This window comes from Camellia sinensis, chromosome 4 (genome assembly GCF_055761805.1).
Source record: "Camellia sinensis isolate YWXY chromosome 4, ASM5576180v1, whole genome shotgun sequence".
NCBI lineage: Eukaryota > Viridiplantae > Streptophyta > Magnoliopsida > Ericales > Theaceae > Camellia > Camellia sinensis.
Window position 1 is genome coordinate 26,628,317 of NC_138964.1, and position 72,089 is coordinate 26,700,405.

General features: G+C 39.1%; 1 protein-coding gene and 1 long non-coding RNA gene across 2 annotated transcripts; one reads left to right on the forward strand and one right to left on the reverse strand.

Annotated features, from left to right (window-relative positions):
• Positions 1 to 18,359: 18,359 nt before the first annotated feature.
• LOC145824531 (uncharacterized) lies at positions 18,360 to 21,143 on the forward strand. Its single transcript, XR_014366251.1, has 3 exons — positions 18,360 to 18,662; positions 20,732 to 20,777; positions 20,869 to 21,143. It is a non-coding gene; the product is annotated as an uncharacterized LOC145824531 (long non-coding RNA).
• A 7,491-nt stretch (positions 21,144 to 28,634) lies between these two features.
• Positions 28,635 to 47,071, reverse strand: LOC145823651 (uncharacterized). The gene is made up of 4 exons (XM_082923143.1): positions 46,936 to 47,071; positions 46,755 to 46,853; positions 46,270 to 46,546; positions 28,635 to 28,951 (listed from the first exon to the last, which is right to left on the reverse strand). Exons 1-4 carry the CDS (start codon positions 47,044 to 47,046, stop codon positions 28,635 to 28,637), a joined length of 804 nt encoding a protein of 267 aa, XP_082779269.1. The 5' UTR covers positions 47,047 to 47,071.
• Positions 47,072 to 72,089: the final 25,018 nt, after the last annotated feature.

Here is a 72,089-nt window from a genome sequence, read left to right on the forward strand (position 1 = left end):
GTAACTTTATATATGTATAGGTATTTATATTAATTAATTGATATATAACACGTCATTTTTTGTTTTCTTGATTTTTTTTTTCTTCTATATAAGATTTTTTTTTTCCTTTTCTTTTCCTCTAAATAAGATTTTTCATGTTAGCTCTCTCTCTCTCTCTCTCAAACAAGTTTTTTGTTAGGTCAATCGTGTCGTGTCGTGGTAAATAAATAGGTTTAGAAATTAATCGTGTCAATCGTGTCATCTACAGATTGACATGATTATTAACAGATTGTGTTAGTGTTTGCATATATGACATCTTTACTATATATATAACCAAATGTAGTTGTTAGGTCAAAAGACTCAAAAATTTAAATCCTAAATTCTCATAATTTTGAAAAAATAAAATAAATACATGGCACATCTCTTTACCCCTCTTCTCACTATTCAAGTATTCTCACTTCCTCTCCCAATTGTGTTATCTAAAAAAATATTTTAAAAAATCAAATAATATCTTTCATTGGAGTTGTGGATATACATATGTATATAGAACCCCACATGTTTATCACCGTATCACATAAATTTAAATAATAATAATAAAAAAGAACTCACAACTCTCACAACTCTTATTCCCACTTATTATATATATATATATATATATATATATAAAATAAAATGTTAGCATTTATCTGATTCACGTTTTCTTTTAAAAAATAAAATAATTTCATAGCTTATAGATAAGATTAAGATTTCAAAGTTGAAATTTTATTTAATTTATTCTATTTTCTCATGTTTATATTATTTTATCTTTAAATTTGAACTTAAATTTTTACTTTCTTCAGAACTTCCTATCTCTTGGAGTTTATCTTCTATTTGAACTTGATTGTTGTAGATTTTCATATATTCCAACTTAATCTTTTCAAAATTTATCTTCAAGTTGAACTTTATTTATCTTTAAAAATCGTCAATTAATTATCCATATAAATTTTAAATATGATATAATTTCAAGTATATCTTTTGTCTAAGCTTAATCTTTTCAATATAAAAACAAGTGCTTAAAAAAGGAACCATGAACATGACATTGAAAAGAAAAAAAAAAAGTATAATCAATATTGTGCTCTTTTCGACTCTCCTTCACAGTGTCTAAAAAATTTTGCTTTAAATTTCAAGTCACAAGTGATTTTTTTTTTTTTTTCAATTGTATCAACTTTATATTTGAAATGTGTACTTGCATGAGTTTTTGCCTTTGTGGGAAAGGGAGTTTATGTAAATGAATATTATTATTTTATTTTTGCTGTAAATTCTATTTATGTTTTTGTTTCTTTTTCTTTTTTCTACAATGTGTATTTTTTTCTTTCTTTCTTTTTTGGCTAATAATGTGTCTTTTAATTGAGATTTCATTCTATCTTTGAAGTGCTACTATTAATTTGTGACTCTTTCACTTATTGACTATTTGTGTTTAATTATTTTGGGTGCAGATGTTATATTGGAAGCGAAGAGATCATCAAAATTTATTTGGATATGGATTTATGTTTTAAATTTAATCATCAATTATATTTGGTTCTTGATTGCCATGTTGAAATAACTTATGATTAAATTAATTTTCAAGGTCTCATTTCTTTTGAGACCTAAACCACAAATTTCTTCTTTTTTTTAAATATCTTTTTATGCAGATTCAAAGCCTGAGCAAATGCAAGCGATCTCATATTTAAAATGTTAGGTTTTTTTTGAATAATTTAAATATTTCTATTCTTTATGTTTGTCTGTTCAATTTTAATGCATTTTCAAACCTATTTATGTTTAGTGAATCAACATAAAATTAAAGAAAAAAAATTATTTTATTTTAATTCATTATATTGTGTGGGATAATTAACATAATATCTCTTATTGATTGAAAAAAAATGAAAAAATAGCATTCTTTTATTTAATGTTAGTCATTTTGATTAATTATAATTTTAGTATGCTTTTGTTACTCCACTTTTGGTTGTCTTAACTAACTCTTATTATCTATTTGTTATGTGATGATTTAAGATGAAAAAGGTCAAAAATAATAAATAAACAACAAGATAAGTGTTCGCATTTATTAGATAAATGTTTGCTAATAAAATAATTGATTTGTATTTTTTTTTTTAAATGTGATGTTAAAATTTTAAAATTAAATTTTCTATGATATCTTTAGCTCCCTATCTTTATCAAAAAAATTAAATTTGAATTTAAACACTAAAGCTCGAAAACACATTATCTTTAAATTAAGTTTCCATATAAATTTGAACAACCACCAACAAAATCCAACATTGGAAACAAACCCTCAACAACATTTTTTTTTTTTTTAACGCAGTGGTGGTCATAAAAATTTCTTTAAGGTATTAATATTTATATCTCCTAACTCCAATAATTTATTTATTTTTCCTCTCTAGGGAAGATTATAATATACATAGAGCTTTACAAGCAATATCTCGAGGTTAATCATTTTTTTAATTGAAATCTATTTGAAGTCATAAAATTTCATGTAATTTTTTTTTCATCTTTATTCTATTGTATTATTTAATGATAGATCTTTCCAAGCAACATGTTCAAATTCATATAAATTTACATAGGGTCTATATATGGTTTTACAAAAAATCTACTTAGGTCTATCAACATTTTCATGCAATTGCTCTAGATTTATAGATCTTCGAATGCATTTTGTGATAGTACTTGAAATGATTTTTTATTGAATAATTCGTGCATATTACAATTATCAATCACTTCATTTTAACTCACCATAATAAATATATATGTATATATTATGCATGTTTCTTAAATATATCATTTGTCCTATAATATTTGGTATAACTACTACTATACATTTTTAGTCTCTATTGATCTAATTATTGGTTATATATGATATCTTAAAAATTCATTTCAATTATTGATTGCAATTATTAAATTGATATATGTTTTATATGATATGTTTTTTAATTTTTCATGTTGTGAAGTATTAAAAATTTTGAATGATGTATAATAAGATTTATATACACAAATTAAATAAAAATATTTTATTTATATTAGAAAATACAACTAAATAGCATAATTTTTTTTTTTTAAATTTATTGTGTTCACTTTGTAAAATCCCGTGCATCGCACGGGTGACTACTAGTGTTTATTAAACAGATTGTGTTTGTGTTCATACTTTCAACATGCGAATCTAACATGATACGACTTGAATATGACACGACATGACACAACACGATACCCATCCCTACAAAAAAGATAAGAAAATAGTGTGACTGAGAACTTTTTTTAGCAAATGGATTTAGGCTAACGGTTACTCACATCAAAATCTCTCAATTATTTAGTAAATATTACTCTAGATTTTTATTTATGAGCTCGTGCATATTAACTCCCGCAATAATAAAAATTGTACGAATACATACTTTTGAAAGTGAGCTTGAGGGGATAAAAGTGATATAATTTTAGAGTTGAGCATGTCAAAATATACAGATTTATAAATTAGAAGAATAAAGTGATATTCGCAAATAAGTGAGATGATCTTTTAATTAACTCAGAAAAATGTTACAACAGTTATACAACATATTTAAACAAAAAATTCACTCTAAGAGTTAAAAGAATAATGTGTGTATATAAATATATATACATATATATAAAGATTTTTTTTGAGTGGTTGCTGTCCTGTTTTTGTTTTATTTTGTTTATTTGTTTGTTTTAAAGTTAACAATTTAGTTTTAAGCTAACTCTACTGAGTAATGTCATAGAAATGTAGATTGACTCATTCTAGAGTTTTGGACTCTTATTTGAGAGAGGGGGAGAGAGTGAGGAAACGTGGACTGTGGATATACATACAATACAGATGTAGATTGGCATATACTTGGTTGTTTTTATGAGAGAGAGAGAGAGAGAGAGAGAGAGAGTCTGGCTGTATATGGTCATTTTGCTCTTTTCTATGTGTCCTGTTTCTTTCTAATTGGGAGGGAGTGAATACTGGATCAGATAAGATGGAATTAATTAAACATATTAGTATTGAATTTGTATAATACGAATTTAATATAAATAACTCGTGTAATAACATATTCTAATATTATTTTAACTAAAAGGTAATATGAAATTTTTTAATTTTTTATGTAAATTTATCAAACATATTAAAACGTATGTAAAATATACTACTAAAAACTAGATTTTTTGCGATGGAATCGAATCGTCGCAAAAGGTATCTTAGTCGTTGCAAAAAGCTTTTGCGGCGGAGTGGCGATGAGAAAAGGAAGGAGGCGAAAGGGGGCGTGACAAAAAGTGACATGCCACCGCAAATGCTCTTTTGCCATCACAAAATGCTTGTTTATTTGCAACAACAATTTACCGTCGCAAAAGGTAAAAAAACTCCCCCTTTTAAGTTTTGTTTTTGTTTTTAATTGAAACTAATGTATATTTTGTTTACTATTTAAGTTAATCTAGTAAAAAAATTAAAAAATTCATTCACCCAAAAAAAATCTAGTAAAATAATAATAATAATAATAGAATATAATTCTTATAAATTAGAAACATAAATTAAGTTAAAATCAAATATTCCTATGAATAATTTTATTTAATAGATATTAGTTTTAGTAAATTTAATTTGTGGAGAAGTTTTTTGATTCTTTTTATCAATAACGCTACAAACCTACAAAATTTATTCAGAAAATTACCCAGAACAAGAATCAATGGTCTACTTCCATTCTGAGTGTGATCAACATCTCACTAATTTTAAATTTACATCACACTCACTTTTTAAGTAAATTTTTTCACGGTCCCTAACATTTTTACTTTTTATACAATTGATATTTTAAATAATGATAAAATTCGTTGATGTGACACGTTAATATAACACAAATACGAATTGAAAATTATATGACACAAAAATATGAAATAATAAATGGGTTAAATAAGTGCAATGGTATGTATGGCATAAATTTGAAATGATAAGACATGAATATGACTCAACACAACATGATGTCCACTCTTAGTTTACTTTAATGATCTATTTTGTTTATTTTTTTAGATAAATTATAGTAAATTCTCTTAAATTATGACCCATTTACATTTTGTCTCCCCTAAAAATTCAACAGCTAACCATCTAAAAATGTTATCTTGTTATAGTTAATCCTTTTTGTTAGGATTTTGTTAGTGATTTACACAAAATCATATCACCTATAAAGTACATAACACATTTACTGAATTTTTAAAGTAATAATGTTCTTATCTGGTGATCTCGTTTGTACTTTACCATTAACGCTCCATTTGTTTGGGTAGAAAATATTTTTTAAAAAATGTTTTCTATATTTTCTGGTACTTGGTATGATGGAAAACGAAAGTCAACGGAAATATTTTTCATGGTCAATAGAAAATAAGCTTATATATGTACAAAATATTTTTCACTTGAAAAACATTTTCCAAACTAAACCACTCTCGCCTTCATCACCAAACCACCATCACCACGGCCACTGCCGCCATCACCGTCGCTATCATCTCCCCCCTCCCCATCATGCCGCCACCTCTACCTCCACCTCCACCTCCACCTTCGTTTCACCACTGCCAAACATAGAAAAATGTTTTCCATGTGAAAATATTTTCTGCCCAAACAAACGAAATGTAATATAAACGAGATAAAGTAAAAATGAGATCACTAGATAAAAGTATTATTGGTCTAAAAAAATTAATAATGGGCATTATTGTTCTAAAAAATCAATGTGTCATGTGTTTCATATATAACCTGATTTTGTTTAAATTTCGGGACAAAATCCTAACAAAAGATGTTAATTGTAACAAAATAAAGTTCAAGGGTTGCATTTTGAAGTTTGAGAGAGTAAAATGTAAATGAATTATAATTTAAGGAGATTTACTACAATTTATCCTATTTTTTTAAATAGTCATTCATAAAAAAAATTAAAGCGATATGATAATCATAGCTAGGGCTGCAAACGAGCCGAGCCGAACTTTGGTGTGTTTGGGCTTGTTTATTAAGATTTTAACGAGCTCGAGCTCGAGCTCGATAAAAATTTAACGAACCGAGCTCAAACCGAGTTGGTTTAGGCTCGACTCGAGCTCGAGCCTGTTCACGAACCTTAACGAGACAAAAAATTTATAAATTCATACTTGCATGTGAGACTAAAGTTACAATTAAATCTTTGATTATACAATTATATATACAATATATATAAACATACTAAAAAAAAGTCCATATTTTACTAAAATAATAATCTCTACTACCACTATTATATAAATATACTATCTATAATTAAGTATTATTTATATTTATATTTTTTAAATATATAAATAGCATATTTCTCTTATTTTTTATACATAATTTTATATTATTTAATATATAAATAATAAATATTGAACGAGCCGAGCTTACGAGCCGAGTTTTAGAATGTTTGGGCTTGTTTATTAAAAATTTAACGAGCTCGAGCTCGAACTCGAACGGCCAAAAAAATTAACGAATCAAGTTCAAACGAGCTCTTACTGAGCCGAGTTCGAGTTTGTTCATGAACGGCTCTGTTCATTTGCAGCCTTAATCATAGCCATACAATTTCATCTCATCTATATTTAAAAAATAGACAATATGTATGATTTTGAAAACAAATCACTGATTTTCTTAAAAATAAATATGATTGAATTATATAAGTGTAATTTTTGAATCAATTTAATTTTTTTTTATATATAAAAAGCTTAAAAATTAAACAAAACCGATTATCAAAAATAAGCCCCAAGTGGCCCCCATAGACAGTATGAAGTACGGAGGACATTATCCTTTTGCTTATTTTGAATATTCAAGGATGCTTGACAGCCTTTATCCTTTAGAAATGTTTGTGAAGTAGATTGGATATCCTTTATACTTTAGAATAATGTGCAGTAATAATGTGTGGGACAACTTAGTGTACGCGGTTTGGTGTATATGTAAAGCCTGCTCTGTCACTTGAAAGACTAAAAAACAGCTGTACAAATAAATTTGAAAAATAAGATCACAATTATAAAAGTGGATCAAAAAATCTGTAATTTTTTCAATTGGGTTCATGAAAAATTATAAATTACTCACAACACTAAAATCTAATAATCATTTATTCAACAATTCTGGAAATGCATATTTTGAAGTTACGGATTGCAAGGCGTAAGTCTTGTTTCGAAAGGCTCGTTCGGGCTATAAGGACTTAGTCTGGTGCGTATAAACTGACACTCGATACCCTACCTAACCCAAAAAAAAAATAAATAAATAAAAAAAAATGGAAAATGTGCAAATTATTTAAGCATATTGTAATAGGATATATAGTTTACAAGAAATTTATACTTTCTTTTAAAATGTCTATTAGTCTAATACGTGGTTAATGTATAAGTTGAAATCCGATTTGGGATATCATAAAAAAACATCTTTTTTAATTTTTTTTTTTGGTTTTTTTTTCTTTTCAAATTATGTCAAAATTGTTTATTTTTTAAGTACCGTCTTGTGTGGATTAATCGAAAAAGTAAATTTAAAACAAAAATCAGAAAAATCCAAAACAAGCACAAAAAAAAAAAAAATACTATTATTTTTTTTATACTTATTTTTGTTTGTTTTGGACTTTGTTAGAATTTTTTTATAATTTTTTTTGATTCGTTTCATTGAGCTGCATTTAGAAATTTAACTTTTTTTAAGAAATTTTTTAAAAAAAGTTTACTAAAAGAGAAAATAAGTCCAAAGAAAAAAAAAAGATGATAAAAAAAATGGTCTAAAGAAAAAAAAATACTATTTTTCTCATGCTTCGCAAGAACACCACGTAATTTCATATATTCAATCCTAATAAACTAAAATCACCACGATAATGCATAAACAAATGCAAATTATCATTACCATTATCTGACAATCAAATATGACTTAAGAAAAGAATGAATGATTAACGTGTTGTATAAATTTAAATCTTAAATGTATGCACTGTAATTATCATAAATTTGGGCTATGCTCCTTCATTGACTGCCCAATATTATCCTCTCTCTCACATGCCTCTTTTGGCAATTAGGTTGAAAGTCAGTTTATTGGTTTTTTAAACTTTTTTTAAGTTACATTATTTCTTTACTTTTTTACGTATTTTTTTTTTAAAAAAAAAAGAGTCAAAAAGTAAAATTTTAATCTACTTTTCAAAGTCTAATGACCTTTATTTATTTTATTTATTTATTTATTTTTTAAACGTGCAAAAGAATAGAGATGTGATATGAATTAAATAAGCAAATAAGTCAACAAGCTGCCTTTTTTTTTCCATATTTCCAAAAGAGGTGTCTTTGCCAGCTTGGGTTTGCATATGGGCAATAGGTGGGAACTTCCATTTGGATATCATAGAATTTTCCGGGCTCTTTCAATAGGAATCCGGATCCTCGGCCGCCCTACCCGGCAGCCCCCCAAAACGACGTCGTTTTGGGGGGTTTTTTTTTTTTTTTTTTTTTTTTTTTTTCTTTCTTTTCTTCTTCTTCGTTCTTTCCTTCTTCTCCATTTTTTCCGACGAGCTGCCATAACCAGAGGGGAGGGGAGGGAGGAGGCTGCGCGTCGCAGCCCGTCGCCTCGCCGCCAGCCGTCGCAGCCGTCTCCGCCTCCGCCTCGTCGCCTCGCCGCCGGCGCGTCGCAGCCCGTCACCTCGTCGCAGCAGCTACACCGCCGTCGCCTCCGCCTCCTCCTCCTCCCCCACTGGTTATGGCCCCCTCCAGTCCGACCCTTCCCTTCCTCCTCCTCCTCCTCCTCCCTCCTCCTTCCTCCCTCCCTCCCTCTTCCTCTCCTTCCTCCCTCTCTTCCTCTGCGTTTTTTTTTTTTTTTGAAAATTTACCCCCAAAACGACGTCGTTTTGGGGGCTGCCGGAAACGGCCGCCGGGTAGGGCGGCCGAGAATCCGGACTCTTTCAATAGTGCCCTTCTTGTATTGTTTTGATTAAAATATATGAGTATGATTTATGTTGATTAATTTTGAGGTGGGTGATCAGATATGAAAGGGACAGGCTTAGTTAACAAGATACAATTTTAATTTATTAAGGTGTTTTTTTTATGAAGTGAACTTTTTTTTAGGTGTTGCTTACAAGTAAAGTGATTTAGACTCTAATAAGCACGTGTTGAACCAATTAGAACTTGGGTATGATTTAAATAGTTTTATGGTTGGTTTAGTCAAATTCATATTTTCCAAGTTTTAATAAAATTGAAGCTAAAATTTGACTATTTTTGATCTTGATGGATTTGATTATGTGCTTACAAACTGGTACAAAAAGTACTTATCAAGCTAAAAATAAAGTTGATAATCACTAAAAACAAACAAAGATATAACACATGCACAATTTTATTCAAAAAATTGTTTTTTGACATACTAACTTGGATTCATAATGTTAAAGTTGTTAACATTATTCTCTCCTAAATTCGTTACTTTCTTTTAATATCTCTCAGTTTTTATTTATTTATTTATTTATTTATTTATTTGTCAACTAGTAAGAGAGAGTCATCAAGGTTTGAATATGGACTTCTTGAGAGGGATGCTAGTGCCTCGATCACTAAGGCTCACCCATTTCTCTTTAAATTCTCAATTCAAACGTAGTGTAATTTCATAATATTAGTTGGTAACACATAATTTCTTTTTTTAATGGTGAAGTTTGTTATTGGGTTTGGTTTTTTTTGAACATGTTATTGGGTTAGTTTTGTTAGAACAATCTTCCGTATAAAAAATTAAAACAGAAACAAAGTAAATAAATTACTTCTATGAAATAACAACAAAATATGGTTAAGTCGAATGTGTGACACTCTATCCTTAAGACAGATTTGCCGCCGCACAAGTGCTCACAGATTATCGGCGTCTATCTCCTAGAATACAATGATCACTTACATAGATTGTAACAGCACTACACACAATCTGTTCTGGCAATCCAAAACCTGAGTTCTGAAACTCTCTTAAAACTCTAAGAACTCATATGAAGGAAAAATGTAGCACATAACGAAAACGGGAAAGGAAAATGGAATGAATCAATATGTTGGATGATCTTGAATTTATAGGCCAAGAGGTGTCTGTTCAGAAGGGTAGAAAACACTTCGGACAAGTGTGAAACTTGGAATCGCTGGAAATTGAAAAGAGGCGACCGGAGAGACATTGTTCCGGGAAGCTAAAATTCGAATTTGAATTTTGGCGCAAACGTTTGAATTAATCCGTTAGGATTTCAAATTTTCCTGCAAGAATTTGAAAAAATTCAAATGGATTTTGTCCAAAATATGAAGCTAGGACCCGACCCACACCCTACCAGCCGGACAACAGGTGCACGATGGATTTGGGTCAAGCCCACTTTGTCCATAACTCCCTTCCTTACAAACTTGGGGTGCCCTTTTAGGCCTATCCCAAGTATGTCAACCTAAAACTTATATGCTCATATAAGCTGTTTTATTATTTCTATGTGAGATACCCAAAACAAGGTAAGCCACGTTTAACTCTTCAAGTTCCCATTTCACGAAACCGAAAACGACGTCAACTTCCCATTCACTCATAAATGGTTTTGACGATCCGTTTTCACCATGTGACTTGCCATGCTGTAAGGAACACGTCACCACTTGGATCCACCTCAAAAGACGTGTGGGCTCCACTTAAATTTGGACTTAAAGATGGTCCAAAATAAGCTTATAAAATCAAAAATTTTCAACCATCCCCCATATGAATGGAATTGACTGAGAGAAAATGCAACAACATGATGTTTCTAAAAAGAGTACAAAAATCGGAGATATTCTGCAAAGGATAGGTAGTTTTTGGCTTTAAACCTTTCCTTGTGAGACACTATCGAATTTACTTGCTAATCAGTGAACATGATGTCTTAAATTGTTCAATCATTTGTGTAAAGAAAGACAATAGAACTCATACATCATTAGACATAGTTTGGTTCTCACGATTGTGTTCATCTTGGCCTTGAAGAACCTGGTACTTCATGAGTGCTATAGAGAATTGTAGCCCCTTACAAAACTCATAGAACTGGCCTAGTTCACACTCATATAGGTGATTCTTATGAAAAGTATCCTCCCATACTCCACTAGGTATTCCTAGATATAAGAATAGTTAAAAGCATTTCTTATCCTAATACGCTGCAGACATCACTATTTCAGCATAAAAATAGGTAGGAGTTCGACTTCCTAGTGATCTTTATGAGTTATATGCAACTCGCACTACTACAAAAATGGTTAAAGATCACACTTTGACAAAAAAAAAGATCTCACTTTTATTAGAAGTGTGATAAAAAACATTAGATTGATATTTTAATCACACTTAATTTAATTGAGTGTGATAATATTTATTTTTTATGTCACTTTTCAATTAAGTGTGATTATATATATATTTTTTTAATCACATTTTCTAATTAAAGTGTGATTATATATACACTTCTACTTTTTAATCACACTTTTTAAACAAGTGTGATTATATTTATATTTTTTAATCACACATTCTAATTAAAGTGTGATTATTTATATATTTTTTAATCACACTTTCTAATTAAAGTGTGATTATATGCACTTCTACTTTTTAATCATACTTTTTAAACAAGTGTGATTATATATATATTTTTTAATCACACATTCTAATTAAAGTGTGATTATTTATATATTTTTTAATCACATTTTCTAATTAAAGTGTGATTATATATACACTACTACTTTTTAATCAGACTTTTTAAATAAGTGTGATTATATATATATTTTTTAATCACACATTCTAATTAAAGTGTGATTATTTATATATTTTTTAATCACACTTTCTAATTAAAGTGTGATTATATATACACTACTACTTTTTAATCACACTTTTTAAATAAGTGTGATTATATATATATTTTTTAATCACACATTCTAATTAAAGTGTGATTATTTATATATTTTTTAATCACACTTTCTAATTAAAGTGTGATTATATATACACTACTACTTTTTAATCACACTTTTTAAATAAGTGTGATTATATATATATATATATATATATTTTAATCACACATTCTAATTAAAGTGTGATTATTTATATATATTTTTTTAATCACACATTCTAATTAAAGTGTGATTATATATATATATATATATATATATATTAATCACACATTCTAATTAAAGTGTGATTATTTGTATATATTTTTTTAATCACACATTCTAATTAAAGTGTGATTATATATACATTATTACTTTTTAATCACACTTTTTAAATAAATGTGATTATTTATATATTTTTTAATCACACATTCTAATTAAAGCGTGATTATTTATATATTTTTTAATCACATAATGTAATTAAAATGTGATTATATATAAATTATTACTTTTTAATCTCACTTTTTAAATAAGTGTGATTATATATACATATATATATATATATATATATATATATTTAATCACACTTCCTAAGTAGGTGTGATTGTATAAAATATTTCAAATGATTTTTATATAAAATATACAATTTCCAAATTTTTAATCACCCTTAATATGATTGAGTGAGATAATATTTATTTTTTATGTCACTTTCTAATTAAGTGTGATTATATATATATATATATATATGGTAAATTACACTGACAACCCCTAAGGTTTATGTTTATTACAGTTCTCCCTTCACGATTTGGAAATTACATCTCCCTCCCTGAGATTTAAAGTTTCATTACAGATTTCCCCCTTAGCAATTTAATTTTTTTAAATACTAATTTTTCCCTTACTGGGTAAATTACATTGACACCCCTTACATTTTAGAAATTACAATCCCCTCCCTAAGGTTTAAAGTAGCATTACTAATTGCCCCCTCGGTTAGTATTAGTTGGAAAAAAAAATTCATTGAAAAAAAATTAATTGGAAAAAAATTATTTGAAAAAAAATTAATTGAAAAAAAATTGTTAGTAAAATTTTTAAATTTCTGTTTAAAAACCAACATAAACTTATTTTTTGAATTTACGTTTTTTCCTAAAATTTACAAACTGAGACAACCCTTTATAAATCAAAAAAATTATCAAATAAGTTTTTATGACAATTTTTAAAATTTTTGTAAATATAAATTGAAAACTAAAAATGAAATGGTTACCAAACAGGCTTCAGATGGTAAAAATGTCGTAAAATGAACAAATCATTAAATAAGTTACCAACATAAGAAACGACTTATCAAAAGATTCTTAGGCTATGTATGGTTTGAATTTTAGAAAAAAAAATTAAAAATTAAAAATTAATTTGGTTAAGAAATAAAAAATAAAAAATAATTATCATTTTTAAATAATTTTTATCTTTCGAGTGGTTAGAAATAATTTTTTACAAATTAAATTGAAACAGCTATACATATGTATATAACCTGCCCAAAAGTTAAAATGATAATTATTTTTTACCCTTAAATGATAATTATTTTTTAGTTTTTATTTCTTAACCAAATTAATTTTTAATTTTTAAATTTTTTTTCTAAAAATCAAACCATATATGGCCTAAGAATCTTTTTATAAGTCAATTCTTACGTTGGTAACTTATTTAATTATTTGTTAATTTTTACAATATTTTTACCATAAAGTCTGTTTGCTAAGGTGTCATTTGGTAACACTTACGTTTTCAGTTTTCTGTTTATATTTACAAAAATTTAAAAAACTCAAATAAAAACTTGTTTGGTAAATTTTTGATTTATAAATCAGTGGTCTCAGTTTATAAATTTGGCCAAAAAATGTAAACTCAAAAAATGTGTTTTCGTTTTGAATTTTGAGTTTTTTTTTTTTACCATCCAACACTAGCCACCACCCGCCATCATTTTCCACCACCTTCTTCCGCCACTACCACCCATCCCCCCCACCACCTGCCACCACCACTCGCCACCAACACCCACCTGCTAGCCACCACCACCCACCTGTCATCTACCCGCCACCCGCCACTACAATCCACTGTTCGCCACCTACCCGCTACCATCACTCAGCACCCATCTACCACTACCACCCCCCACCACCAGCCCCCACCACCACCACCCCACCAGCCCTAAATAGGTGTGATTGTATAAAATATTTCAATTTGATTTTTATATAAAATATACAATTCCCAAATCCACGCCTCTATTCTACCCGTGAATGATAGAGACGACTCACTACTAGAAAAGGAGGCTTTAGACACGAAACTTTTTTACCCATTTTTTCGTCTTCCTATTTCTCTGTCTCCGTCTCTCTTCTCTCTCTCTCACTCATCACTCTTCTCTGTCTATTTGTCTTTCTCTTTCTCTCTGTGTCTCTGTCTCTCTTATTTTTCTCTCTCTCACTCATCACTCTTCTCTGTCTGTCTGTCTCTCTCTTTCTCTCTGTGTCTGTCTCTCTTATTTTTCTCTCTCTCACTCATCACTCTTCTCTGTCTCTCTCTTTCTCTCTGTGTCTCTGTCTCTCTTATTTTTCTCTCTCTCACTCATCACTCTTCTCTGTTTATCTGTCTCTCTCTTTCTCTCTGTGTCTGTCTCTCTTATTTTTCTCTTTCTCACTCATCACTCTTCTCTGTCTGTCTGTCTGTCTCTCTCTTTCTCTCTGTGTCTTTCGTCCATCTCTCTTCTGTCTATTTCTCCCATCTCTCTTCTCTTTTCTCTATATCTCTCTTACTCATCTCTCTCTATCTCTCTCTCGTTTATCTCTTTTCGTTCTTTTTTTCTCTCTATCTCTCTTTGTCTATATCTTTTCACCCATTTTTTCATCTTCATCTCTCTCTTCTCTTTCTCTCTCTCACTCATCACTCTTTTCTTTCTGTCTATCTGTCTCTCTCTCTATCTCTCACTCATCTATCTCTTCTCTCATCTCTTTTCTCTCCCTGTCTCTTTCGCTCATCTCTTTTCTCTCTATCTCTCATCTCTCTCCTCTCTCTGTCTCTCTCGCTCAACTCTCTTCTCTCTATCTCTCTCTCTGTCTCTCTCGTTCATCTCTCTTCTCTCTATGTCTCTCTTGCTCATCTCTCTTCTCTCTATCTCTCTCTCTGTCTCTCTCGTTCATCTCTCTTATTTCTCTGTCTCTCACTCTCTATCTCTTTATCTTTTTGTCCCCCTCTCTCTTTCTTTTCTCTCTCTCTCTCTCTCTCTCTCCTACTGTGTTCGCGTTGCTCACTCTCTCCCTTCCGTCTTCTCTATTTACTAAGCTCCCTCTCGATTTATCTATCCACTACAAGAAAATGCACTTTTAGCGACCACTTTGTCTCTCTCTCGCTCATCACTCACTCTCTCTCTCTCTCTCTCTCTATCCTCTATCTGTCTCTCACTCATCTCTCTCTCTCTCTCACCACCCATCTCCTTTACCACATTCACCACTATTGCAAACGCTGTGCCACTACCACCATTACTACCACCATCGCCACTTCACCTCTACGACTACCATTACTGCTACCATTGCCACCACTACCACTACTACTACCATTACCTCTTTTTCACCATTGCCACTTCATCTACTCTACCACTACCACAACTTCACCACTAATCTCCTTCGCCACCGCCACCGCCACCACCACCACCATCATCTCTTATCCACCACCTTTACCACTACTGCCACTACTACTACCATTACATCTCCTTCACCCTTGCCACTTCATCTACTCTACCACTACCACAATTTCATCACTAATCTCCTTCGTCGCCGCCACTACCACCACCATCATCTCTTATCCACCACCTTCACCACTACTGCCACTCCCTCTACTCTACCACAAAAAATTAGTTCATGATTTTTAATAAAAAAAAAAAAATGGGCCGTAGAATAACATTTTTTATTGACCACAGAAAATTAACTTTTATTTTAGTGAAAAATATTTTTCATTAAAATATTACCCTTATTTCTACCAAATAAAAAATAATAATATTTTTTTTCATTGAAATAAAAATGAAAGAAATAAATTTTCAATCTTAGTAACTAAAAAAAAAGAATTTTTTTTAAAAAAATTCATTAATTACAAAAAAAAATATATTTTTAACAAAAAATAATTTTTTTTGACGACGATAACCCCCGTCGCAAAAAAAAAAAAAAAAAAGAAGTTAAACAATATTATTTTGTTATTTAAATTTTATTTCTGAAAAAAAAAAATTTATTTTCATTCCCGCCCCTTTTTATTTTCCATTCCCGCTGCCTTCCCCACTTTTTTTTTCCCATTCCCGCTCATTCCCCCCACCTTTTTTTTCCCATCCCCCCCACCATCTCCGTTCACTTCATCCCCTGTTTTGCTGCCTCTTCATCTTCGGATCCGCCATTGTGCTTACTAGGTCAGCCTCTCTCTCTCTCTCTCTCTCTCTGTTTGTGTGTGTGTGTGTGTCAATATACAACGATTTGTTTTTTGATCCCTGTAATCAGTCATGTTTCATCGAATGCTCTTTGTAATTTGTTAACTCACTGCCCTCATTTCTATTTTTTGTGAAGAATCCATATCTATGTCTATATCTATATCTCTATCATTTGATTTTCATACATAGACATTCTGATTTTTATTTTTTTTAATCTCTATCATTTGATTTTTATACATAGACTTTCAGATTGATTTATAAACTGTATCAACAGATAGGCTTTGTCTCAAGCCAAATGAACTATATTCTTTTAGTTCTAATAGTTGCGAGTCCCATGATAATTACAAATCCACTCTTATGGATCATTTTAGTTTACAAATATTTTAGTCTTCATGACTTTTTTGGGTCCCTAACATCAATCAAATACTCAAAAATGAATAAAAGCTCAAAATAGAGCACTGTTAGATGAAAATATGTTCTTGCCTAGTGAGCAACCACCTTCAAGAGACCACATAGTGATTCAAGGATTGGCAAGTAGAATATAACTTAAGGTTAGCCCTAGTTTTATGCACACTCATGAAATGATGATTTATTTGCTTGGATTGGCTTGTTGCACTTGGAACCAATTTTGGGAGTTTCTTCAAGTTGTTTGGAAATTGTGCTCTTCTTATAGCAGAATCTGAGTTTCAAGTGGCTCTTGGCATCTTTAAGCTGAAAACATATATATATATATATATATATCTGTTTAGGAGAGTCTATTTGACAAGCCACTACCTTTAAAGATCAAATCCTTTCAACAGTTTTGCTTTTCTTCCTCCTCATAGACTTCATGAACTTGCCCAATCTTCTGTCCCAACTGCCACAAATATAGTAATAGCACCAGTAATGGAAACATTATCTTCTCAGATAACGAGTCAGGAATTCTAAATTTGTTACAGCCATCTCATCATGTTACTGCAGGAAAATTTCAGATAATTGTAATTTAGGCCCTTTTTTTTTTTCCGGAAAGACCATGGCTGAAATGGATGAAAAAAGAAGGAACATCATACAAGTGAACAACCTTCACATTGATAATAAGATACTATTTGAAAAACATTGTCGATGGTCACCTCTTGGTGGTGATTGCCTTGTTGAAGAAATATTATAGAATATTGTGGTAAAGTCAAACCCTAATATGTTGGTAAATGTTGCATTATGGGAATAGGATGTATTATTTGGATTTCAAACTATTTCATAGTTAAATATGGAGCTTGAGCATAAATGGGATAGACTCATTGTATTGGCAAATGTTTGATACATTTTTAATCAGATTTTCTTTGGATAAAAATCTTTTGATGACAGAATTCGACTAAAGAATGTGTTGTAAAATTACAGTTGTGGTGAGCTGTGGCGTGTGGTGTAGTCGTATGATTATATCTTCTCGATGATTTTTCTTTGTCTTTATCTTATACCTGCTGCTATAGTCCTATGCTATGATCATTCCCAAAGATAGAAATGTAAGTGGCCTGTAAGTGGCCTTGCAGCTTCATGTGCATATGAACTATGGTGTTTGGCTCTGATAAGCTTTTGTTATACACAACTTATGCTGGATGCCATGCATCTCCAAAACAGCATGAATGTCTAGAAGTAACTTCAAAGTATTATGTAGTAGTTAAGGCTTATATCAAGGATTTAAAAGGAAAAAATTGATTGCGTTTATCCCAATAATAACAATTTCTTAGCAATTTATCTTAATCCAGTAAGTTTCCACAAAGAACAATCAAGGTTTTTAAAAGAGGGTACTAGTAAAGCAGACTTCCTTTATGATGCCTTGAAATTGAAATTATATGAACTTTTAAGGCTCTAATGTTCAGCAAGCAACCATCCATACAAAATTGCCCCGTCGCAATAGTCATGTACAATAGTAGCTCTTTGTGGCAGCTGCAGCTGTGGCAGCTTTGTGCATTGTAACAGCTCTTTGTCCTGCTCTTTGTTGCATCATTGGGGCAGCAACAGCTTGTATTTGGTTCTTTGTGCATTGTGGCAACAACTTGCTGTAGCAGCAGCTTCATGTTGCAACAGCAACTTGTTGGTTCTTAATATTTTTCTCTTCTTTTCTCTTCTTTTCTACAACAGCAGCTTCTTTTCTTGTTGGTTCTTGATGTTTTTGTTGATAATTTCATGACTTGTAATGTGGTTCTAATATTAGACTATTAGGTTATCTTATAATTTCACGAATTGTCATGCATTTTAAATTTTTGGTTCTAGTTGCTTACAATTCATTTGTTACATACAAAGACTACACGGATGCCACATGGGCAAGCCAATAAGAGGAGGTCGACGACTTCACTGTCAGAGGCAAACCCGATTGAGGTCCCAGCTCACATGTCAACAGCTCCATTTCCTATGGATGCATCTGCAGGTTTATCTCCTGTGAATGCATCTCCATCTTTGCAAACAGCTGATATTGGTAAGTGTTTCATCCTTTGTATAGAACAATTTGATTTTTGCTCTTGAAACTGTAATCAATGTTGAGTAGTTACTTCATGCTTTCTCTTTTTGGAGTGATTATGATAAAAAATTTGTTAGTATTGAAGTATGACTCTGTGTATATAGTAGCAGCAACCTATATATTTAATATTTTCTTTTGGTTTTCAAGTATATGAGTGTGTAGTGAAATATATATATATATATATATATATATATATTATGGTGCAAAATGTGTATTCTAATTGAATGTCCGTAGAGCCTTAGTTGGCAATAATAAGTAGGAGACTTAAGGTATCCTCTGGGTGTTATTGTGAAGGAACTTTTTTACCTTACAATTATTCTCCTTCTGATTAAAGGCAAAATACTAAAAGGATCAAAAAAAGGAAAAAAGAAGAAAAAAAAAAAGAGAGGATAGAAGACAGTCACTTTAAAAAGAGGATATTATAAACTGACAGTCCCTTTAATTGCTTGACACCTTGAAGTTCAAAGAGCTGTAACACAGACTATAGGTTAAAAGCTATATTCTTCCCATCTAGCTTATGTATTCTTTCCATTGTTTATCAACTTGTACTATATTCTTTCCATCTAGCTTATGTATTTGTAATTTAAAAAACAAAGTATAGGTTAAAAGCTCATTTTCTTTTTTCAACTCAGTAGGGTACAAACAAAAATTGAATTCAAGGTTGGCTTCTTTAAAAGGATAGAAGAAATCATATTATCCTAGACATAGTAATCTTATAATCATGAACATGAAATAATTGCAAGCTTGAATAAAGGCATATACATTTCATGATGCATTAAAGTTGAGAGTTCTTAAAATCTGCAGCAACCTATATACATTCTATGATACATAGTCAAACCCGATTGATTTCATTCGAATTTAGGTACATAGTTGGATGGTTGGGGGACATAGGTTAAGGTGCCTTATTTTCAGTACATGACTTGGTATCAAATTAATCAAAAATCAGATTTGTGGGAAGTTTCGGTAGGTAGTTCCAGGTTGATGATCTGGGGCTCTGTTTTATGAATGACTGCTGATAGGTAGTTGGTCTGTGCTTTGAGGAGATTGGTATTTTTGGATGGATAATAGTGAAGGTATACTTGGTTAGACTATGCTATGATTTGTCAAACGTGTAAATAATATTTCAGAATAACTCCATTATTGGTTTCTGGTTAGGCAACTTTAGTCCACCTGCCCCTTTTCTTTTGTGCCTAAAGTTAGCTCTTTTTTCTTTGGATTAGATTTGCCTTTGGCATCCCCTAATTTATTTCCACTTTTCCACACCCACACTTCTCCTCACAATGATCATGATCATCCTCCTACTTTTGTTTTTTGTGTTTTCGTTTTTTTTATGTTTCATCTCAAGTTATAATTAGAATTGGTTGGTGCCATTTGTCTTCATTAGTTTATGAGTAAAATGCTATTTAATAGGAGATAGGTTCTCTCTAGTTAGTGATTTGATTGGATAAAGATTATTAAGTTTTGGTAGATTTATTTTGGAGCTTATCTTGGTGATTCAAATCATTTATTTTGTATGAGCTCATCTCAAGATTTATAAATGGCATTACTGTACTTTTATATATTATCGTTACATTTTTTATTTGATATTTTTTTATCTATTATCATTACATGACCTTTGTCTGTGGTTAAGTGACTATCACTATATGATTTCAATGTAACAAACTCATCTCTTGTTGCAGGGACCGATTGTTTTATGTGGTTTAAGAAATGGAGCAATTTGTTTTCTTCAAGTTCATGTCTTGGAATAATTATTTATTTTTAAATGCAGATGACAACACTCTTCTGGCTATTAATTTGTTTTCTGCATGTTCATGTCTGATGATGAGTTAACTGCTGAAATCTTTTAACACAGAGTTTTCCCATATTTAAGGGCACGAATAAAATGTTTGCACAACCCTGTTCCTTCTCCAGAGCATTGTTGCCCTGTAGTCATAGTTCATATTCAGCTATCTTAAGATATTTGGTCTATTTTTTCCATGAGAATTGATTATTCAATCAAAGTGGTTATTCTTTTTCTATTGAAGCAGGAGATGAAGAGTTGGTATGATGAGAAAAAGTCCGACGGTATCTTTGGTAAGACTAGAATAGTCTCTATAAATATAAATATTTAGTTTATTCATATGCTACTGCAGTTTCTGAATTAATTTGTGTTTTTATTTTTCAGGTTAGAAATTTCTTGGAGAGATGCAAAATATGGTCAAAGAATTAAAGAACTTAGTTTTTTGAAAGTTTTTTTCATTTTTTAATATATGTAAGCATAGTTAATTTTTTTTTAATTCCTTTGTATATACTTTTGAACATTTAATTTTCATTTATGAAATATATGACGTTATTCCATTTAATATGTGGCTATGATTCAAAGTATAGATATAGTGTGTATTACATTCTTCAAATGTGCGTACAAAAATAATATTGATTATTTTTCAAATATGTCGAACCATTTTTTTATCATAGATTTTATTAGTTATTAATCACACTTAAAAGATGTGATTTAAATGTTTTTAATCACACTTAAAAGGCGTGATCTAAATATTTTTAATCACACTTATAAGGTGTGATCTAAATGTTATTAATCACATTTAAAAAATGTGATCTAAATATTTTTAATCACACTTAAAAGGTGTGATCTAAATATTATTAATCACACTTAAAAGATGTGATTTAAATATTTTTAATCACACTTAAAAGGCGTGATCTAAATATTTTTAATCACACTTATAAGGTGTGATCTAAATGTTATTAATCACACTTAAAAGATGTGATCTAAATATTTTTAATCTCACTTAAAAGGTGTGATCTAAATGTTATTAATCACACTTAAAAGATGTGATCTATATATTTTTAATCACACTTAAAAGGTGTGATCTAAATGTTATTAATCACACTTAAAAAGTGTGATTAAAAATGACCCCTTTTAATCACACTCCCAAAGATCACACTTTAATAAAAATTAAAAGGTGTGATTAAATAACATACATCACACAAAAAAAGTGTGATCTTTATCTGTTTTTGTAGTAGTGTCGGTTGTCCCTTTGAACCTAGATCTTGGGATCTCCAGTCAACTAGGTTAGATTGCCATTGTGGTAATTATTATTAAATAGGCTTAAGGCTTATTCCCCTCGATAAATTTTGAACTGACTCTCTTGCTAACTCTTTGGTTAGTGGATCCGCTATGTTGTCTTTAGACTTCACATATTTAATGGAAATAATTCTATTAAAGAGTAGTTGTCTCACAGTGTTATGTCGACGACGAATATGTCGTGACTTACTGTTATACATATGACTCTGTGCTCTACCTATTGTCGATTGACTATCACAATGTATGCATATAGCAGGCATAGGTTTCGGCCACATTAGAATATCTTCAAGGAAGTGACAAAGCCATTCTGCTTCTTTCCTAACTTTGTCTAATGCTATAAACTCTGATTCCATAGTAGACCTAGCAATCCAAGTCTTCTTGGAAGATTTCCAAGATATAGTCGCACCACCAAGAGTAAAGACATATCCACTAGTGGATTTTGAGTCTCTAGTATTTGATATCTAGTTTGCATCATGGTGTCCTTTAAGCACCGCTAGATATCTAGTATAGTTTAGCCCAATGCTACGAGTAAATCTGAGATATCTTAGAACCCTTATAATAGCTTTCTAGTGTTCTACTATTGGATTACTCGTATATATACTAGATGGTGTTTGGCAACCCATGGGTTAGGCTATTTTAGCCTATTTTACTAAAAAAGCCATGTAGCCTACTGTATCTGAGGTACCAAGGTTTGTGGCCAGCTGGATGTCACCATGTTGATAAAAAGACATTTTTACCCAGATGTATCTCATATCAAAAAAATCGAGGGACAACTGATGAAGAGGCTTTTATCTCTCTCATCTTTACCATCTGTCATTTGAGTCTGAACAGAGGGTTTGAAGAACACCATTGTACCTCTCTCCAGCGGAATTGTCGTCTAAAGACCATCTCTGTTTGACTTTGCCTTACTCTTCTTGTATCTCTCTTTCTCTCTCTCTCTCTCTAGAACACTTGCTCTGCTCATCATCTGTGACATCGAGGGTTCTACAAGTATTGCTTCAGAAGTTTAAAAACAAAGAAAGAAAGAAAAGATTTGATTATTGGGTTCGGTTGGGTTGGGTTGTTTTTGACCAGAACCTTTTTCATTTTTTAACTTGATCTTATTATTGGTTTGATCCCTTTACTTTTTTCATTTCTTGACTTGATCAATCTAGCTATACAATTCATGAACTGATTGAGTGAGGTAGAGATTGAGGAGTTTAAGGAGTTTCTAATGGAGACTGAGACGGTGGAGAAGTTCACCGGAGTTGTGCTGGTGCCAGTGGCGATGATAGATGGCTCAGCTTGGCGGAAGAGCCACTTGATGGTCTGGCCGTCGGACTTGTGGCCCAGCTCGCAAGTGAACTGGAAAACCTTGGCGGCGCAGATGATCGGCGTGCGAATGCACCGCCCTCGGCCATCGAAGTTAGAAGACCCTGGCCCTCCGCCGTTAGCTACTTCGTCTGAAGTTGACATGGGTCTTTTGATCGAGAAATTTTATTAGATAGATGGGGTTGTAAAAATAGATAAGCAAAGAGAACGTCATAGGCTACCTTTTGTATTATATTGTTTTTTGTATGGGTAGTTTGGTCATTTTACATTACACCATCATTTCAAACACATTTTTCAATACAATAACTCCAATAAAAATTCATCCCATCTTCCCAAACACAAAAACTAAAATAGCCTACTAAAATAGTAAAATAGCCAAAAAGCCTAAAAAATAACCACTTCCCAAACACCCACTTAATTTACTTACTGCATAAGCTATATTTGGGCGAGTGTAGTTCATCAAGTACATTAACTTTCAATAATTTGGGCATACTCTAACTGAGAAATACTTTCATGTACATTCTTAGAAAGGAACAAATTAGCATCCACAGGTGCTCTAGTAAGACGATTATCATATTTGCTAAATTTGTCAAGTATTTTCTTAATGTAATGTAATTGTGACAAAGCATATCTTTATGATGTTTTAGTAATTTTCATACCAAGAATTACCTTAGCAATCCCCATGTCTTTCATGTCAAAATGTTTATTTAATATTTTTTTGACAGTTTTAATCATGTCGTTATTACTACCTATGATGAGCATATCATCAACATAAAGACATACTATAACATAACCTTTGTTTGTGTTTTTAACATAAATACATTTGTCACATTTATTAATTTTAAATCCATTTGGCATTATTGCCTTGTCAAATTTCTCATACCATTACTTTGGCGCTTGTTTTAAATTATATAATGATTTAACCAATTTACACACTTTATTTTCTTTCCCTAGAACAGAAAATCCTTCTGGTTATTCCATGTAGATTTTTTCATTTAACTCATCATTTAAGAAAGTTGCTTTCACATCAATTTCTAATTTGTATAAAAATACAATGGCAATTAGCATTTTAATGGATGTTATTCTAGTAACTGGTGTTTCAAAGTAATCAAGGCCTTCTTTTTGTCTATATCCTTTGACCACAAGTCTTACCTTGTATTTGTCAATTGATCTATCTGCTTTCATTTTCCTCTTGAAAACCCACTTGTAACCAAGAGGTTTACAACTTGGTGGAAAATCCACCAATTCCTATGTGTGATTTTGCAAGATGTATTCAACTTCGCTATTTACAACCTCTTTCCATAAAGGAGCCTCAGGACTGAACATAGTTTCTTTAAAAGTTAAAGGCTTATTTTCTAACAAAATTGTTAGAAAATCTAGACCAAAATATTTTGAGGTTCTAACACGTTTACTACGTCTAGGTTCTTCTTTTTCATTTAAATCTATCTTTTGCTCTTATACTTGATCTTTTTCTTGATCATGACTAGTAATAACATCATAAGATTTTTTGTTAGTACTAGTCTCTTGTTCAATTTTATTAGGAAACACATGTTCAAAGAACGATGCATTCCTAGATTCAATAATAGTATTTACATGCATTTCTGAGTGTTTTGACTTATAAATCAAAAACTGATATGCATTACTATTCTTGGCATAACCGAGGAATATGCAATCAACTGTTTTCTGGCCTATCTTACTTTTTTAGGACTAAGAATAGCCACTTTAGCCAAACATCCCCACACTTTTAAGTATTTGTAGGATGGTACTCTCCCATGCCACATTGCATAAGGTGTTTGATTCACTTTCTTTTGGGATACTTTTTTAAGAATATAATTAGCAAAAAGTATTGCTTCTCTCTACAAGTTCTGAGATAATCTAGAACTTATTAACATGGCATTCATCATTTCTTTTAAAGTCTTATTTTTCCTTATAGCAATTCCATTTTGCTGAGGTGAGTAAGGAGCGGTGGTTTGATGAATTATTCCATATTCTTTACAAAAATCACCAAAAGGTGATTCATATTCACCACCTTTACCACTTCTTAGAATTTTAATTTTCTTGCTAAGTTGATTTTCAACTTTATTCTTATATTGAATGAAAGTTTTCAAAACCTCATCCTTGATTCGAATTAAAAAAACATAACTATATATAGTATAGTCATCTATGAAAGTGATGCAATATTTTTTCCCACATCTAGTTTGAATTGATATAAAATCACAAATGTGACTATGAATTAATTCAAGTGGTTCAGTACTTCTTTCCATTGAATTAAAAGGAGTTTTGATTAATTTTGCCTCAATATAAATTTTACATTTATGATTTGGATCAATTTCATATTTAGGTAAACATTCCATATTAATTAATCTACCCAAAGATCCATAATTAACATGTCCTAGTCTACCATGCCATAAATTTGAAGATTCAAGCAGATAAGAAGAAGATGTATTTTTATTAATCATAGAAGATACAATAGTCATTACATTCGTTTTGAAAAGACTATTATTCATGTAATATTTTCCTACATATATCCCGTTTTTGGTAAGTACAAATTTGTCACTCTAAAAAACTAGCCTAAACTTGTTCTTGCTCAACAAAGATCTGGGAACAAGATTCTTGCAAATGTTTGGTACATGAAGCACATTGTTGAGGGTGAGTTCCTTTCCAGAAGTCATCTTCAGAATAACCTTTCCTTGTCTTTTGATTTTAAAAGTTGAGGAGTTGCCCATGAATAGTTGTTTTCCATTTCCACCAGAGAATAGGAGGAGAACATCTTTTTGACAGTATAGATGTGACAAGTAGCACTAGTGTCCACCCACCTTTCTTTGAGATTTCAGACAAGGTTGGTTTCAGACATCACGGCTGAAAGGTTTGTAATTCCCCAACGAAAATAAGCTAAATATACTCATTATCTTCCAACAACAACAATCTTGTTTTACAAAATTAATAGTTTCAATTTCTTAAAGAATACGAATATAAAGCCTCATCCTTAATATCATCACCAATCTCTAACATTTGTATTCATTAAACTTTAGAGATTTGCTAAAAATACTCCATATGCAATTATACATTCAACATTCATAGAATATAAATCTATAGCATGTGGCACAATAAGTCAAGTACAATTCAATGCCCTCAAGGGCTACAAATTTCAAGGCTTAAGCCCAGTTACACAAAAATGGTTTTTCAAAACCCATACATGTAAAGCCTTTGGCTTGTCAAAAATAATTACAACAAAAGAAAAGAGCCTTATGCTCTCAAAATACATTCTATGCCTTTAATTCAGCGAGATCACCACATCCTTTCCTGTACAAAATCCCATAGGGTGAGGAAAAAGCCTAGGAGGAAGATTTTAACAAAATATATACATTTTATATAGCCTCTTGAGATGAATGCATATGTCATGCCATGCTCAAAACATATATCTCTATCTTTTGAAAAAAATATCTTTTGCTTAATACAATTTGAAACATGACAATTCAATAACTTCAATGCAGTTTAAGGGTTGTAAATACGACTCAGGTAAACCCCATGTTGGTGTTTGAAAGTAGGCATATCGACCACTACCAATCACCACTTTACCAGTTGCTAACCGGACGACATGTGGTACCTCTTCTGTGCGTGTTTTCGATCTTTCACCATGGACACTCAGGCCAACTTAACTAATATCAAACTAAACCCCCTATTTGGATTTATCAATGTATTTACCTTAAAACAAATCAAAATGATCTTGTTTCACAAAAATAATTCCTTCTCAAAGTAATAATTTTCTAATACAAGATTCAAAATCAAGTGCAATAATGATTTAATGAAATAGCAATGCAAAATGTAACAATGCATTAATATAGTTTCATTTTTAATTCCACCACACAATCCTCCATTGTGATCAAATTTTCACATCTCTTATCAATGTAACATCATAATACATTTTACAAGAGATAATATAACAATATCATCATTCATATATTTTTCACATATTAATAATCATTTATGAAATTTGGTCTTTCCAAGACAAACAACAAATAAGGTATTCCTTAAGCTTCCCAAACCAACAATTCTCATTTTCTCATAAAATTTCCTTATTTGATACAACTAGAAACTTCTTCCATCATTTATTCACATAACAATTTATCAAGCATGAATTTCGCAATATCTCAACTTTTCCCCCAAATCCCTAATTTCTAGGGTTTTCACAAAGACTTAGGTTTTGTTCCATTTTTGAAAAGATTTTTTCCAAAATAACACCCACACTTTAGAACATAGCTCATATTCACAAAAGATTCGAGAAAATCTACTTCTAATATCACCTAGGGTTCATTAACCCAAACTCATGATCCAAACATGTAAGAAATACTCCAAACAAGCACATACTTACAAAAACATATATATAATTCTAAGAATATCATTACCTCAAGCTTGGAAGAGAAATGAGATGAAAACCCTAAAGTTAATGTTGATGAAAACTTGATTCAATCGGTGTAAACGTAGCCCTCGTCACCCTGTTCGATTTGGAGTAAAAAGCCCTCACAAATCCTAGAAGATTTTTGCTAAATCTTAGAGAAAAGTTTGCATTTGGGCGTGTTTGTAGAGAGAAGGAAAAGAAAAGATAAGTATAGAGAGAGAGAGAGAGAGAGAGAGAGAGAGAGAAGTGAAAAAGTGTGTCAAACACGTTTTTGGTATCAATTTTGAGGAAAGGAGCACGAAATTCGAGACATACGCACTGAAATCCACACGAGCGGTTCAAATTCAACATGACCAGAATTCCAAATCCGCACGAGCGAATTCTGATGCTCTATGGGCGGTTTGGTCCAGAGAGAAACCTAGAAATTTTCACAAAATCTGCTCGAGCGGAATCTAGAATTCGCACGAGCGGTTTTCTACCCAAAAAATCCAGAAATCCCTGTGTGAATCCGCTCGAGCGGTTGCCAAATCCACACGAGCGGTTTTGCCTAGAAGCTCAGAAATTGATTTTGTACACTGAAACAAGTTCCACTGCCCAAAACTCAAAATTTTTAACGCAGGAATATTAAGAGAGGTTAAGTAAGAGCAGAAAAGAATTCTCAATGACCCAATATGATGAACAAAATGTTGAAAGTAAAGCACAGTATCTTAGTACTCAACACCAGTCAAGTCCAAGACCCAAGACATCACAATCTTCCCCCTTTAGGAAATTTTGCCCTCGAAATTCGGCCATACCTTTTCCCAACCACCTCCAATGTATAAAGGCAATTCAACAATAAAAGGGTTCTAAGTGATAACAACCATACAATGACAATAATGAATCCATAATTACAACAATTCAATTATAGCTTGGAGTTCTCAATCTTACAACTTTCCACTACCATCATCAAAATTTTCCATGGGCCAATGCCACAATACCAACAACCACTAATATGATAATCATAAGCATCAATTCAATAACAATTGGAACAATCCTATAACAGTTCTCATGCTCGAAAGACAACAGCAATCATAACAATAAGTGGTTTACAATTCCAATGATTTATTCTCAAACACAACAGAAAATTACCATCTAGAACAAGCTAAGCATTCTCAAATAAATCTGGATACTTGGAGTGGACTTCCGCCTCTCGTTCCCAAGTTGTTTCTTCAACCCCATGGTGTCTCCACAATACCTTCACTAACGGTATAGTCTTGCCCCTCAACACTTGTTCTCGAACATATAAAATTTGAACCAGTCGCTCTTCGTATGAAGCATTCTTATCTATCTCCAAGTCAACCCAATCAAGTACATGTGAAGGGTTGGGTTCGTACCTCCTAAGCTTAGACACATGGAACACGTGAACCCCAGAAAGCTGTGGCGGTAAGGCCAAACGGTATGCCACTTCCCTAATCCATTCTAAAATCTTAAAAGGTCCAATAAATCTTGGAGACAACTTTTCACTCTTACCAAATCTCATCAAACCCCGTCTCAGCGAGATCTTAAGAAACACATGGTCACCAACCTCGAAAGATAGAGGTCGCCTTTTCTTATCAACATAAATCTTCTGTTGGCTTTGAGTCGTAGCTAACCTCTTTCAAATGAGAGCAACTTTCTCAGTCGTCTCTCTAACAATCTCCAGGCCTAACATCGGAGCATGACCCACATTGGCCCAACAAACTGGTGATCTACAAGGTCGACCATACAAGGCCTCGAACAGTGCCATCCCGATACTTGCTTGATAACTATTGTTATAGGCGAATTCAATCAATAGTAGGTGCCTCTCCTAAGATCCCTTGAAATCAAGGACACAAACTCTAAGCATGTCTTCTAAAATCTGAATAGTACGCTCTGACTGCCCATCGATTTGAGGATGATGAGTGGTGTTAAGGGTCAACTTAGTTCCCAATGCCTAGTGAAGGTTTTTCCACAACCGAGCGGTGAAATGAGGATCTCTATCCGAAACAATGGTCAGGAGGACCCCATGAAGTCCAATTATCTCTCTAATGTATAACTCTACCAAATAGTCAACTGAGTCGCCAGTGTGCATTGGAATAAAGTGCGTAAACTTAGTCAACCTATCAACAATCACCTAAACAGAATTATTGCCCTGCTGTGTTCTAGGAAGCCCAACTACAAAATTCATGGTAACATGCTCTCATTTCCACTCGGCTATAGGTAAGGGTCGTAGCAAACCCACTGGCTTTTGGTGCTCAGCCTTCACCTGCTGGCACGTAAGGCATTTTAAAACAAATAAGGTGATGTCTCATTTCATACCCCTCCACTAAAACAGACGACTAAGGTCATGATACATTTTAGTGCCTCCCGGATACTCCGCAAGGTGTGAGTGATGAAATTCTCAGAGTATCTCCTCTCTACAAGATTCTGGCACAAACAATCAGTCTAGATATGTCACACTCAAATCCAAGTGGATGTTCAAACTCTTCTTTTCCTTTCCGTTTGAGATCCTATCACAGATTGTCTCCACCTCACGGTTACCCTGTTGTGCTTCTATGACTCTGCTAATCAAGGTAGGTTGAGTAATTAAAGTAAATAAGTAGCACCATCGCTAGACTCACCTAGAGGCAAATCAAGCTCACTGATATCACCCAACATATCTGTAGACACCCCATTTTTGACCGACCTTAAGACTCAGACGTCACTGATTGAGTACTTGGTGATGTTGCATAATGTGCTCATTCAGAAGTTTCAGAGTTGCGGCCGTAAGCCCTGCCTCCGGACTTCCGAACCCTCTTTTGTACCTTGCCTCGGTTTGCGAACCAGGCTCGATTTTCTCGGTTTCTTTTCCTGAGGGAAGGGAGAGGTCCCGTAGACCATCTCTCAATGTCCGTAGGCTACATTTTGTGGCCACAGGCCATTTTGCCCATTTCGGAGTCCGGTTCCCGGTTTTCGGGATCATTGGCCGTGTGCCTCGGTTCGGGACCGCCTAACCATCTCCGTTTGTTCTGTTTTTTGGCATACTTCCTTTTTACTCCCTTTTGAGGGACATTGGAGTCTGAGAAACCCACTTCGTGGCCGAATGCCACTTTCGGTGCTTAACAGTCCATTTTCGGGACCTCGAACTGCGCGTTTTGGCCCCCGAACATTCGTTTTGCAATGGTTTTCGTTCATTTTTGGCAGGTACCTCTGTTTTATCACTGGGGAGGTCACTGAAGGGTGGGAGGCCAGTAATTGTTGCAGCAACCAGTTATACATCCTCCGACGCCCTCCGGCGCCTGTTTTTCACACTTCCGGGCTAATGTTGAACACTTTGGGGCCACATATTCTTGAACTTTCAACCACATATTTGTGATGTACACACTTGGGAGGACCCTAAAAGTTGGTGGCCGGCCAGTAATTCCATTTGACCCTTTTGAACCCCTCCTTCCGGGCTAATGTTGAACACCTTGGGGTCACATTCTTGAACTTTGAACCACATATTTGTGATGTACACACTTGGGAGGACCCTAAAAGTTGGTGGCCGGCCAGTAATTCCATTTGACCCTTTTGAACCCCTCCTTCCGGGCTAATGTTGAACACCTTGGGGTCACATTCTTGAACTTTCAACCACATATTTGTGATGTACACACTTGGGAGGACCCTAAAAGTTGGTGGCCGGCCAGTAATTCCATTTGACCCTTTTGAACCCCTCCTTCTGGGCTAATGTTGAACACCTTGAACCCACTTTCTTGAACTTTAAACCACATACTTGTGATGTACACACATGGGAGGACACCATCATGTGGTTGCCGGCCACTAAATCAGCTTGACCCTTTTGACCCCTAGCCGGCCGGCTAGGGGGTGTGGCCGGCCGGCCACCTGCAACCAAAATAACTGGCCGGCCGAGACCCTCACACTGTTCACTTTACAGCTGTATAGCTTTATCCCCCAGAAAATATCAATATTCAGGGGATATTTTGTGGGGGAAAGTTGGCCTCCTTTTCCCCCACCTTTACACCCCCTTTTTGGTCCTTATAACCAGCAAGCCATATCACATTTAGGGGTTAGAAAATTTGTTCTTCAAGCCTCAAGACACAAATCTTCCTCCATCCCTCTCATTTTCCTAAAAATCCCTAAGTCCTACACCTTGTTTTCTTCATCACCACCAAGCTCTACCATTACCACTTCATTTCCAGCAACAAGGAGGGCTTCTCAAAGGCTAAAGGAGCTGCAAATTGGTCCAAGAAGCAACAAAAGCTTTGGTCTTCAAGGGTGAGTGACATTTCTCCTCTTTTGACCCTTTTTCTTGATCCATTTGTAAGCCCTATATGCTCATTGTTTCAAGCTCCGGCCCTAACTGAAAGTGGCCTTATTTTGAACTCATTTGCACTTTTCATTAAGGACTCAACCCTGTTTGAGCCCTCCATGATGCACTTGCTTCATTGATCCTCTTATATGTCATAATCTTGCATGCTATTTTTGGCCTATGAGTAATCTGTTTTTGAGCATGATGTAATCTGTGAATGTGCTTATTTTGGGCCCTTCTTCAACATTGTTGAAGGGTCCCTCACCATTTGATGCCTCCATGTGCCACTTGTAGTTATATCCCTTATTTGGCCCCCATTTTTGCATAAATTGGCAGCCCCCCTTGCTTCTGTTTTTGGCTTTTTCACAGAACTGAAAGTGGCCTTATTTTGGCCTATAATTCATGTTTCATTAACATTTTTTTTCTGTTTGGTGATTATTTTGTATACTTCATGTTATAGCACCTTTTGAGCCTCAATCTTGTGCCGTTTTTTTAGCATGTTTGTATATTGATTTGAGGCTTGCCATATAATGTAAACATTCATATTTTTGGTCCTTATTCAATGTTGTAGAAGGAAATTTTTCAGTTTGGATTTTGCTTATATCACTTGCTTCATTACCCCTCTCTTGGCCCCTATTCTTGCATGCCATTTTTTCCCTACCTATGCTTGCTGTTTGGCCATGTTTATAACTGTGAAAGTGCCTTTTTTGGGACTGCCTAGCTTCTGTCTTTGCATCACATGTCCATATCGTGCATGTTTGGCATAGCTATAGGCCATTTCGGGTGCCTAAATTCGCATTTCGGGACTATTCCATGCATTTGGTGTTATTTCGCCTCATTTCGGGACTGTTTTCCCCCATATTTTAGTGCTGAAATTCCATTAGAATGATTGCTTTCCATTTTATGTCATTGCATCGCATTCTACCATTGCCTCGATTTGTGTGTCCGTGCGCACGCATTTCGAGGCACTTCATTTTCATCCATCGGCCTCTTATGTGAGTGTGGCTGAGGCTCTCTCATGTTAGTATAAGCCCGTATCATATTTCCATGTCATTTGCATTGCGTATGTCATTTTCTCGGTTTGCGTGCCCGTGTGCACGCATTTCGAGGCATCTCATTTTTACAGCATATCGCATACTAGGTTGTATCTTGGATCGCATTCTGTCATCTTCTCAGTTTGCGTGCCCGTGTGCATGCATTTCGAGGCATCTCTTTTTTATTGCATTGTGTATGTTAGGATTGCATCTTAGTTGCATTTCATGCATGTCGTGCATATTGCATCGTGTCCGGGATAGGAGTTAGCCCGAGCACGGGAAACGAGATACATTCCGTACTCCGAGTGACGGGATGTGTCTCAATTTCCCAGTCACCGACATTCCGGATCATCCATGATGGAGTTAGGTTTTATTGTGTTTCATGTGCATTCATCCTATATTGAATTGTGCATTTCGATTCCTCGGCCATCATGCCTCGGTATGCGTGATTGGTGGCACGAGGATCGAGGTATGCATATATTTGTGAAATACATTGCTATGCCCCTTTCCTGCTCTCTGTTGCAGCAAAATCAGGAATCAGCAATTTTTCAGGACTTGGCACGCATTTCAAGAATAACTGCTAAACAGAGGCTAATTGGGGCATCCCGGTGGATTTCCGCGCAAGACAACCCGGACATGCATCATCCATCAGAAGCGAGGCAGTCCCTGGCTTGCACGCCAGTTTTATTTATTTTCTTAGTTAATTTGTTAATTAATTAGGAATTTGTACATTATTCGGACTGTAATATTTGGACTGTAATATTCTTTTATTCGGGACTGTATATTTATTCGGACCCTCTGCGCGAGGGCACAACTGTAATAAGCGTGCGTGTGTGTGTTGTATGTCTTCCAACCCCACGTCTTTCTCCCTTTTATTTATCCGCTTATGATGGTTAGATTAGGGCATATTTCAATTAGCATACAGTATGATAGCATGTTTGCATCATTCATCTATTTTGCATGCACCGGGCTCGGCGCATCATACTAACTGCATTGTATTTTCAATTCCAAATTGAATATATGTTAGTTGTAGCATCTCATATGCCATGTTTAGAATAGCCGAGCCTGCTATAGTTGCATTTTTTTCATGTGTTGCACTAGGCATTTCTGTATACTTAGGTTTCATGCATGATTTCTAATGAGTTTCTGTTTTGGCTTGGAGTACCCGGTAAGCTTTATGCTTTAGCATCCTTGCATGCGTACGAGTGACTCCCATGAATAGCATGCTTACCATGAGGCTATATGTTTATGTGATATAACTGCCTGAATGCCTGTGGGTGAAGGTTGGGTTACTTAAATTGGAATAAATCATCAAATGTTTCAAGCTTACCTGCGAGTAGCAAACCCTCTTTCAAAAACAAACATGAAATATTTCGTTCCAATTCAGGCGACCCGGTCTATACTTGTATGCTGTGCGCATCACATAGTAACCTAGGCTAATAACCGGATTAAGGACACACAAAGTTTTCAAAAATTGATATCATGGTTAGTAGAGGCCGGTCTATGACCGGGCGAGCGGGGGTGCTCACGAAGTGACCTTCCCCAATCGTACCCAAGTTCCCGAGCCGAGGCAACTTTGGTGATGACGGACACGTGGCCTTTTGGCACCGAGTCAGGGTTTCCTAAATTTCCCAAAATAAAATATTTAGGTGGCGACTCTGTATCTGGCAAAGCAGTCCATGTTTGGCACTTCTTTAAAAAAAAATCTGTTTTCTCAAAAACAATTTGCCGGATTTGGACTCTTTGGTTCAGACTTAGAACCGTGACTACAAAGTCGAGTCCGAGCTGTAGCGAGGTCCCCCGCAGGCTTGTTACAGTTTCTGGCGACTCTGCTGGGGATTTAGAGAACTTGACTCGAACTCGTGATATCTGTTTTTGACTACACTTGTGTGTTTCTTTGCATTGCATTTGCATTGGTGCGCCTAGGACACCGTGTTTGCCATCTGCTATTCCTGAACAGTTTGCCGGAGGCTTGTCTTGTCAAGGCATGACCATAAGGCTGACCGGTTGTAGGCTCTGCCAGTATGGGAACACAAACCCCGGTTTTACCGGGGCACCCTCTTTGACCTTTCGACCTAGTGCATATTCGGATCCATAGTGACCATTCCAAATTAGGACAGGTTGCTTACCCGTTTATAGGTTGTTTGAAATCGCTCTGTGCGTAGTGAAACCCTAGTTCCTGACAAAATAGGACAGGGAAACCCTACCCCAACATAGGGGTGTTTTGGCTCTCACTTATCTGTTATGTGCTTTAGAGTGCGTCTCTACAGGAATGCATGTATCAGTATATGAGTTTGGGTATCAGGCCTGCGGGCATCAGTTCAGTATTGTCAGTATCAGGCCTGCGGGCATCAGTTCAGTATATGAGTTTGGGTATCAAGCCTGCGGGCATCAGTTCAGTATTGTCAGTATCAGGCCTGCGGGCATCAGTTCAGTATTGTCAGTATCAGGCCTGCGGGCATCAGCCAGTATTTGAGAATTAGTTATCTGCGGATATCAGATTCTGTTTTAGGGGACAGTGATACAGGGATAATGATCAGTGTTTGAGGACAGTGTGTATTCAGCTTATTGACTGTGTGTTGATTATGCCCGGCTGTGTGTCATGCATTTTATTTTAAGCTGTTATGCTGTCCGTTTATCTGTTTATTTATTTCCTTTTCGCTTTATTTATCTTTTGCTAGGTCAGTTCTAGCACAATTGCTTCCAACCCAGCAGGCATTCCCCAAGCACTTTGGACACGAGGTCGTCGACTCAATCGATCTGAGGATCTAATCGACGGACAGCCAGTGTTCCATTCTCTACCCCCTGTTACCAGAAGAAAGCAGAAAAAGCGCAGTGTATCTGAACAGAGATCACCAGAACAGTGGTTTCCCCCATCAGAGGACAGTCGGATTGAGATCCCCATTGAGACAGATCTGCCAGTAGTTCAGATAAATCAAAACAGTATGGCGGCACCAACAGGAGTTGAGGAGATGATGCGCCAAATGCAAGAAACCATGCGGGCCATGCAGCAAGATGCCGTTCGCCGAGATGAACTCGCCAAGCAGCAAGCTGAGATTATGACCCAGCAGGCTGAGCTGATTACCAGACTGCAACAACAGAATACAGCATCTGCTTCACACCAAATTCCTCCTCTGGCAGGGGCTCCATTACCTGAGCAGGCACCTACTGTTCAGAACGCCCCACCAAATGCCCAGAATACCCTGCCGAATGTCCAAAACTTACAAGAGGACACGAGTCTTCCAACGGGGCCAGCTCCGCCCCCGCTTCCACCACAACTGTCCAAGGTCCATGCACCCAATTGCCCCGACTCTCCCTTCGAATTCGAGGTTGATCATACAGCTCTGAAATTGAGCAAACTGGAGAAGCTCTTTAAGAAATCCCAAGGGGTCAAGGCTATGCCGGATATCGAAGACGGATATACCGAGGAGGCCGTAACACTCCCCGATAGGTTCAAAATGCCACAAATCGACCGTTTTGACGGGTCCGGCGACCCCATGGTCCATCTCCGACTGTTCGCAGACATTTTGCGGCCAATGGGCCTAACACGACCACAGAAGCTTTCACTATTCGGCCGAACCTTGTCGGGTGTGGCCGCCCACTGGTACGCAAAGTTACAAGATGAAGTGAAAAGGAATTGGGATGAAATGGCTGAGGCCTTTGTCGCGCAATATTCATACAACACTCAGATCGAGATCACAACTCGTGATCTCGAAACGACAAGGCAAGAGCCCAAGGAAACTTTCTCGGACTTTGTGATCCGATGGAGGGCAAAGGCGTCAATGATGACTTTAAGGCCCACTGACAAAGATCAAATCCGGATGATTGTGCGCAATCTCCACCCAAAGTTGATGCAGAGAATGATTGTAGTCCCCTTTCCTACTTTCGCAGATTTACATGAGATGGGGGTGCAAATTGAAGATGCAATGAAACAAGGTCTGTTTGACCACGACAGAGAACAACCGAGGAGGACTTTCAACCGTAACAACAATGCAGGCCCGAGTGGCGCTGCAAATACGAGAGCCTCGGAAGTTAGTATGGTCACCACCACTCCCCCTCCCCCTCCAAGGCCCATGGCTGCCACACCCTTCTCCGGCGCATCCGGAAGCAACACACAAACCAACAGATTCCAACCGCGAGGCCAAAGAACCTTTACCCCACTATATATGCCCCTGACCAAAGTTCTGGGAATATTGATTAGGAAAAAGCATTTGAAACCCCTGGAGCCCAAGCCACTACCGAGTCCACTCCCCCCCTCTTATGACCCAGCAAAATACTGTGCGTATCACCAACAACACGGTCACGACACCGACCGATGTTACAGATTGCGTCATGAGATCCAGGATCTTATTGACAAACAGGTGATCGCGCCTCCTGATAAACCCAATGTCACAACCAACCCTCTCCCACCACAAAACCAACCTTCCCCTCCCAACATAATTAATTTTATCCAAACTGGGGTCGCATCTTACGATCCCAGTATCTATATTACGCCCACCCACCTACCCAAGCCGGAGGTACTCCTCCCTGATTGCACTGACTTCTTGTGCATGGTGGACATCTCCAAAACCCAACCAGAACCGATGGTGGTGACCGTCGAAGATAGGGCAGGGCAGATTTTGGGAGAGAATGAGATTGTTGAATCTGGGACTGGACAGAGTTTTGCTGGGGGAGCCTATGATCCAAGCGAGTACATCCTATCAACGAGCCGAATCGGGCTAGGTATAGAATTGCCAGAGACAGGAGAGCTATGCATGATCCGGGGGGATAGATCAGGGCTAAGGGCAGATGATCTGACAGCCGTAGAGGAGGACTTTGCCAACTTGCAATTTTTCGATGACCAGGAACCGGGGGATGCGTCAATCAACTGGTACGATTATGAGGGATCAGCGGAGGCCACTGGATGGCTCGAGGATCAACCAGATGGAGTGGGGGAAGCCCAACCAGAATAGAGCCCGGCAGGGGCAGAGGTATCAGCTGTCGCCGGAATGGCCGAAAGTCAAGTTGTATCGCCGGAGAGCGCCGGTGCTAAGAATTCCGCTCGAGACTTGGGCATTATGGATATAGGAATTGTTGAACAAACAGCTGTACTAATGCAGCTGGAACGAGAAAAGTTTGAGGAGGCTGAGAGAATTAGGAAAGCTAAAGGCCCTGAGGGGACCGAAAGCGCTGTGTGCACGAAGATGGAGAATGCTGCGAGCATGTGGACAGGGAATGCTGCGAGTGCAACTAAACCGGAGCCAGACAGGTGTCTGTTGGCTGCCGACGGAATGTGGTGGGAAGACGATGACTTATGTCTTGCCCACACGGATGAAGACTGGGGAAATAATCAACCGGATGACACTTGGTACCTCGATGAGGTTGACCATATGACGAGAAGTGGGCGGTACTTCAAACCCCCACACCTGGACCAACCCGAGGCATCAGGGAAGGATAGAGAAGCGGAGAAACAGAAGGAGAAGCAGATTGAAGATGAAGCTGTGATGAAACAGTTAAAAAAGATACAAGCAGACATCTCCATCTGGGGACTGCTAATGGCATCACGAGTACATAGGGAAGCTGTCCTATCTGCCGTGGACAAGTCCAAACTCTCCATAGACACCACGCCTGAACAGCTGGTTGGGCTGGTTTTTCCGGGAGGAGGTTCCCCGACATTAACCTTTTCGGACAAGGAGCTACCGCTTGAGGGCACAAATCATAACAAACCTCTCTATATTTCTGTGGAGTGTAGAGATAAGTGGATACCGGTGGTACTTGTTGATACCGGGTCTGCGATTAATGTCTGCCCGACCAGAACGGCATATGCATTCGGGTTGAAACCCGTGGACTTCGTCCCAACTACTCAAGTGATCAGAGCATACGACAATACCAGCAGAGAAGTGATGGGGACTGTTAAAATTCAAACCAAGGTTGGTCCAGGACAACACAGCATTGAATTTCATATCTTGGACGTTCCCGCAACCTTTAACCTACTTTTGGGGCGACCGTGGTTGCACCAGGTCAAAGCAGTCTCTTCCACTCTACATCAGATGCTAAAGTACCCTCACGGGAAAGGGTAGCGATCGTTTTTGGGAATTCATCAATCCATCCGCCGCCGGAAGTGTCCACACCTGTCTTGGAGATCGAGCACGACACGGAGGATGTGTTTTTGTCGGGGTTCACTTTGGCCGAGGCTCAAGTGGTGCAGAATGTCATGGCTGTGAATGAGGGTATGTACGTTAGTGCTCAATCTATCTACCTCATGAACAAGCTAAAACATACCCCCGGGATGGGATTAGGGAGAAGCGGCCGGAAGGGCGTCTCAGTGTTGGCCGAAGTGCCACACAACCCTCACACCTTTGGACTGGGTTATCTGCCCACCAAAGAGGACTGGGTGAGGAAAGGGAAAGAAATGGCCGGAAGGGCCAGGGCAAAGAAGGCTGGGAAGCCATTTGAGTTAATGCATAGGCCCATCTGGGGTACCCTAAACGGACGCTTCGTCCGGGAGGGGGAAGATTTTCCATTCTGCGGCTTCCCAGAACCATGGCTGAACGCGGAGAAGAAGCGCGTGCCTGGTTTTGAAATCTTCTTCGACATACAATTATTTGGGGATGACGTTGCCGAAGCGCAGACAGACCCACCAACTGAGGTTGAGCAGTGTAGAACAGTGGATCCTGAGAGCATAGAGCTTGAAATGGGGGTAGCACTGGCGAGTCTACTTTTAGATCCTCCGATCGACCAAGAGTGCTTGGGGGATAACTCTTCGGTTTCTATGATTGGAGATGAAATAGCTGCGGGCTTTCCAGCGCCGATCTTGGATGCATCTATCGCACCTTCTCTCATCTAGAAATATGAAGAAGGCTTTTTATCTAGCAGTTCCGGGTCAGGTAGTGAGCCGGAATCTGATTCCACCGAATCTTGTGCGTCGGAATCAGATTCCAGCTCGACTGAGTCTGAGTCCGGTATTCCTGGGGGTGATAACCCGGATGCCACAGTCCTGTCTAGGTCGTCATTTTCATTTTCTTTTGAGTCTGTTGTAACAGAGGAATCTGACGGCTTGGAAATATTTAATGAGAATGATGTGGATGTGGTTTCCGAGTATTTTTCTGTGCCTTTGATTTATTGCTTAAATCAGGATTTTCAAAATTTTGATGAAAACAACGAGGGAGAAATTCCCCAAGTTTTGCAACGATTAATTGATCAAGAGCAGGAAAGATTTGTTAAACCTTTAATGGATGAAATCACTACTGTGAATGTTGGTACTGTGAAGGACCCGCGGCTGGTCCAGATCGGGTCCACGTTGTCTTCGGAGGAGCGCGAGCGCTTAGTCACTTTATTAAAAGATTTCAAAGATGTTTTCGCGTGGTCCTACGAAGACATGCCTGGAATCGATCCTGAGATTGTACAGCACCGGATCCCTCTTGATCCCGAGGCCCGCCCTGTCAAACAGAAACTCAGAAGGATTCGCCCGGACTGGGCTCTCGAAATTAAGGAAGAGGTCACCAAGCAAATTGACGCAGGGTTCCTGCTGGTATCTGAATACCCAACTTGGTTGGCCAACATTGTTCCGGTGCCAAAGAAGAACGGCAGAATTCGGGTCTGTGTAGACTTCAGAGATTTGAACAGGGCCAGTCCGAAGGACGACTTTCCCTTGCCACACATTGATGAATTGGTGGATTTCACGGCAGGACACGCCTTGCTTTCGTTTATGGATGGTTTCTCAGGCTATAATCAGATAGTAATGGCACCCGAAGACCGGGAGAAGACTGCGTTCACTACCCCGTGGGGTACATATTGTTATAGAGTGATGCCATTCGGGTTGAAAAATGCTGGAGCTACGTATCAACGGGTAGCAACTACAATATTGCATGATATGATCCATAAAGAGGTCGAGGTGTATGTGGACGACATGATTGTCAAGTCCAAAGAAAGAGAGGGCCACTACACCACCTTACAAAAATTCTTTCAAAGGATCAAAGAGTTTCGGCTGCGACTGAATCCCCAGAAATGCACGTTTGGTGTTACAGCAGGGAAGATGCTAGGGTTTCTGATTACACAAAGGGGCATCGAGGTCGACCCTTCCAAAATCAAGGCCATCTTAGAAATGCCACCACCAAGGACTGAAAAGGAGGTGCGAGGCTTTCTGGGTAAAGTGCAATTCATAAGACGGTTTATTTCTAAATTAACCTTGACTTGTGAACCACTTTTTGGTCTCCTGAAGAAAGGAAAGAAATTCCAATGGGACGGCCGATGTCAAACAGCTTTTGAGCAGATCAAAGAGTATCTACAGAACCCGCCCGTGTTGTCACCACCAGAGCCGGGGAGACCGTTGATATTGTACCTTTCGGTAACTGAGACTACCATGGGCTGCATGCTCGCGCAGGAATCAGAAGACAAAGTGGAAAGAGCCATTTACTATCTGAGCAAAAAGATGCTGGATTACGAGACCCGCTATACACCGCTGGAGAAGGCTTGTTTGGCCTTGGTATGGGCAACCAGGAAGCTGCGGCATCACCTGTTAGCTCACTCTGTAATGTTGGTTTCGCGTTTGGATCCCATCAAATATCTCTTCGAGAAACCAGCACTTACGGGTAGGCTAGCCCGTTGGCTGCTGTTGCTCTCCGAATTTGATTTAAAGTATGTAACGCGCAAGTCGGTAAAAGGGAGAGCGGTAGCGGAGTTCCTTGCCGACCACCCGGTTGAGGGGAATGAAGCGGTTGAGTATCTATTCCCAGATGAAGCCATTCTGCACGTCGAAGATGAAACTTGGACGATGTACTTTGACGGAGCGTCAAACCAGTACGGGTATGGGATAGGGGTGCTGCTGATAGCGCCTGACGATTCCCGTATCCCTTTAGCATTCAAGCTCCGGTTCAAAGTCTCGAACAATGAGGCAGAGTATGAGGCATGTATTGCTGGCCTGGAAGCAGCCCTAGAACTAGGGGCAAGACGGTTGGACGTCATTGGGGACTCGAGCCTTGTTGTGTCTCAAGCAAAAGGAGATTGGAAAGTCAAGGAGGAAAGGATGATAATTTACCACCAAACCTTGGATTTGTTAATTCCTCGGTTTGAGAAGCTAAATTTCACCCACCTCGTAAGAGAGAACAACAGGTTCGTAGATTCATTAGCAACTCTATCTTCCATGATAGACATCCCGTCCGGAGTCCGGATGCGTCCAGTCATTATTGATCAAAAGTTTGCGCCAGCATACGAGTTGATTTCCACTATAGATGAGGTTCAAGACGGCAACCCCTGGTATTACGACATCTGGAACTTCTTGGAAAAGGAGATATATCCACTAGGGGCAAATGCCAAGGATAAGAGGGCCATCAGAAGAATGGCTGCTCAGTTCATTATCTGCGGGGGAAAGCTGTACAAAAGGGGTCATCTGGGAATGCATAAGCTCTGTGTAGAAGCTGAAGAGTTGGAACGCCTGATGGAGGCCATCCATGGGGGAGAGTGCGGTGCACACATGAATGGAGTAATGCTGGCTAGAAAGATCCTCAGACAGGGCTACTACTGGTCAACCATGGAGGAGGATTGTATTAGTTTTGTTCGGCGATGCCACAAGTGTCAAATTCATGCAAACCGCATGAACATCCCGCCGTCAAAGCTGTACAACATGACTTCACCATGGCCTTTTTCGGTTTGGGGAATTGATGTGATCGGAGCTGTTACCCCGAAAGGGTCAAACGGGCATGAGTTTATCCTAGTAGCGATAGATTATTTTACAAAGTGGGTCGAGGCCCAATCATACGCGGTGTTGAAGGCGTCGCATGTCGCAAAGTTCATCAGAAACAACATCATCTGTCGCTACGGGGTGCCAAACGAGATAATTTCAGATAATGGTTCCCACTTCAAGAAAGAAGTGATAGACTTGTTGAAAAAATACAATGTGGCTTTCCATAAGTCATCTACATACCGGCCGCAGACCAACGGAGCGGTTGAGGCCGCCAACAAGAATATCAAGCATATACTGCAGAAGATGGTGGGAACCTATCGGGATTGGCCAGACAAGCTGCCATTTGCTCTGTGGGGCTACAGGACTTCAATCAGAACTTCTACTGGAGCAACTCCATATTCATTGGTCTATGGAATGGAGGCTGTTCTACCCATTGAGATTGAGGTTCCGTCGTTACGAGTATTGGCTGAGTGCCAAATAGCCGAAGCAGATTGGCAGCAAAGCTGATTCGAAGAACTCATGCTCTTTGATGAAAGAAGACTGAAAGCACTGTACCACATCCAAGGCTATCAACGCAGAATTGCCCGGGCTTTCAACAAGAAGGTTAAGTCCAGGAATCTGAAAGAAGGAGATTTGGTGCTCAAAGACAACCGAGCTCCCATCCATGACCCAAGGGGCAAGTTCAAACCCAATTGGATTGGTCCTTACATCATCAAAGCTATCTGGTCAGGTGGAGCTGTGGTTCTGATGGATCTAGATGGCTTGGAGTTCTCACAACCGATCAATATGGACAAGTTGAAGAAATACTATCCTTGAGAGGCTCGCTAGGCCGAAAACTCGAAAGGGCGACCTAGACAAAAGTCAGAGCACAAAAAAATTAGAAAATATAAAAACTGAGCTCGCAAGGTTGAAAACCCGCAAAGGGCGGCCTTGGCAAAAGTTAGAGCGCAAAAGGAGAGTGAAAATACTCGAGTGAACCTTGGCCTGAACTACGTAAGGCTTGATTCCCATCTTTGGGATACGTAGGCAACTTCACCTTGAAGTTCAGCCATAAACTTTTCCCCGATCAACTCTGTCCATTTTGATCATCTCAGTCATCTTTATCCATCAGCATTTATCGCGATCTCCGGTACAGTGCTGTTCAGACTAGGGGCAACTTTCCGTTGCCGCGACGGTGCAAAGTTACTCAGACTAGGGGCAACTTTCCGTTGCCATGAAGTGCCGCATTGTTCTTCAGACTAGGGGCAACTTTCCAGTTACAGGGATCTGGGGTTGTGCATCTCAGTGACAGATCTTCGGCGTGTCCAGTTCTGATCCACATCGAAAATAGTTTTGAAAAGTTTTAATAAAAGTTGACTTTGTTCAAAGTAATCTTTTTACGACTAAGACCATTTTTGGACCAAAGCGGAAAATTTTCAGTACCATAACCTTCAATTTCATTGATTTCAAAATAAAGTTCTCCTGCTCTTGCATTGCAATCGAGGTTGCTTTTTTTAGTACATTCATAAAGAAAACTTGAAAATGCTAAATAAGCAATAAATTTGGGGCATAGTTGAATCAAGTATCTCTGCGTCCCCTCCCAGAGCTGGACGAAGCATCTGATGCCAAGCTAGGCCCAACCTGTGCCTCCTCATTGAGCCAATCCAAGCACTCATCGGACAAAGTGCAACTGAAAGTGGAAGCAGGGGCCAGGAGCTCTCTAGTCCTCCATGCTGTGGCATATCAGGCAAGCTGTGCACCCCGGATCGGGAAAGCGGCTGGATACTCAATCCTCTCCGGTGGGCAGGTCTGATCATGACCAAACTGACGCAGGAACCGGAACGGAAAATAGAATACGCAGTGGGTTAGACCAATCAATTGGATCCCAATCAGCCGAGACATACTATAGCTCATTGCCGGGAGGTTGAGCCAAGGACAACGCCAAGCAATGCCGTCTGCGGACAAATTGCACATCCAATCGAACCACCACCTTTCGTCAAGAGCATTGACTAGGTGCTGCCGAAAGAAGTAGCCTCGAGCTGAATAGGCCGGGCAAGAGTCCACAACCTGCAACTTGTCCATTAACCATACCTGGGGGAGGGATGGAAAATGAGAGAATAAAGAACAGAGAGATGTACGATGAGAGAAAAGTAAGACAAGGGTTTTGTGAGAAAAACCGAGCCTCAGGGTCGAGTGATGTGAGCAAATATATATGTAAGGTTGGGTGGGAAACATTACCTGCAGCAGCAGTGGACTCCCAGCAAACCTAGTCGCCTCCTGGCGATAGACAGAATCTAAGCCCATCAGTGTCTCGGCCAAGGTCATGGTAATACAGCTCTTTCCTTCCCTCAAGCCTTGGGCGACTTCAATCAGGCGAATGCTAGCCCCGCCGAAGCCCGAGGAAAGCAGAAAGTGAGACAACAAACATAAGCAGAGGGCGTGTTGCCGGAAACCCTGCCAATAATGGTTGCTGCGGTCACCGGCGTCGGAAAAACGATGGATCAAGCCGAGGATGTCCAGTTCCCCACTGCAGATCAGAGATCGGGCGTCATGCGCCGTGAGCCCACACATCCGCCCTAAAGCCTGAGCATGGCCAAAACGGAGCTGGGGCAAGATCACTTCAGAGCATTCAGACTCCATCAAAACCTGAAAATCTTCGAAAGTGGGACACATCTCTTGGCCGCCAAAGCTAAAAACGTGCGTCACTGGGTTCCAGAAGCTTGCCGCGGCATGGAGAAAAGGGAGCTGTAGCGGAGTACGGCTCAGCGTGAATAGTGCATTCAAGCCGAAACCCCGGAAGTTCAGCTTTTCCGAGCCATCTAGAGAAGAGATCCAAGATGTGAGATTTTCGACGAGAAACGCCTCCATCTTTGTGTAAAACTAAGATGAAATGAATGTTCCCGAAGTTGAGGCTTTTATAGAGGGAAAAACACTATTCACGGGGACACGTGTCAAAAATCAGGTGGCTGCAGGAATAAGTGGCCGACCGGCCACCTTTTCTGGCTGGCCGGCCATTCTCTTTTTCAAAAACTGGCCGGCCGGCTCCCAAAGATGGCCGGCAATGCTGCAGTGTATCCCCTTGGCCCTGTTTTACCCTTCGAGGGAAAGTTCCAAGCATTTCCATGCAACGGGAGAGTCAAAGGCCTTCATTTCCCTCTGCTTCGGATGCGTTCCGGTGCCCAGATCGTCAGAAGTACACTCTGTTGTTGTTTTGTTTATCGAGTTGTTGTTTTGATTATCGAGTTGTTGTTTTGCTTATCGAGTTGTTTGTCGAGCGGACGCGTTTCGTGTTTTCGAGTCATTGCGCTCTGTTTAAGAAATCTTTGTTTAAGTCTTGTTTATTTGCGTTGTCAACGTTATTGCATTTTGTTTATCGAGTTGTAAACTTGCTAAAGGTTCTGTTATATCTTAGTAAGTTGAGTTGCTTAGTTTGTTGCGTCGGTTCACTACCTGACTTGGTGATTACACAATGCACATTACCATTCGATTTCATTTTTGTGCAAAATAAAATGATGCGATACGATGCTAAAGTTTAAAATACAAACACCCTTTCAAAAGCTGTTTCATTCCATCATGCTTTACAACAAACAAAGGTACAAGTTTTACAAAAAATAAAACCGCCTAACAATGTGCAAAGTGCTACAAACTACTAGTAAAAGAAAAATAAAGGAGGAAATAACAGCATCATGTCCTCGGGAGCGGGAACGAGAAGCACTCCTCACCCTCTTCTGCGGGACAACCTCTGCACCATCACCATCATCTGAGTCGGAGCTGTCATCCTCAGGATCCCCCTCAGCCTCGCCTCTATTCCCCGAACCAAGACCGGAGCCCCCCTCCTCAGCAGATGTCTTTGACTGGCGGTCGGTAGCCTCCTCCTCCTCCTCAACATCCTCCTCCTCCTCATCAGGCTCCGCCTCTACAACGTGAGCCCTGCGTCTGCGGACAGGCCCTCCTCGAGCTCCTCGAAAAGGTCGGGATGGCCCCGCCCCCTGAAAAGGCCCGGGTGACCCAACTCCCTGAAAAGGCCCAGATGGCCCAGCTCCCCAAGGAGGCCCAGGTGGCCTGGCCTGCGGCTGACCGGACCATGAAGGCATCTGAAAACAAAGAGTTCAATTCAAATATATCAGTCCAAATATATACATCAGATGCAGATACAAGCAAAGGCTACGTGAAGTGGGTGCATGTAAATACAGTGTACAAGTGGGGTGTGTGTCAGATGTGCTCTACATAAGTAGTCTATTGATGCAGTAGAAATCAGCATGTCATCAGAAGTATGATAAATGCCAGAAAACTGAAGGGTACCTGAATGCCCGCGACAGACAACTGTGCCTCCCTACGCAGGACCATGCCCTCGAGTGTGGCCACCAGTCCAACCACCTCCTCCATGTACCCTCGCGATGGCTGCAAATATGAGCTCATAATCATCAGTGAACAAAAGAATGTCTAAACATCTGAATGATGAATGAAAAACAGTGGAGCATACCAGCGGTGAGTCAGGATCAATGGCGTATCGATCACTGGGCATCGGAGGCTCTAGCGGGATCGGGGTCGGAGAGATAGCCCCATACTGCCACGCCATCAACTCAGTCGGCATATCTGGCCATCCAGGATGAGGATAAGTCGACGGAATCGGAGGAACCGGTCTAACCCCACCTCTAGATGTACCAGCCCTACTAGTAGAAGGGGCGTCTGCAGCCCGAGCCCGGGCCTGGCCCGAGGATGACACACCAGCAGGCCTCGTCATCGGGGTGCGAGCTCCCGTCAATGGAGGCATCAAATATATGTGACGGTAAGTGGCATAGTCCCCCTCCTCAAGATATAGTAAAGCATCGCTACCCAGCATGGCGCCGACTACCTCCGAGTAAGAGAGCCTGTCAGCAGTCCGCATACTGACTGGGGGGACTGCGGGAGGATCCTGAGAAAGATACCCCCATACCTGACGTAGAAAGCGTTCCCCCAGGAACCATGCCCTGCCAACCGGCCCTTCGAGCAGGACCCTATACTTGGAGATGTCCGACCCTCCGGTATACTGAAGTCGGAGACCATCACCCAGGGGCGCCCAAGGCTGCCATGAGATCTGCGGATGATAAATGCATAAATCAATCAGAAATCGGGAATATACAGAACAAATCAAAGATGAAAATGAAAGGAACTGAAAGTTCTGAAGTACCTCCGAATGCCGCACAGTGTCAAAATACTGTCGCAAGTAAATGAGGGTCTCTCGGGGTCTCGGCCGGTGCGGGCCCTCGAACACTAGTGAGTATGGGGTCATGGGAAGGCCTGCCACCTCCAACTCTGGGGCTAATGCTGGGAAGTATACATAGACCCATAGCTGAGAAAAGCAGTGCAGAATGTAAGTACGAAATGCTGAGAGCAAAATACAGACTGTAAAAGTGCGCTGTGTGTGCAATGTACAAGTAATGAAGAGCAGAAATGTAAATCAAGGGGACAGAAAAGTACCTCCCAGGCTCTCCAGTAGCCGCCAAGTAAATCTCCCCGCCCGCGGGAGGTCGCGCTCATATAAAAGTAAAGGGTAGCCAGGCCGGCGCCACCCCAGTCATATCGATAGACCTGTGATAGGTCAACCAGAGCACTCAGCAGGTATAGCCCGACGGTGTTCCCTCTATCGGCGAACAGGGTAGTCTCGAGGAGGAACATAAGGAAACCATGGGCGTACCGCTCCGTCTCCTCAGGAGTCTCGGGCACCATCTCCGCCCGCCGGAAGTGGGAAGAGAACCAAGTGTATCGGACTCTCCCAGAAACCCTGTCAACAGGCGGGCGAGCCCCCAATAGATACATCCAAGCGGCCTCCCACTCGCCCATATCCTCATCATAGGGGATGGGCCAACCTCCTATGTCCAAGCCAGTCAACACAGCGAAGTCTAGAGGTGTCATGGTCATGTCCCCGGTAGCAGAGAAATGAAAGGAGTTGGTGGTGTCCCACCATCTCTCTACCAAGGCTGCCATCAAAGTCCTCCTAGCAGAACAACGTGACAACCCAATGCAGAAAGCCCCGAATCCTGCCAAGTCTACTAAATCTCGGACACCCTCCGGGAGCTCAGTGTACCAGTCCCGCGCGGCGGTGGAACCATATCCCCGCACACTGCGAGAACCAACCTGCATTCAGAATGAATACATGTGTCAATAATGAAATGAATGGGCTGTGTGCCAATGAGATGAAATGGGCTGTGTGCCGATGAAATGAAATGGGCTGCGTGCCAATGAAATGAACTGGGCTGCGTGCCAATGGAATGAAATGGGCTGCGTGCTGATAAAGTGAAACAAGCTGCATACAAATAAAATGAAGTAGCCGTGTGTTCAGAAGTGAAGTGTACGAACTGTGTGTTCAGTGTTCAACTTTCAACTAGTGTGGGCTGCGTGTTCACTATTCTAATCTGGGCTGCGTGTTCAGAAAATTTAAAGTTTGGGCTGCGTGTTCAACTTTCTATCAGTGTGGGCTGCGTGTTCACTATTTAATCTGGGCTGCGTGTTCAGAAAATTTAAAGTTTGGGTTGCGTGTTCAACTTTCTATCAGTGTGGGCTGCGTGTTCACTATTTAATCTGGGCTGCGTGTTCAGAAAATTTAAAGTTTGGGCTGCGTGTTCAACTTTCAACTAGTGTGGGCTGCGTGTTCACTATTCTAATCTGGGCTGCGTGTTCAGAAAATTTTAAGTTTGGGCTGCGTGTTCAACTTTCAACTAGTGTGGGCTGCGTGTTCACTATTCTAATCTGGGCTGCGTGTTCAGAAAATTTAAAGTTTGGGCTGCGTGTTCAACTTTCTATCAGTGTGGGCTGCGTGTTCACTATTTAATCTGGGCTGCGTGTTCAGAAAATTTAAAGTTTGGGCTGCGTGTTCAACTTTCTATCAGTGTGGGCTGCGTGTTCACTATTCTAATCTGGGCTGCGTGTTCAGAAAATTTAAAGTTTGGGCTGCGTGTTCAACTTTCTATTAGTGTGGGTTGCGTGTTCACTATTTAATCTGGGCTGCGTGTTCAGAAAATTTAAAGTTTGGGTTGCGTGTTCAACTTTCTATCAGTGTGGGCTGTGTGTTCACTATTCTAATCTGGGCTGCGTGTTCAGAAAATTTAAAGTGTGGGCCGTGTGTTCACTTTCGAATTCGGGCTGTGTGTTCGACAAATCAGTGTTTGAGCCGTGTGTTCACCTCTTAACTAATGTGTACTGTGTGTTCGCAATTAATTAATGAGGCAAGTGTTCAGAAATTCGGGTGTTTAAACTACGTGTTCAGGATGCAAGCAAAGTACTATGTCATAAGCTAAACTGCGTGTTCAAGCATGGCAAAGGTGCTGAAATGTACGAAAAATGCAGAAAATGAAGTGAATACCTCTCGGGCCTCATGAGAGAGGTGATGCTCTGGCTCTCGGAGAAGCAGATCCCCAGGTGCTCGCTCGTCAAAGCTAGTGAAGTGACGGAAGACGGCACGAGGGAGGACATGTGCTGGCGGATTGTACCTCCCGGGAATAAAAGGGCGAACCCTCGGGGGTAGAGTCATAGGATCGAAATCGTCTCCGGCACCTGGAAAGCCTCCACCGTGGGGAGAATTACCCGCCATTTTCAAAGAATCTGCAAAAGGAGCAAAAATGAGCGAAAATGAGTCAAAATTGGAAAAAGTCAACAAAAGTCAACTCTCGGGAAATGAAAAAGTCAACAAAAGTCAACTCCCGAGAAAATCTTCCAAATATTGAGACAAACTTACCTCAAGTGGCGAAAATGAGAAAAGAAGCTCCGAAACCGAAATTTAATCGCCTCAAAGTGTTTAAAACTGAATATTTTTGCGAAAACAACTTGCGTGGGGCGTTGGAAAACGCGTATGGAACTCAGATCTGGAGAAGAAAGTGTTGTAGAAGGCAAGAAAGGAAGAGATCTCGGCTGCATTATATAGGCTCCAAGTCTTGGAATGAAGGAGCATGAAAAGGGAGGTGAAAGGACCAAAATGCCCTCGGATTTGGGCACATGGCCGGCCGGCCACCTTTTCTAGCCGGCCAGCCATTTCCTTTTTGGAAAACCGGCCGGCCAGCTAATTCCTTTTTGCAAAAGTGGCCGGTGGCCTCCCCTTGGGAAGATAAACGGCCGGCCATGTCCCTCACAGGCTCACCTAGCTCTCTGCAAATTTTGAGGAAGATTGGAGTTCCCGGGACTTGAAAAAATTCAAGAAAAGTGCACTTTCCGGTCGCGAAAATGATCCGCCGGGACTTCAGCTTCAAGTTCTGACATATGTCTCATCATCATTCATCGAAATCGAGGTGTATCCCTTTTGAATGAGTTGTAGCCTTTCCGGGAAGCGGATCAGAGGCCGTGATCGAGTTACCTTCGCCGAAACACGCATTTCCGTGCTCGTTACTTCATGACAAATGAACACCCTGATTTATGCTCGTTTTGCACTATCATGCACATAATTTGCATTCTCATGCGCATACTTGCATTATTATGCACATTCCTTGATATTGCCATACCTCTGTGCTTGAGCATGCGTTGTCACGCATGTCCACTCTTGCATTGCGATGCATTCACTCACCGGCACTGCGTGTGTCAAACTTTCGGAATCACATTGGATATATGTTGGCAGCATATTGTACTTGTTGCAATTTCTCTCTTTTACAGGCACGATATTGTATGTACGGTTCAATTGAGGCTGGTGCGACCAGACGAATCGCGCAGGTATCGTATCTTCTCCGAGTGAGACGTGGCGGGGATTGAATAATCCTCCGCATTTTTAACTGCATGAAATGTAGTTGTTGCCTTGCATTCTTGCTTAAAACTGTTGCATCTATTTGCGAATACTTGTTTCATTACAGCTTGCTGCATTTGCGTGACCGTTGAATTACCTCCGGCTCTGTGCATATCATTTTGCATTTTTCCCCCTTTGCCTGCGGGCACATTTCTGTTTATCTTGTACGTTTGTCTAAGTCTTCGGCCTTGTCAAAAATGGGTCGTCTCTGGGCTTTGACATTCACTCCCGTCACTTGTGACTTTCGAATTCTGTCAAAGAGGGGCAACTGTAGACACCCCATTTTTGACCGACCTTAAGACTCAGACGTCACTGATTGAGCGCTTGGTGATGTTGCATAATGTGCTCGTTCAGAAGTTTCAGAGTTGCGGCCGTAAGCCCTGCCTCCGGACTTCCGAACCCACTTTTGTACCTTGCCTCGGTTTGCGAACCAGGCTCGATTTTCTCGGTTTCTTTTCCTGAGGGAAGGGAGAGGTCCCGTAGACCATCTCTCAATGTCCGTAGGCTACATTTTGTGGCCGCAGGCCATTTTGCCCATTTCGGAGTCCGGTTCCCGGTTTGCGGGATCGTTGGCCGTGTGCCTCTGTTCGGGACCGCCTAACCATCTCCGTTTGTTCTGTTTTTTGGCATACTTCCTTTTTACTCCCTTTTGAGGGACACTGGGGTCTGAGAAACCCACTTCGTGGCCGAATGCCACTTTCGGTGCTTAACAGCCCATTTTCGGGACCTCGAACTGCGCGTTTTGGCCCCCGAACATTCGTTTTGCAATGGTTTTCGTTCATTTTTGGCAGGTACCTCTGTTTTATCACCGGGGAGGTCACTGAAGGGTGGGAGGCCAGTAATTGTTGCAGCAACCAGTTATACATCCTCCGACGCCCTCCGGCGCCCGTTTTTCACACTTCCGGGCTAATGTTGAACACCTTAGGGCCACATTCTTGAACTTTCAACCACATATTTGTGATGTACACACTTGGGAGGACCCTAAAAGTTGGTGGCCGGCCAGTAATTCCATTTGACCCTTTTGAACCCCTCCTTCCGGGCTAATGTTGAACACCTTGGGGTCACATTCTTGAACTTTGAACCACATATTTGTGATGTACACACTTGGGAGGACCCTAAAAGTTGGTGGCCGGCCAGTAATTCCATTTGACCCTTTTGAACCCCTCCTTCCGGGCTAATGTTGAACACCTTGGGGTCACATTCTTGAACTTTCAACCACATATTTGTGATGTACACACTTGGGAGGACCCTAAAAGTTGGTGGCCGCCAGTAATTCCATTTGACCCTTTTGAACCCCTCATTCCGGGCTAATGTTGAACACCTTGAACCCACTTTCTTGAACTTTAAACCACATACTTGTGATGTACACACATGGGAGGACACCATCATGTGGTGGCCGGCCACTAAATCAGCTTGACCCTTTTGACCCCTAGCCGAGGGGGTGTGGCCGGCCGGCCACCTGCAACCAAAATAACTGGCCGGCCGAGACCCTCACACTGTTCACTTTACAGCTGTATAGCTTTATCCCCCAGAAAATATCAATATCCGGGGGATATTTTGTGGGGGAAAGTTGGCCTCCTTTTCCCCCACCTTTACACCCCCTTTTTGGTCCTTATAACCAGCAAGCCATATCACATTTAGGGGTTAGAAAATTTGTTCTTCAAGCCTCAAGACACAAATCTTCCTCCATCCCTCTCATTTTCCTAAAAATCCCTAAGTCCTACACCTTGTTTTCTTCATCACCACCAAGCTCTACCATTACCACTTCATTTCCAGCAACAAGGAGGGCTTCTCAAAGGCTAAAGGAGTTGCAAATTGGTCCAAGAAGCAACAAAAGCGTTGGTCTTCAAGGGTGAGTGACATTTCTCCTCTTTTGACCCTTTTTCTTGATCCATTTGTAAGCCCTATATGCTCATTGTTTCAAGCTCCGGACCTAACTGAAAGTGGCCTTATTTTGAGCTCATTTTCACTTTTTATTAAGGACTCAACCCTGTTTGAGCCCTCCATGATGCACTTGCTTCATTGATCCTCTTATATGTCATAATCTTGCATGCTATTTTTGGCCCATGGGTAATCTTTTTTTGAGCATGATGTAATCTGTGAATGTGCTTAGTTTGGGTCTTTCTTCAACATTGTTGAAGGGCCCCTCACCATTTGATGCCTCCATGTGCCACTTGTAGTTATATCCCTTATTTGGCCCCCATTTTTGCATAAATTGGCAGACCCCCTTGCTTCTGTTTTTGGCTTTTTCACAGAACTGAAAGTGGCCTTATTTTGGCCTATACTTCATGTTTCATTAACATTTTTTTTCTGTTTGGTGATTATTTTGTATACTTCATGTTATAGCACCTTTTGAGCCTCAATCTTGTGCCGTTTTTTTAGCATGTTTGTATATTGATTTGAGGCTTGCCATATACTGTAAACATTCATATTTTTGGTCCCTCTTCAATTTTGTAGAAGAAAATTTTTCAGTTTGGATTTTTCTTATATCACTTGCTTCATTACCCCTCTCTTGGCCCCTATTCTTGCACTCCATTTTTTCCCTACCTATGCTTGCTGTTTGGCCATGTTTATAACTGTGAAAGTGACTTTTTTGGGACTTCCTAGCTTCTGTCTTTGCATCACATGTCCATATCGTGCATGTTTGGCATAGCTATAGGCCATTTCGGGTGCCTAAATTCGCATTTCGGGACTATTCCATGCATTTGGTGTTATTTCGCCTCATTTCGGGACTGTTTTCCCCCATATTTTAGTGCTGAAATTCCATTAGAATGATTGCTTTCCATTTTATGTCATTGCATCGCATTCTACCATTGCCTCGGTTTGCGTGCTCGTGCGCACGCATTTCGAGGCACTTCATTTTCATCCATCGGCCTCTTATGTGAGTGTGGCTGAGGCTCTCTCATGTTGGTATAAGCCCATATGTTATTTTCATGTCATTTGCATTGCGTATGCCATTGCCTCGGATTGCGTGCCCGTGCGCACGCATTTCGAGGCACTTCATTTTCATCCATCGGCCTCTTATGTGAGTGTGGCTGAGGCTCTCTCATGTTAGTGTAAGCCCGTATCATATTTCCATGTCATTTGCATTGCGTATGTCATTTTCTCGGTTTGTGTGCCCGTGTGCACGCATTTTGAGGCATCTCATTTTTACAGCATAGCGCATACTAGGTTGTATCTTGGATCGCATTCTGTCATCTTCTCAGTTTGCGTGCCCGTGTGCACGCATTTCGAGGCATCTCTTTTTTATAGCATTGTGTATGTTAGGATTGCATCTTAGTTGCATTTCATGCATGTCGTGCATATTGCATCGTGTCCGGGATAGGAGTTAGCCCGAGCACGGGAAACGAGATACATTCCGTACTCCGAGTGACGGGATGTGTCTCAATTTCCCAGTCACCGACATTCCGGATCATCCATGATGGAGTTAGGTTTTATTGTGTTTCATGTGCATTCATCCTATATTGAATTGTGCATTTCGATTCCTCGGCCATCATACCTCGGTATGCGTGATTGGTGGCACGAGGATCGAGGTATGCATATATTTGTGAAATACATTGCTATGCCCCTTTCCTGCTCTCTGTTGCAGCAAAATCAAGAATCAGCAATTTTTCGGGACTTGGCACGCATTTCAAGAATAACTGCTAAACAGAGGTTAATTGGGGCATCCCGGTGGATTTCCGCGCAAGACAACCCGGACATGCATCATCCATCAGAAGCGAGGCAGTCCCTGGCTTGCACGCCAGTTTTATTTATTTTCTTAGTTAATTTGTTAATTAATTAGGAATTTGTACATTATTCGGACTGTAATATTTGGACTGTAATATTCTTTTATTCGGGACTGTATATTTATTCGGACCCTCTGCGCGAGGGCACAACTGTAATAAGCGTGCGTGTGTGTGTTGTATGTCTTCCAACCCCACGTCTTTCTCCCTTTTATTTATCCGCTTATGATGGTTAGATTAGGGCATATTTCAATTAGCATACAGTATGATAGCATGTTTGCATCATTCATCTGTTTTGCATGCACCGGGCTCGGCGCATCATACTAACTGCATTGTATTTTCAATTCCAAATTGAATATATGTTAGTTGTAGCATCTCATATGCCATGTTTAGAATAGCCGAGCTTGCTATAGTTGCATTTTTTTCATGTGTTGCACTAGGCATTTCTGTATACTTAGGTTTCATGCATGATTTCTAATGAGTTTCTGTTTTGGCTTGGAGTACCCGGTAAGCTTTATGCTTTAGCATCCTTGCATGCGTACGAGTGACTGCCATGAATAGCATGCTTACCATGAGGCTATATGTTTATGTGATATAACTGCCTGAATGCCTGTGGGTGAAGGTTGGGTTACTTAAATTGGAATAAATCATCAAATGTTTCAAGCCTACCTGCGAGTAGCAAACCCTCTTTCAAAAACAAACATGAAATGTTTCGTTCCAATTCAGGCGACCCGGTCTATACTTGTATGCTGTGCGCATCACATAGTAACCTAGGCTAATAACCAGATTAAGGACACACAAAGTTTTTAAAAATTGATATCATGGTTAGTAGAGGCCGGTCTATGACCGGGCGAGCGGGGGTGCTCATGAAGTGACCTTCCTCAATCGTACCCAAGTTCCCGAGCCGAGGCAACTTTGGTGATGACGGACACGTGGCCTTTTGGCACCGAGTCAGGGTTTCCTAAATTTCCCAAAATAAAATATTTAGGTGGCGACTCTGTATCTGGCAAAGCAGTCCATGTTTGGCACTTCTTTCAAAAAAAATATGTTTTCTCAAAAACAATTTGCCGGATTTGGACTCTTTGGTTCAGACTTAGAACCGTGACTACAAAGTCGAGTCCGAGCTGTAGCGAGGTCCCCCGCGGGCTTGTTACAATATCCCATTCTCGAATGGCCACGGTTGCCACACTACTCACAGACTTCTAACTCAAGGCATTAACAACTACATTGGCCTTCCTTAGATGATAGTGTAACTCAAAGTTATAATCCTCCATAAATTCCATCCATCTCTGTTGGCGTAAATTCAAATCTTTTTAGAAAAACAAGTATTTTAGACTTTTATGATTGGAGAAAATATCAAACTTATTGCCATACAAATAATGCTTCAAAATCTTCAAAGCAAAAATTACCACCGCTAACTCTAAATCATAGATGCGGTAGTTCTTCTCATGAGTTTTCAATTGTCGTGAACCATAAGCCACAACCTTCCATTCTTGCATCAACACAACCAAGACCATCTCGAGACGTATCACGATAAACGATATAACCCAAGCCTCTTTTCAGAATTATCAAAACTTGTGTAGTGGTCAACCTAGTCTTAGGTTCTTGGAATGAATTTTCACAAGTCTCGTTCCATACACATTTAACACCATTCCTTGTCAACTTGGTCAAAGGTGCGACTAGTCTAGAGAAGTCCCTTACGAAACAACGATAATACCTGGCTAACCCTAGGAAACTCTAGATCTCAAAAGCATTCTTAGGTTGTTCCCAATCTTGCACAGAATCTATCTTAGAAGAATCTACAGTTACTCATTCTCCCGACACAACATGCCCCAAAAATTTCACTTCAGTCAGCCAAAACTCACATTTCTCAAATTTAGCATATTGGTTCACCATAAGCAAGTCAAACACTATTTGCAAATGTTTCTCGTGTTCCTCCTTGGAGGTCGAATAAATCAAGATATCGTCCACAAAGACTACCACGAAACGGTCTAAAAATTCATGGAAGACTCGATTCATCAACTCCATAAACGAAGCAACAACATTGGTTAAACCGGAAGGCATTACTAGCAACTCATAGTGGCCATAACGCGTGCGAAAAGCCGTTTTCTAGATATCCTCCTCCTTAACTCTCAACTGATGGTACCTCGATCTTAAGTCTATCTTCGAAAAGCAACGTGACCCTCTAAGTTGGTCATATAAGTCATCTATTTTTGGTAGAGGATACTTGTTCTTAATAGTCACTCTATTCAATTGGCGGTAATCAATACACAACCGCAATGACCATTCTTTCTTCTTTGCAAAGAGAGTCGGTGCTCCCCAAGGTGATGTACTAGGGTGAATCAAACCCTAGTCTAAAAGTTCTTGGAGTTAGATCTTCAACTCATGTAACTCAGTGTGTGCAAATCTATATGGCACCGTAGAAATTGGCACTATGCCAAGCACTAAGTCAATGGAGAATTCTATCTCCCAATGAGGAGGCAACCCAGTAAGATCTTTAGGGAAAACATCAGGGTATTCACAAACTAACCTTGGTAAATCACTCTAAACCATGCTACCATCATAGGCTAAGGGCAAAGACAAAGAGAAAACTAAGTCCTCCCTGACTGTGATAATCAGGTCCTTATTTTATTTATTTTTGTTTCTTCTTCATGCTGTTCTCTTTTGCTATCTTTGGGTTTGAAAAGTTCGGAAGTTATTTTCAATTAAAAGTTCTTGTTCTTGTTTTCATCAGTGTTAGATTTCACTTGTTCTGGAGGGCACACGGTTGAGCCCGAAGTGCCGGGGAGGTTGAACCTGAAATTTTGGGCTGTTGGGCCAGGGCTGTATGTGTGGAAGGCACGCTTCGCATGTGCGGGGGCAAGTGTCGCACGTGCGGTCGGCCTGAGTCCAAAATGGCTCTATTTTCTTCTCTTTTTGGGGATGTGTATATCACTTTCCTTGTGTGTGTGTCTCTCTCTCTAGAAATACATACTCTTCCCTCTCTCTATATTCCAAGCTCAAAACAAGACCAATTCTTTGATCCTTCATCATCCATTTGAGATTGGTCCATGGTCTCTTCATCAACATTGTAGAGCCTCTTGAGAACCACATTGCGTACAGTGGAGATCTTCTTTCAACACCACCAAAGCTAGGGTTTCATCTCTCTTTTTTTCATCAAACCTTGAGGTAGGGTTCTCCTTTGAGTTATATATATGTTTATGTAAGTTTTAGTTGATTTTGTGGACTCCTCTTGCTATTTCGAAAATGGGTTTGGTGGCTCAAGAAATTGATGATTTTGGTAGAACAAAATTCTATCTTGTGTTCTTTAAAAAACTTTTCTTGAAATTTTTGGACAACATAGGTTGAGATTGAGGTGTATAATGAGTTTTATAAAAGTGATGGAGAATGTTAGGGTTTTTGTGTAAATCTAAGAATTTGGGGTTTTCTTTGGAAATGTAAGTATTCTATTTTGTTTTGTTTGAAAGTATAATGATCCCCTTGATGTATGAGAAATTGGAGACTATATTTGAACTTGTTAATAAATGCTTATACATGCATAGAGATGAGTTGATTTATTTGTTGAGATTCATGAACTAGGAACATTGAAATCCTTAATGTTCAAGGATAATGCATGAGGCCTTGAAATGGCTAAGGTATTGATGACGGTATAAAATGTGAAAGTTATCATATGTTGTTACACTTAATTGACCTAGTAGTGTTGTTGATTTCTATTAAAATGAGGAAAATGGGTTATGTGGTTGTCATTATGGCATTGATGGAATACTTACAAAATGGAAGGAAGTCATGAAATTTTGAACATCATTTGCATTATACATTCTTTCAATCGATATTAATGCATCTTACATTGAGTTGAGAACATTACATTGAGAAAAGAATATTGTGAATGAGAACTATTGAATGTTATGGGGTAAATACGTTGGTGAGTCCAGTTAAGAGGTGTAGATGGATTTGATAAGTTGGCCTGAGTGTCCAGGGTGAAAGACTGAAAACACGCGCGGAGGAGGTACCACTTCCCTTCTGGTTAGCAACTGGTAAAGTGGGGTTATTGGTAGTGCTTGTTGAGCTTACTTGCAGACACCAACCTAGGGATTACCCGAGTCGTATTTATCACCCCTTATGATTTAAAATTTGAAGTTTGGAAATTGATGAGATTGCAAAATGTTATTGAAAAACATGGTGATTTTCAAGAAAGGCATGACATGAGATTATTTTGAAAAGGCATTGTATCGCATTTTCACTTGCATTTAATATTGGATATCTTACATAAATGTATATACTTTGTTAGGGATTTCTCTAGTAGGCTTTATGCTCACCCCTATGGGATTTTGGTGCAGGAAAAGATGTGGTGATCCCGGTAAGTTGAGGGTGTGGACAATTGTGAAGTGTACATAGCTCTATTTTGTTGTGACTTAATTGCTAGCCAAGGGCTATTTTTGTATGTGTCCGAGAGGCCACTTTCGTGTAACTAGGTTTCAGCCTTGGAAGTTGTAGCCCATAAGGGCATTTATTTGTTTTGAGAACTATATGTTTCACATGCTATAGATTCATGTGTTTTTCTTACCAATGAATGTATAATCTGCATGTGAAACTTTTATATAATCTCATTTATTAACCATGTAAAGATGAAAGGATTGTTGTCATTGTTTAGTAAACGTTAGTTGATGTGGTTAGTTCATGTTGAATTATTTCGGGGTGTGACACTGACTCTTAAAGTGAAACAACGGTGGAAGTGATCTATCACCCCGATCACACAGAAAATAGAAACAATCCCTGGTCAGTGTGCATATGGATACTCGGTGACATTGACAATCTACAGTAGCCCAGAAGTGGGTCAACCAATCCATACCCAAAATAAGGTCAAAAGTGTGCATGTCTAAGATGATGAAGTCAAAAGAGAGTCAGCAATCTGTGACCTTAACCTCGCAAGAACAGCACACTCGGCCCAATGCCACTCTACCCCCAACCGATGACTCAACTCACAAAGAAGACTCCAACTGATCAATCTCTAACCCCAATGTAGAAGCAAAAGCAGAAGATATAAATGAATGCAACGCACACATATCAATCAACACACTAGCCAAAGAATTGAACACAACAAATTACCTCTCACAACAGAGGATCCTGGAAACTGCTTTGGCGCTGTAATAACATACACGCGCTCCTGTGGCATCTGATCAACCTACTCATCCCTCAGAGCATAGGCCTCCTGAGTTGATTGAGCCGAGGTGGCTCCCTGATTAGCTTGCGAGGTCTGGACTAAATAAGTCTGCTGATGGCTCTAAGTCTGTTTTGACCCTGATGTGCCAGATGCACCCCCAACTGCTGGCAAGCTCTCCTCAAATGCCCCGGCTGACCACACTGAAAGCATGTAGGTCCTTGTCCTCTATTCCGATACTGATTCTGAGATCAATTATGTGGTGGTGGTGGTGGTAATATCTACTGCCCCCATTCCTTTTGTGGACAGGCATTAGCCTTATGACCCTATTGGCCACACTTAAAACAAGTAAAGTTGTGCCGAGCATCCCTTCCTGGCTAACGCTTGGCAATGAAAATGCAGATCTAGTCTGCTGTGATTGGGTCTAGGATGAAACAAAGCCGCTATGCTTCTTGCTAGGTCTAAAGTCCCTTTGAGACTCTTAACCCCTAGACCTCGAACCTTGAAGTGTCTCATTCTCGGCCTGCACTATAATCTCTACATGTGCCGCTGCCTCCACAAGACGGTCTTAGTTCTGGATCATGTATCCGGCAACCTTGAACAAGATTTTGGTTCTCAATCTCTTATCGAACTCTATACAATGGTGCTCCTCCGTTGCCAATAACTTCGGTGCAAACCGGAACAAGCTAGTGAAGGCCACTTCAAACTCGGCCACTAATAGGTTTAGTTTCTTGAGGTTTTGAAATTCTTGCCTCAGTCTCTCCCTAGATGTGGGAGGTAGGTATTTGTCTTGGAAAGAAATGACAAAAGATTCCCATGTCAGCCCCACTCTACCTTTGGCATACTTCCACCATTGACTTGCATCCCCTTTGAGGTAGTAACTCATTGTAGACACCCCATTTTTGACCGCTCATAAGGCTTGGGTGCTTTATTCCAAGAACTCGATGATGAAGATTACGTTGTGTAAGTGGTTCGAATTCTCAATAAAGAAATTCGAATTCGAGCTCTAAACAATCCCAACCTTCCATACTCAAGATGTTTTTACCTCAGAAACCCATTTTTGAGCGCTCTGCCAACCTGTATTGAACCTAGAACAGAGAGGCAAGGGAGCCACATTAGCGCCCGATCGTGCCTCATTTGAAGCCGGCCGTGGCCAATGGGATCTGGCCGTGTCTTTTGGGCGACAAACATTATTCTGGGCGGGAATCCGCCAACTGTCTATTTTTGAAGATATTTAAGACCTAGTTGCCTCAAATTTTATAAATATGAGCTCTAACCTTTATTTTGAGGGTTATAAAAATTTCAAAGAGTTAAAAAGATATTTAAAAGCTCATTCTTCTATTGCAAGTCACCTTTATGCTCTCATATCATCTTTGAACTATATATACACACCATATATACCATTAGAGCTTGGACTTGGAGCTTTGGTTGAGACTTTGGTACCATAATTCAAGCTTGAGAGTGCTTTGGGATCAAGTTTGGTTTACAACAAGAGCATCCTCTCTCCAAGAGGTATAAGCTTGCCACCTTCTTCGTTGCTTTCATTTCACTTTTTGTCTATCTTTTTCTTGTGTTTTCATACTATTTTGGATCAATTCCAAGTGCTGAAACTTGGGGTGAAAGAGCTACCAAAGATGGCGAGGGCTAATTACCCTTTCTTGAACCTTATCCCAGAGCTCATACCCTTTGTTTTCCCACGCTTTTCTTTGATTTATACACTGATTTTCAGTGTTTTAAAAGGCTAGAAAATGTGATTTAGAAGTCCCAAAAGTGAAGGGGTTAGTCACCCCTCCTTAGGCTTGCTTACTAACCTTGTGTCCTCTTATTTTTGGCTATCTTTTTTACTCTTTTTGAGATGATTTTAGGTATTGTTTTTTGAGTTTTAGGGGCTTTTTGAATCATTTAATTAGTTTGTGCTTTGAATAGCATGCTTATAGTGTTGTAAATCCTCATGGATTTGGTTGTTTAGGCGTAGACACCAATTCATTTGAGTTGATAGTCTTGTTTACTTAGTTTTCAAGTAAATAATCTCACTTTTGCAAGAATCAACTTCGCATAATCATCTCTGTAACCTCCCTCCATTCTTTGTTTAGTTTGATAAAGAGTTGAATCAAACAAAAGATTGATTTTCAAGGCATAAGAAAGAAATCTCCCACGCTTAATGGTTTAATCTCTTCGGAGGTTCATTACCAAGGCATTACATCTCTCTTTTGCTAAGAACAATTTCTTGTTTGATATCTCTCTTAATCGCTTTTGGACTTAGTGGACATAAACATCACTTTTGGACAAAATGGAATAAAATATAAGAAATGTAAAGGTCAGTTGGAAAAGGCAAATAAAATCGGCTTAAAATCGATTAAAACTGGCATAAAGGAAACTAATAAAATTGGTTGCATTCGGTTGGATGTTATACTGAATCCGTCGCTTCTAGAGTCATCACATACTAATTCGTGATGTTTGATGATTCTTAAGGCGTGTCTACCTCCCTTCTTGAATTAAGTTCATGATAGGAAGGAGGTGTTGTTTGTCTTTCATTACATTCATTAAACTTTTGCCCTATCGTGTCCAAAATCATCATGCAATCAAATTGCGACCATTGATGGTTTGGGAATTGAACCCGCTCTTCTCTTGAGTATCTCCATGATAGAGAAGGGCAAAAAGGATAAACATTTCTTAGAAGCACTCTGTCTGCACTGTTTTCATCTCAGTGCATAAAATAGTTTTTTTGATAAAAATTAAGGCAAGGTGTCACGGGTTGCCTTGCAAGGCGAACTCCATGATGTTTCGCTTGCGGTGGTGTGGCCATTTGAGTGCTCAAGAGTGGCCGTTGGAAGTGCCGCAACGTGGCCTAACATTGGCCCCAAGTAGCCCAAGTCACGTAGGCCACAAATAGCCATCAAACGGCAAGGCCGCAGCCTATGCCAACAGCCAACCAGCGCTGCCAGCAGCAGCAAACAGCGCTGCCAGCAGCAGCAAAATACAGCAGCAGCAGCCAGTAGTGGCAGCCAACAGTGCAGAACTTTGGCGCGTTGTTTCGGCATTCAAACGGAGGAGCTTTGGGCTGACATTTTTACTGGAGATAGGTCTTAGGGGAAGTGTTTTCCCGACCAAGTTTCGTGATTTTTCTTAATTTGTGGAATTTATGAAAAATCATTATGACTCCTCGGACATGTATGATGTTTCCTCATGCCAGATGAAAAAGGGCTTAACAAGCTACTGTAAGGGGGTATGGTGTGCTACCTACCTACCTCCCTGCCCAAACTGGGCTTGAAGTGAGCAACCTTGGGGCAACTCAAGGGCGGGCTTTAGGCATCCAGAGGGGTGTTTAGAGTCCCCATGTGGGTTTGGGAGCCTCGTGGACGGTGCAATGATGTAGGCACTGTGCGAGTCCTCCCGAGGGGAGGTCCACTACGTTGTTTCCATTATGCCACGCAATATGGTATCTTTGGGACTCGTTTTGGACCGAATGGGCTATCAAGGCACCACTAAAGGTCTCGTGTGCCAACTCAAGTGCTTGGTTTGGGTTTGACCTTGCACGAGGGGATCCCGTGGCTTATGCTAAGCGGTTGGAAGGTGACACCGCATATGTGGGCTATCGAATGAAGGCATCAAGCTATGTAATGACTACGTCCATTGAGGGACTACATTATGCTACGAGCAAGTTACGGATTGAGACGTCGCCTTACTCATGCTACACGTTGGTGCAACGCTAAGGTGTGCAATGGCCTTAGGCGGAATCTAGCACACGTGTTGGCACGAGGACTACGCCATGGGCACGAGATTGGCCCTCGGTGGCTTGTGGGTTTCGCATGACCAAGTGGCCATCCAATATGCATCTATTGAGGCATGCTTGACCCTACGACACTTCGGGATGCTTTTAAAGACCCAACATGCAACGTTGGCTTGTTGGCTAAGTTGAGGACCTTTGCTAGCACATTGTTGTGTAGCTAGGCACCATGATGACATGAACCTAAGTTGGGCGAGCACCTTGCTTGAGATAAGCTTGGCGCTATGAAGCGACTTATGCCGTGCTTGGTGCACTTGAGGCATCAGGCCTACTTGTGGCATCCGGGTGAAGACGGAGCTTCCTTGTGAAGTTGTTTTGCTTGACAAAGCATTGGGCCCTAATGTTCAAACGGGTGAGATCATCAACACTCGATTTGTCAACGAGCTATGGCGGACTTAAACTTGGTGGAGTTTGAGCGCCACATGGGCAAAAATTGATCCGCTACGCCTCTAAAGGAGTTGGCCCGTGACACAAGGCCAGATCTATTTGGGCTAGGCCGTGCTTCATTTAGGCCCAATCGGCCTTCAATGTGTGATACACAAAGCATTTTTAAGAAACACAAAGCAGTGGCTGAACGTGAACATAGGGTAGTTTCCTAACAAGGCAGATATAGCAGTTTCTAAGGAACATTGTCATTGGTGCGTGCGCGATCATTGGTTAATTTTTAAATGGATTGTTGTAATATCATTATTATAATAGATTAGGTAGTTATTCATTCGAATTTGTAATAATTAGAGACATCCAGACATTCAGACATTCATTCGGACCCTTCTGGACGAGGGCAAATATGTATAATTTGTGTATGTCTTCCAACCCCCATTTCTTTCTCCCTTTTATTTATCCCCTTACCATGGTTGTATCGTGTAGCTTGCCTTTTTCACACCCCCTTTTGGAAGGTTTGAAAGAAAGTCCTACAGTTCGGACTCTCGTGGTTCTGAATCTAATCCCACAAGTGAATGGGAAACTGATAAACACCAAAGAGTCCAAATCCGGCAAATCGTTTTGGAAAATTGATTTTGAATAAAAAATGTCAAAAATTGGACTGCTTTGCCAGATACAGAGTTGCCACCTAAATATTTTATTTTGGAGAAATTTAGGAAAACCATGACTTGTGCCAAAAGCCACGTATCCGTCATCACCAAAGTTGCCTCAGCTCGGGAACTTGGGTACGAGATGGGAAGATCATGAATTGAGCATCCCCGCTCGCTCGATCAAAGATCGGCCTCTACTAATCACGATATGATTTTTATTAACATTATGTGCTCTTATTCCGGTTATTAAACTAGCATTACTATGTGATGCGCACAATCAAGTATAGACTAGATTGCTTAATTTGGAACAATTCAACTCATGTTTGTTTGCGAAAAGGGTTTGAATTTGCCACCTCAAGTGAGATTAAAGTTTGTGGATTTGCCACCAAACATAGTGGGCTTAAAACATGATTTGCCCCTCAACAAAGTGGGCTTAAAACATACATTTGTTAAATCGTTCCAATTCAAACAACAAGCCTTCATCCATAAGCATTCATCCATAAGCATTCAAGCAGTTTAGCATTTAAGCATATAGTCTCATGGAAAGCATGCTAATCATGGCGGCATTCACACTTATGCAAGTATGCTAAAGCATAAAAACTCACATAATACTCCAAGCTAGGAAAACATGAGTTAGAAAAACATGCATGGTACCTAACTATGTCAAATGTCTAATGCAACACATGCGGTATGCAATTTAATAGGCTCGGCTACTAAAATGGCATATGAATCGATTTGAACAACATGCGATTAAACACGTATTCAAAAAAGTATTGAAATTACAATGTAGTTTGAATGATACGCCGAGCCTTGGTGCATGCAATACAAATGAATGGATGCAAGCATAAGGTATGTTAAGTTGAAACATGTCCCTAATCTAACCAGCAAAAGCGATTAAATAAAAGAGAGAAAGACGTGGGGTTGGAAGACATACACATACGCACGCACACTTATTACAACATTACGCCCTCGCAAAATGATCCGAATGAATAAAAGCTAACTAGCTAACTAAACTAAACTAATTACGCTAAATATTACAATACTTTAAATGGAAAACAAGCTTACTCTGGGCTAGTTAATTAAAACAAGTAAATAATTAACTATCTAAGCTAATTAAATATTGCAAAGCAAACTAATTAGCTAAATACTTAACTAATTAATTACAAAACAACTAAGCTAATTAATTACAACATGAATTAACTAATCTATTTAAATAATTACACCATTTGCATGCATTAGCTACAACTAATTAACTGAGCAAATTAACTAAAAGGCCTCGGGTAACGAGGGATGCATGCATGCTCGGTTTTTCACCCGAAAGGCCACTGTTTTGCTGTTGCAAGCCTCTGTTGCACTTACACTTTCTCCTTCTCCAGATCAACTCTACTTTGCTTTAGAAATACTTTGCTGAATTTTCGTTGGTGGCCGACAGTGGGGTCGGTTGACCACTACTGATGGTCGGTCGGCCAACAATGAAAGCCGATCGGCTATTGATAATGGCCGGTCGGCGACGGCCATCACTGGCTTGGACTTCCTTACTGCAACAGAGACTAAATAGAGCAAAACAGTGTACTTTTTGAAGGTTTGTTTGTACTGTTACCCTCCTTATCATTAATCAAGTTCAAATGAGTGATACTCTTGGCTCTCAAACCATCAACCAAGCAATTTCATTGCATGATGGCCAAAGAACCAAGTTTGTACAAGTTTGATAAATGTGCAAACAAGACTCAAATGACCATCACCCTATCATGCATGATCAAGGACAATGGAGACCTATGAAAATGACACATTTCATCACTTTTGAGTATGAAATGTTCAATTTCCCTTGTGTCCAAACTAACGTCAGATTTGAACATATGCAATGCAACACAAAGAAGTGCTTATCTTACCACTTTTACTTGTCAATTTTATTTACACATTTTAGTTACCAAATCACTTTTTAATCAATTTGTCCATTGGTGAGTGTCCTCTAAGATGAAAGAAGTGTCAACCAAGGGATAATGTAAGGCAAGAGAGAGATCATGTCATTGGTAATAAACCCTCAAAGAGGATTAAACTATTAAGCATGACCTCAATCTCAAGCTTAAAGGATCCCAAGCTTGAAACAACCCTTAAAAGCAAATGAAATAGTGAAGCAAAGAAAAGGTTGCAGAGTTTATAGTGCTGAAATTAAGTAAGAAAAACATTAAAACATGGCAATCAACTCAAACAAGTGGTGCCTAAAAGCCTAAAACACCAAGCTTGTGAGGACTATTACACTACAAGCACGTAAAACAAAGCTCAAACACAACAAATACTTAAAAACAGTCTTAAAATAGGTCTGAAACAGCCCTAAAACATGCTGGAATTAAGCTAAAAAAGTTAGAAAAATAAGTTAAAACATAGAGCATGTTAAGCTAGTAAACAAAACACGAGGGGAGACTAACCCCTCAAATTTTAGACATCAAAACATGATTTTTACCATTGAAATTACTCTGAAATTCAGTATTCAAAAGCCCAAAAAAAAGATAGTTTGAAAGTGGGAAACAAAGGTAGAATGTCCTTACAAGTAAGGAATCAAGGAGGGAGCAATACCCCCTAACCTTAAATGGCCTAAAACCACCAATTTCAGCCCACAAAAATAGAGGTTTGGACAGTCCAAAAATAGTACAAAAATGTGCCGGAATGAATACAAAAGTAGCTAAAATATTGAGCGATCAAGCTAGGAAACAAGCACGAGGAGGGGATGCGAACCCCCACCATTTTTGGGACTTCAAAACATGATTTTTAGCCTCTGGAAAACTCTGAAAACCAGTGGTAAAAATCTCAAAAAAGTTGACAAAGAAATGGGAAACACAAGTGGAAAGGCTTAGATAACAAGGTTCAAAGAAGGGTGATTAACCCCTTTACCTTTAATAGCCTTAAACCACAAGCTTCAGCCTATAAAAACAATTGAAAAACACTTAAAAATTAGTAAGAAAAAGATAGAAAAGAAGTAGTGCAAAGATGCTCAAAATTTTACCTTTTGAAGAGAAATAATACTTTTGCTCACAAACCACAAGTCCTTCACTCTCAAAGGCTAAAATTTCGACTCAAGAATCTCAACAAAGAGAGATCCAATATTGGTTTAGGAAGTGTAGAGAGAGGGTGTATAGGTTTCAAGATGGAGATAGAGAGAGAATTCCAAGTTTTGGAACTTTTGAAAATTTTTGTAACCTTAAACCACAAGGGAAGGCCTGGTATATATAGAAAAACAACCTAACAGGTCGAAAATATCAAGCCTTGAACTGCTGGAGCTTGTGGGGGACAGTTGGCCAAAAACATCTAGGCATTTCACCAGTGGCCGATCGGCCAGAAGTGTTGATTGTCGGCCATCAAAAATATGCTTCCAAGCCCAATTTCAAATGGGCATATCTCCTTCATCTGGACTCCTTTTCAAGTCATTCTTGAGTCTAAATTAAAGCCCCTGAAGTCTAATTTTGAATGGTGGTAGCCTCACATCTACATTCTAAGTGTGCTAAGAGATATGTCTATTTTAGTAAAGGTTGCTCAGTTTTGGCTTAACCAAATTGATGCCTAACTTCCACTAACCATATCTCCCTCATCTGGGCTCGGCTTTTGGAGATTCTTGAGTTTAAAATGAAGCCCTGGAAGTCCAATTTCCAATGGTGGTGGCCTTATAACTTAAGTCCAAGTGTACAAAAGGATAGACCTGATTTAGTGAAGGCTGTCCGGTTCTCTCTTAACGGTTTATGCCCAAATTCTTCCCCAACTAGGTTTCTTCCCTCTCCTCCAATTTTCTTCAACTCCAAACCTCTAAATAAGATGTTTTAAAATATTTTTGAAAGATTTCATCTCTCTTTCATTTATTTCCACTTTGTCCTTGCTCGGTTTACCGAAAAGTCCAATTTTTAATGAAATGCGAGCCTCGGAACATCGTAGAAACTTTTGGGAAAAAAATATTTTGAAAAAAAGGATTTTAAGGTCTAAAATGATTTTGGTCAAAATTGTTTTGGTCCAAAATGGGGTGTAAGGTTGGGATTTAGAGCTCCTCTTGCTGAATAAAGCGAACATTTGTATGGCATAACTTTCATCATCGAGTGATCAACCTGTGGCGCCCAAGTTTTAAGGGCGGTAAAAAATGGGGTGTCTACAGTTGCCCCTCTTTGACAGAGCTCGAAGTCATGAAATGACGTAAGTGAATGTCAAAGCCCGAAGATGACCCATTTTGACAAGGTCGTAAGACTTGGGCAAACAAACAAAATGTAGATGCAATTGGTTGAACCCGAAGGTTGCCTACGTATCCCTTTGTAAGGAATCAAACCAGCGTAGTTCAGGGGCTGAATGCAAAATGATACACAATTGTAATGAAATCATGCAAATGATATACAATGTGACAAAATCATCAAACCACAAGCAATGCAAAACACATAAATATCATAAAGGATTGGCGATGCAAGTCAAACTACGTTTTATAGAGAAAAGGTGCCGGAGCAGTCTAACCATAATTCTTGCGGAATAGACACATGCACATGTAGAACTATGTTTTTCGTGGAAAGAGAAAGAGTACACGTAATTGGATGGTATGATATAAGTGATGAATGATCTGCTAGGGAAATATAATGATCCTAAAAGATGAATGCAACAAGACAAAATACGATGCAATGGATGCAGTGAATAAGGCGCAAGCCAAACACATTTTACCTAGAAAAGGTATGGACACAAAACAAACCACGTCTAACACAGAAAAGGTACCGAAACCCTCAGACCATAATTCTTGCAGAATAGGCATGTACACATGCAGAGCTATGTTTTAACGTGAAAAGGTATGGGCACATGCCAAACCAAGCTTAACATGGAAAGAATGCAGACAATAAAATAGTATGATGCAATAGATGTATGCAATAAATTCTATATGCAATAGATAATAAATGCGATGTAGCAGCTAGGAAGTGAAAGTACCTTACAGAGGCAATTGGTGATGACTCACCTTATGATGTTGGGGATCTTTCACTTTTTTGGTTGAACCACAGGTACTACTTTTCTCCCTGCTATGTTCGCAACTTTCCCTATTCTCCAACAGGGTGACAGACTAGGTTGGGTCAGTATCTAGAATTGAGGCGCATACAAGCTACCTCAACCTATGGGGCTGCCATACAGATTTCAAACCGAGGATACACCCTTGGGTATTTAAACCAGACTTTAGTCTTAGAAATTCCGAACCTCTGCGTTCTAGGCCTTGGCCATTTGAACTCTAGTTTCCACCGTCTCAGTTGATCTCCTAGGAACTCATCGCAAACACAAGCAGGTGGCTATACCAAACCACTAGAAGTCGTTCGGGCACGACAAACACCTAAGGAATTGCGACTTTAGAGGATTTAAGGTCTCTTAGACCAAGGAGTGCACAAGACAGTGTGAATAAGGTGCACAAGATAGTGTGATGCGCAAGACAGCGCGATTGAATTGCGATGCACAAGACAGTGCGAGTGATACAAAAATACAATGTGCACAAGTTAGTGCGAGTGAGGGTGAATGAATGCACAAAATAGTGCTATACAAAATGCAATGCACAAAATAGTGCGACGTAAGATGAAATGCACAAGATAGTGTGATGCAAGGAAATGCCCAAGATAGTGCGATGCGCAAGAAAGCACGAGTGATTTGAAATGCACAAGAAAGTGCGATGCGCAAGAAAGCACGAGTGATTTGAAGTTGTGCGGTATGCACGCAGTGATTTGTACGATGATGCACATAATGATTGATTGTGTTATCGATGCATGAAGTGAGATTATTGTGCGATAGATGCACAGAAGCGAGATTATTGTGCGGTGGATACACAGAATGATTGGTTTACAAAGCAATACATTGACAATGCATGTTCCATGCAAGATAAACAACCGATGCATGATGTTAATTGAAAGCATGTTCTATACAAGAGACAAGAGCATATTCTATGCAACACTGAAAACAATTTCTATTCATGAGACAAGAGCATATTCTATGCAACATTGAAAGCATGTTCTATGCATGAAACAAGAGCATATTCTATGCAACATTGAAAGCATATTCTATGCATGAATCATAAGCGATGCAAGGCACGCGTGCAACATAAGTATATATAAAAATGCACATTCTATGCAACAAAAGAGAACAAATATGTAATTTGACAGAACGATAGATCGAGCAAAAGGTGTTGTTCGGCGGCAACCTCTGATTTACCCCTCGGAGACTTTGCAACATGCTAAAAAAAGGATACTTCTTATTCATATTGGCAAGGGGTAACATCTGTATGCCGCTTTGATCGCTATTCTGACTTGAAGCAGGCTTGAACTTGAGGTCGAAGGACACTCATACTCTAGAGAAATGGTAGGGCCTGAGAAGGTGCACCTGGAATGCAGTGTCGGAATTTGCTGAAGTTAAAACAAACTCAGATGCTCCGATTTTCCCTCTTTTCTTTTGCTTTGTAGTGCGGAACCTATATAGCTTCAGACAGGTCCTGGTTCGGTTGCTCCCCCTTGATCGGGGTTAAATCCTACAGTTTATGAAAGAAAGAATCTTGTTTTGTACACCATGTTGGGAATGACACAACACTCTGAGCACAAAACGATTTATTTTTTTTTTTTTGAAATTGAGATTGAGAATGAGTTTTTGGCCGGGTATTAGGCCTACGACTGACCATAGTCAAAACGACTCAACAAAGGGAAAGACAAGGTAAAAACATTACAACTGTTGACACTTACTGAAATCAAAACAACTCAAAACAAGAATCGAGACAAACAAAAACAACAAAACACAACACTCGGATATTTTCCAATGGTAAGAGACCTCTCGGTTCATGGGGAGCCTGTTTCTCTGGGTATTGTTTCCCACCCTTTCTTATCTGTGATTCTCACATCACTCTGGCACTCAATCTCTTTTTCTTTGAAAAGCCATTTTCTCACTTTTTCTCTCAACACACATCTCTCTATTCTTTACTCTCTCTTATTTTTTATCCCTTCCCTGGGCAGTTGATGGATAAGTAGGAAGTTGTGGGCTCTTACCCCTAGTATTCTACTATATTCTCCTTCTTTCTCTTACAACTAGTGAGCTTTCCCGCAAAGGGGTTGTGGTGCGACCGGATGCGTAGCAAATCTGCAACTGACATCGGCTGACGATGCTCTTGGCTTAACTTGATTGAGATGAACTACGATATGTCTCACTGGCTAAGTATA

Coding starts and splice junctions, on each gene's coding strand:
- LOC145823651 (XM_082923143.1), bottom strand. CDS start 47,046: ATGCCGACTGAGTTGATGGCGTGGCAGTATGGGGCTATCTCTCCGACC. Junction 46,854..46,935: donor TTGATCCTGACTCACCGCTG/GTATGCTCCACT, acceptor TCATATTTGCAG/CCATCGCGAGGGTACATGGA. Junction 46,547..46,754: donor TGTCTGTCGCGGGCATTCAG/GTACCCTTCAGT, acceptor CTTTGTTTTCAG/ATGCCTTCATGGTCCGGTCA.